Source organism: Ursus maritimus, unplaced genomic scaffold, assembly GCF_017311325.1.
Source record: "Ursus maritimus isolate PB19 unplaced genomic scaffold, ASM1731132v1 scaffold_29, whole genome shotgun sequence".
Lineage (NCBI taxonomy): Eukaryota > Metazoa > Chordata > Mammalia > Carnivora > Ursidae > Ursus > Ursus maritimus.
In genome coordinates this window covers 8,631,686-8,703,774 of record NW_024425452.1, presented here as the reverse complement: position 1 = coordinate 8,703,774, position 72,089 = coordinate 8,631,686, and the positions used below count along the sequence as shown (strand labels likewise).

General features: G+C 35.9%; 4 protein-coding genes across 4 annotated transcripts; all 4 read left to right on the top strand.

Annotated features, from left to right (window-relative positions):
• The first annotated feature begins 515 nt into the window (after positions 1 to 515).
• DEFB112 (defensin beta 112) lies at positions 516 to 4,756 on the top strand. The gene is made up of 2 exons (XM_040643425.1): positions 516 to 618; positions 4,596 to 4,756. Exons 1-2 carry the CDS (start codon positions 516 to 518, stop codon positions 4,754 to 4,756), a joined length of 264 nt encoding a protein of 87 aa, XP_040499359.1.
• A 19,625-nt stretch (positions 4,757 to 24,381) lies between these two features.
• Positions 24,382 to 29,272, top strand: LOC103664014 (beta-defensin 110). Its single transcript, XM_008691806.1, has 2 exons — positions 24,382 to 24,436; positions 29,124 to 29,272. The coding sequence occupies exons 1-2, from the start codon at positions 24,382 to 24,384 to the stop codon at positions 29,270 to 29,272; spliced, it is 204 nt and encodes a 67-aa protein (XP_008690028.1).
• Positions 29,273 to 38,927: 9,655 nt separating this feature from the next.
• Positions 38,928 to 39,549, top strand: LOC121105687 (beta-defensin 110-like). Its single transcript, XM_040643424.1, has one exon. The coding sequence runs from the start codon at positions 38,983 to 38,985 to the stop codon at positions 39,133 to 39,135; it is 153 nt and encodes a 50-aa protein (XP_040499358.1). The 5' UTR covers positions 38,928 to 38,982; the 3' UTR covers positions 39,136 to 39,549.
• A 20,823-nt stretch (positions 39,550 to 60,372) lies between these two features.
• DEFB113 (defensin beta 113) lies at positions 60,373 to 61,596 on the top strand. Its single transcript, XM_040643423.1, has 2 exons — positions 60,373 to 60,430; positions 61,406 to 61,596. Exons 1-2 carry the CDS (start codon positions 60,373 to 60,375, stop codon positions 61,594 to 61,596), a joined length of 249 nt encoding a protein of 82 aa, XP_040499357.1.
• Positions 61,597 to 72,089: the final 10,493 nt, after the last annotated feature.

Genomic DNA, 72,089 nt, shown 5'->3' with positions numbered 1-72,089 from the left:
TTTAGCTGACAATTTCTCACCAAAAGAGAACTGAACTTCAACTGATAATGTAACTCAAGGATTTGGAGTTAATTTAAATAAGAATAATTGTTTTCCTTCATCATCTTCATAAAAGTTTATTAAAACATGTTCATTAAAATTCTCTATTTCTAGAAATTTTCTGGGATACTATTAGAATTACATAGTTTTAAATATGCACTGATGCTTTTTTTCTTAATAGTAATAATGTTAATAGTTAGCATCTGTTCTGCCTTTTGTCCTTATTAGTTTATTACTCCTTGCAATAGTCATGTGAGGTAATCTTATTAATAGCCAAGTCATTCCTTTACTTATTCAACCTGATTTTGGAAAGATGTATTTTTAAGAGTTTATCATTTTTTAAAACCTCTTAAATAAAGGCAAATACACTATTGTTTTTATTTTGGAAAACACCCATTTCTTATGCTTTTGAAGTAATCTTTTTTTCTTTTGCAGTGAGCTGTGACCAACTTGTTACCAGTTCTGTGCCACTATTGATGACCATATGTAGAAAAAGGTTTGAGAAACTATACTCAGAGAAGCATAATTTTTCCACAATATTTGAAAAAGCAAAATATGGTACAAAGAAAAACAATCCAGGTAAAATAAAACAAGCAGAATTCTACCTTGCAGTTTTCATCACTATCTATCAAATGAAATGGAGGAAATATCCTATGTTCTCTATCCCACTGCCATTTACTTAACTCTTCTTGTCTTTCAACTTCTAGTTTTATGAAGGTTGAATTTCGTGTTCAGAATGAGAAAGAAGTCTCATTTTAAAGTCATAGGGTCTTATTTTTTATGAAACTCTATCTAGACAGATGTTCTTACTATTTCCAAAAGGGAACATTGTCCAATCATTGCTTCCAGCATTCTTAATATTTTAAAAGATGTTGTTGGTGCCACTGTGCTTACGAGTCAGACTGGGCCTTCTAGGTTGTCTTAGTTTCCCTCTTATGTGACAGCTGGCAAAATTTCTTTTTGTCAATCATCACTGTCCATTGTCCATAAGCCTGATATCTTTGGATACACAAAATATTATTGTTACACAGAAAGAGTAATTAAGGTGATCTGATTAATTCCAAGGATGCTGTAATTAAGATAAATTGAAAAGGCAATTGAGCAAGAAGAGTCTAGACTAGGTATTGGGGAATTATTTCAAAAGGAATTATTTTCTGTTTTAGTCTTTATCTCAATTATGATTTAGAATATCATTTAGCAAAGTGTCTTCTCAAGTTAGAATGTTACAAACACCACGTGAGTGGTACAAATAAATTTTTGTGGGAAGGTAAAGAAAGAGAGTTGTCTTTGTGACAGTGTTCAAAAAAAATTAGTTATGAGGACATTGGTCAAGTTAATTTATACAGGGGCCAAGTTTTTTGTGGGTTTTTTTTTGTCATGTTTTGTTTTGTTTTTGGCCACTGTATCATTGCTGAAGCCTACCACAGTGCATGATATATACAGTAGATGCTCAATTAAGATATATTTAATGAGGGGCGCCTCAGTGGCACAGCGGTTAAGCGTCTGCCTTCGGCTCAGGGCGTGATCCCGGCGTTCTGGGATCGAGCCCCACATCAGGCTCTTCCACTATGAGCCTGCTTCTTCCTCTCCCACTCCCCCTGCTTGTGTTCCCTCTCTCGCTGGCTGTCTCTATCTCTGTCAAATAAATACATAAAATCTTACAAAAAAGATATATTTAATGAATCAATGAATGAATGGATAGATTCATGGATAAAGGGAGAGAGGAAAACCAAGAAATAGTCTTCAGGAATGCACATATGTAGAGGGCAGAAAGGGAAAAAAAGGAAGAAGACAAGGATACTTTTAAAACAAGAAAAAAGGACAGAGGCATGTAAGAAAATGCTGATATATTGGATCATAATGCCAAATTTGAGGATTATTCTTTGAAGACGAGGTAACATTAGCCAAGTCAGACTGTACTTAGATTTATGATATAATACTTAAACAATATAGAAAAATAATTTGTTCTTTGGTTATTCTATTTGTTTAAGTTTTGTTGTATGCCACATCACTTCAATTATGGTAGGAAGAAAGTAAGTTTAAAGAAGAGACATCCTTTATTGCAATTATGTATATTCAGTAGCAGCTGAATTGTTGTTTTGAGACGTTAACAAAAGAAATACCACTCTTTTGGCTATCAGATATTGTTGGCAATGTGTATACGTGGAAAAGCCTACCTTTATGACATAAAAAAGAAAAAAAAATTGTATTTACTCACTATGACTGGATATGCTCTAAGGTTGAATCTTCCTTTGGTCTATAATCTGCAATGCTGGCATTTTTACTCCTCAAAGTCAAAATTACCTTGGTTGTAATATACATTGATTTATCTTTGTATCTCTATCTCTAAATGTCTATTTTTATTTCTCTCTTTATATACCAATATTTCTCTACCTTTATCTGCATTTATATGAACTTAGAGAATTACGTTATTCTTTTTTTATTTCAAAATCATGTAGTTTATATTAATTACAGAAGTACATTAATATACAGAGAAAATGTACATTATCTCTAGTCACCTTCCTCTCAAACCTAGGCTTTAGTACTCACAGCCTTCTAAGATTCTTCCCTCTTGGCCATAGCACCACTTGATCAACACCTCACATGAAAAATTCCCTCAGTTCTTATATGGCAGCTGGGCTAAGCCATTGAATGGAATATCAGAATTACAAAATATATAACTGACAAAATGCTTGTATCTAAAATAGATACAACAGATACAATAGAATTTTAATAAACCAAAAGAAACAGAAAATTCAATAGAAATATGGGGAAAAGACAGGTAATTTATAAAGGTGGATATGCAAACCTTTTTAAAAGGTTCATCCTCAGGGTGCCTGGGTGGCTCTGTTGGTTAAGGTACTGCCTTTGGCTCAGGTCATGAGGCCAGTGTCCTGGGATTGAGTCCCGCATCAGGCTCCTTGCTCAGCAGGGAGCCTGCTTCTCCCTCTCCCTCTTCCTGCTACTCCACTTGCTTGTGCTCTCTCTTTCTGTCAAATAAATAAATAAAACCTTTAAAAATAAATAAAGTGTTCATCCTCATTAGCAATCAGGAAAATGCAAATTTAAACCACGATAAGATACCACCACACTTTCAAAAGCATGTTTAAAATTTTTATCGTTTGATAATGCAAAGTATGATAATGCAAATGAAATAGTAAGAATTTTCATGCACTGCTGAAGAGAGTGAAACTGTTTGGAAAACAGTTTGTCACCATCTATTATAGCTGAGGACATGTATAGTGTATGATCTAAGATTTTCATTGTGAATATGTCTACCCAACAGAAGACTGTTACCTATGGTCCAGGAAAGAGCACAGGACTATTAATAGCAACATTATTTGCCATATAGCGAATAACCTATATGGTCCTCAAAATTACAATAGATTAATAAAGAGAATATCATGCGAGTAGTATTTCTGCTTTATTTAAAATACGTATATAAAAAAACCTCTGTAAAGTATTTTACTGGGAAAAGATGGACAAGGGATTGGTTAATTATAGAATTAAAAGGTCTCTGGGATGAAAGCTTGTCTACAGACATCAGTGACATGGCTCACCCATTCTGGCTGACCTTCTAAAGTATGTCCAGTAGGCCTGATTATATTTATCCAAGATGATGGATATGTATTTCCTAAGACAAGATACTTCATGATCTTTATAAAAGCTATAAATGTTTAAAAAAAGGCATTTATTTATTATATTGAGCTAAAACCTGGTTCTCTGTTAATCTGCACCATTTATTTATTGTTTTGTTTTTGAGGATACAGGGAATAAGTGAAAACCTTCCCCTGCATTTCAGAACTTCCGTTAGAAACAGCAGATCCTTACCTCATTCCTCACGATTGTTGAAGTTACAAAGGAATTACAGTGCAAAGTGAAAGAATGAAAAATTTTTAAGTTTCTATAGCTCCAGAAACCTTAGTGTAAGAGAAAAGGGAAAGTAGTACTGAAAAATTAGCAGTCTTGCTGAAACATTTGCTGTGTTTGTCTCTTCCGTTTATTTCCTATTCATTATGTTAACCTCCCGAAGTATCTGTTTTTAAGTGAATATTTCCTGGAGGTGAAAGTGGAGTTGAGATATTTAATAAAATTTTTTTAAAAAGTACTTTTTAGTATTTTAGAACACTATAGTCAGGTTTCAATGAACAATGAAATCTTGTGGAGGAGGAAAGGATTCACAATAGAACAGAACTAACCATAAATAATAAATGAGAGAGAAGATGGAGATTGGTTCACTCATACTCATTAGGGATGAGCAAGAGAAGTAGAAGAAGCTATTAGGATGTTGCTAGCTCTCCAGATATCCCTTATTGAGTCATGTCTTGATCAGTTGAAATGTGTAGGGGTGGGACATCTCGTTTAGGAGTAGGATGCTTGCTGATTTCCTTGGCTGGCTCTGATATGCATAGGAACAGAAGGATTCCAATGAAAAAACCGGTGAATCCCTTTCCTTTTTCTTCTCTCTGTGGTCTGTGCTTCTTTGTGTGTCTTCTTTTAAATCTTGGCATTTCTTACCTGAATTTTTAATTCCATTCATTCTTGCCTTCTTTCAGCTAGAAGTAAAGAGCAGTATGCTGTCTTTAATTGGTGGGAAGCATGCATAAAGCTTAGTGGTCAATGTAAAAATCGATGTGGTGAAAAAGAATTTAAGATGTCATACTGTGCAAGACCTACAACTCTCTGCTGCCTGAGACACTGTGACCGCATTGAGTAATTGAAGAGACCCATTCACAAAAAGAGGACAAACATGAACTAATCTTCTCTTTAGTTCATTACCTCTATTACTTCATTCATGACCTAGTATTTCTGTCCATACATGTCTGTTATGAGTAAAGAACTAAATAAATATATTTCAGCCTGAATCATTCATGAACATTGTGTCTGCTTGGAAAAAAGAGTAGAATACAGAATGGGACTTTGAACTTAAGAATAGAAATAGTAGAGAAGAAAAGTCCACGATGGGACTATTGTGTTAAATGTGATTAAGGGGCCAATTCTATGTTGAGTGTGAAAAGCATGTTGTAAATGATTGGTGATGTATATCAAGCATTCTTTGAGGAGAGATAGGAGTGGGGAGAGAGCTGAAGAAAGATGGAGGGTATGCGTTATGCCTGAATTATTATGGAGTCCTCATAACTTTCTCATATTAGCTATCCTTTCCCGTTTATTGATAGAATTCTTATAATAAAAATAACTCAAGTGATTAGCCAGTCCTTTGAGAAGAATATCCCAAAGGGTAGGCTAGAGGGGAACTACTTTAAGGAGAAAGGAGATGTAAGATAAGTCCTTGTACCCTGTAGCAGTAATAATCAGAATCATAATCATAATCGTAACTGCAGTTATTATGTTGTGGTGTTATGGCTACAATTAACTTCTTTTTGTTTTGTCTTGTGCTTTTAAGATATTCCTTATATCATCAGATGATTTTTATCCTATTTTTATCCTGATAGTTATTGGAGTCTTAGCGTGTTTGCTTGTATGTACTAAATTCTGGGGAAAATGCTATAATAGAATCGTATATATAATATATATTATCAATCATATATACATACACACATGCACATACATACACACTCATATTCCATATATAGAAATTTTACATATATGTATGTGTATGTGTGTATATATGTATATATATAAATATATACTTATATATACTTTTATGTACTTGTATGTACTAAATTCTGGGGAAAATGCTGTAATAGAATCATATACATCATGCATATGATCAATCATATATATACACACACATGCACATATATATACACACACTCATTCCATATATAGAATTTTTCATATATATGCACATGCATGTGATGTGTATATATATGTGCGTGTACTTATATATACATATATACACATATGCATATATGTACATATATGTGTGTATACATGCATATATAGTTGCACACACAAGCACACACACACACACACACACACACACCCCTTGGCTGGCAGGCTTGTTTATTATGTAACTTGTAATGTGTAGACTAATGCCACATTCAGAAAAAGGAGCTACTCACTCAAACGTATAGAGGTTAACAGCGTGTTGAAGCTACAGCACCATATACCTGGTGGCCCTTTTATGCTGCTGTGATACGCACACATATCAGCTTTGAGCTAAATTTAAAACAAAACATATCCTATGTATAGTGGCTGGGGACATTGAAAAATGCATCTGGGTGTTAATCAGTTATACATGACATTGCTAGTAAGTTTATTGCTATGTTCTCTGGTCTGTGTCAAACTGGAGTTAAATAAGCCTTACTGGAGCTTCTGAGTTTGAGGTATGATTCAAATCTTGAAGCACACTTCATCGATCCCACAGTATACCAAAATACAGCTTATGTATCTATTCTAACATAGATGGGCATTATGAATAAAGAGCTAAAAATTGTATTTACATATGCATTCATTATTCAGGGGCATATACCTACCTAAGGGTTAGAATTGTTTCAATTTAAGTTATTCTTATGTTTATCTTTTACTGATAATTGACAATTTTACAAGGTATTTACTTATGCCAGATTATATTCCCAGAAGCAGTGCATGAGAATTCTAGTTGGTCCCCATTATTCCAATTTTAGCCATCCTTCTGAGTGTGTAAATGTATATCATCTTGGTTTTTCATTTACTTCTTTCTCTCAAATGATGTTGATAAACTTTTTCACATGCTCATTAGCCATTAGATATACTATTTTGTGAATTTCTGTTTGGATCTTGGGCCCGTGTTTTTATTAATTGTGCCTCCTTTCCTATTGCTTGGTAGGAGTTACTCAACATTAATTTATGATAAAATGTCATATAGTTGGAATCATACAGTATGTAGCCTTTTCAAATTGGCTTTTTTCATTTGATAATATGCATTTAAGATTTCTCCATGTCTTTTTACAGCTTGACAGTTTATTTCTTTTTATCTCTGAATAATATTTCATTGTCTGAATGTACCACAGTTTATTTATTCATTTACTTTCTTAAAGACATTTTGATTGCTTCCAAGTTTTTGCAATTATGAATAAACCTGCATTTGCAAGTTTTGCTGTAAATGTGTTTTCAATTCCTCTGGATAAATACCACAGAGCACAATTGCTGGATTGTATAAGAGTATGTTAACTTTTGTAAGAAACTGCCAAGCTGTCTTAGAAGTGGCTGCAATAGCCAGTTTATGGAGAGTGCAAGTATACATTGACCAATGAATGTATAAAGAAGATATAGTGTATGTATATACAATGGCCATCGAAAGGAATAAAATCTTGCCATCTGCAACAACATGGATGAAACTAGAGTATATTATGGTAAGTGAAATGAGTCAGTCCGAGAAAGACAAGTACCATATGATTTCACTCGTATGTGGAAACTCATCTTAGGAAACAAAACCAATGAGCAAAAGGAAAAAAGAGAGCCATACCAAGAAATAGACTCTTAACTATAGAGAAAAAACTGATGGTAACCAGAGGGGAGGTGGTGGGGAGATGGGTGAAGTAGATGATAGGGATGAAGCGGTGCACTTGTGATGAGCGCTGGGTGGTGTATGGAAGTGTCGTATCACTATATTGTGCACCTGAAACTACTATTACACTGTATGTTAACTAACTGGGATTTAAATAAAAGCTTTAAAAGAAGTGGCTATGCTAGTTTGCATTCCCACCAGCCATGAATGAGAGTTCCTGCTGATCCACATCCTCACCAACATTTGGTGTTGTCAATGTTCAGATTTTGGTCATTTTAATAAGTGTGGAGTGGCATCTCGTTTTAATGGGCATTTCCTTGAAGAGATACAACGCAGGACATCTCTATATGCTCATTTGCCATCTTTATATCTTCTTTGGTAAAGTGTCTGTTAAGATTTTTGACCAATTATTTAATCAAGTTGTTTGCTTATTGTTGAGCTTCAGGAGTTCTTTGTATATTTTAAATATTAAATTCAACTTAAATTCATTTATTAAATGTGCCTTTTGCAAATATGTTTTCCCAGTCTCTAGTTTGTCTTCTTATTCTCCTAACATTATCTTTCACAGTGTAGATTTTTTAAAAATTTTAATGAAGTCTAGCTTATTATTTCTTTCATGGATCATGCGTTTGGTGCTGTATATCTAGTCATCACTATCCTCAAGATCATCTAGGTTTTTTCTTATGTTATCTTCTAGGATTTTTTATCGTTCTGTGCTTTACATTTGGGCCTGTGATTCATTTTGAGTTATTTTTGTGAAAGGTGTCTAGACTCATTTTTAGGGTTTTTTGTGTGGGGGGTGTTTTGTTTTGTTTTGTTGTTTTTAGCATGTGGATGTCCAGTTGTTCCAGCAGAATTTGTTGAAAAGACCATCTTTGTTCTATTTTATTGCTTTTGCTCTTGTGTCAAAAATCAGTTACCTGTGTGTGTCTATTAATAGGTTATCTATTCTGTCCCATTGATTTATTTGTCTATTTTTTCACCAACACCCCAATGTCTTGGTTACTCTAGTTTTATAGTAAGTATTGAATTCAGGTTGTGTCATTTCTCCAACTGTGTTCTTCAATACTGTTCTGGCTATTCTGGGTCTTTTTCTCTCCATATAAACTTTAGAATCAGGTTGTGGATATCCACAAAATAACTTCCTGGGATTTTTATGGGGATGGAATTGAATCTATAGAGCAAATTGGGAAGAACTGACATCTAGATGATATTGTCTTCCTATCCACAAACATGGGATTTCTACTTATTTAGTACTTTGATTTCTTTCATCAGAGTTTTATAGTTTCCTAATACAGATCTTTCACATATTTTGTTAGATTTGTACAAAAGTATTTCATGTTTGGAGTGCTAATGTAAATGATATTCTTTTTTATTTCAAATTCCACTTGTTAATTGTGGGTATATGGGAAAGTGATTGACATTTGTATATTAGTCTTGTATTCTGCAACCTTGATATAATTGCTTATGAATTTCAGGAGGTTTTTTTTTTTCTTTCTTTCTTTCAGATTTACTTCATAGATGATTGTGTCACTTGCAAAGAAAGTTTTAGGGGTGGCTGGGTGGCTCAGTTAACCAACTGCCTTTATCTCAATTCATGATCCCAAGGTTCTGCGATCAAGCCCCGAGTCAGGCCTCCTGCTCGGGGAGGGAGTCTGCTTCTCCCTCTGCCCACCCACTGCCCCGCTCGTGGCTTGTGCTCTCTCTCACACGTTATCTCTCTCTCTCTAAAATAAATAAATAAAACCTTTAAAAAAAAGCGTTATTTCTTCCTTCCCAATCTGTATACCTTTGATTTCCTTTTCTTGTTCTTTGCGTTAGCTACAGTTTCTAGTATGGTGTTGAAAAAGAGTAGTAAAGGGACATCCTTGCCTTGTACTCTATTTTAGTAGGAAAACTTTGAGTTTCTTACTATTAAGTATGATGTCATCTGTAGCATTTTGTAGGTAATCTTTATCAAGTTGAGAAATTTCCCCTCTATTCATAGTTTACTGAGAGTTTTTATCATGAATGGATGCTGGATTTTGTCAAATGCCTTTTTTGCCTGTACTGATGTCATCAAATGATATTTTTTTAGTTTGTTGATGTGATATATCATATTAATTGATTCTTGAATGATGAGCCAGGCTCGCATATATGGGAAAAATCCCGCTTGGTCATACTGTATATTTTTTTCTCTTTTTAAAAATTTATTTAAATTCTTTTTTTCCTTTTATTATTATTATGTTCAATTAACCAGCATAGAGTACATCATTAGTTTTTGATGTAGTGTTCAATGATTCATCAGTTGTGTATAACACCAAGTGCTCATCACATCACGTGCACTCCTTATTGCCCATCACTGAGTTATCCCATCCCCACACCCACCTCCCTTTCCGCAATGCTCAGTTTCCCAGAATCCAGTCTCATATGGTTTGTCTCCCTCTCTTATTCCTTCCCCTTCAGTTTTCCCTCCCTTCTCCTATTGTCCTCTGCGCTATTGTGTATAATATTTTATACAGTGTTGGATTTGATTTGCAGATATGTTGTTGAGGATTTTTGCATCTATGTTCATGGGAGATATTGGTGTGTAGTTTTCCTTTCTTTCAGTATCTTTGTCTGTTTTGGTATTGAGGGAATATTTTTAAACTGATAATGTTTTGCTATATTAAAACCTACATCAAACATCATATTTTATAGTGGAATACTGAACACCTTCACCCAAGTTCAGAAACAAATTAAGAATGTCAGTTTAATAAGACTTTCGTACAACACTACACTGGAGCACTTCGCCAGTGCTATAAGCTAAGAAGAAGGACAAATAGTATAAAGAGTGAAAAGAAAGAAAGAAGGTTGTCATTGTTCACACACAGCATGATTATATGTCTAGAAAATTTAAAAAAAATCTATAGGCCACTAGAATTAATATGTCAATTTAGCAGGATCACTAAACAAAGTCAATACAAAAACAAAGTAAATTATATTTCTGTATACCAGAAATAAACTAAAAACAAAATTAAAAAAATATAACATTTAGAGAGGCATTAAACAACTAGGAATACCTCTAATGAAAAATGCATCTCATACATAATAAAACCTTATTTTCGAAATGATATAGAAATCTAAAAAATATACGCATAGAAATTTTAAAAATAATTGAAAGTATATAACCCGTTCATGTAATGGCAGAATTGAATTGTAAATATTTTTATTTTCTCCAAATTCATCTATGGACTCAAAGAAATTACCACTGAAACTCCAGAAAACTTCTGCCCACTCCATAGGTTGACAATTCAATTCAAAATGTGTATGGAAATGCAAAAAGCCAAGAAAAGACAAAGTAATCTTGAAAAAAAAACAAAGTTAGAGACTATTCTATTAAACACTAAGGCCTAATACATAACAATAGTAATTAAGTGTGTATGGTATAGGTGCAAGGATTTACTATCAGAGCAAAATAGAAGTCTAGAAGTAGACTTAGAGTCACTTGATTTTTAACATAGGTAAGACTGCAGAGAAGTAGGGAAAATTATTTTTTCAAAGAATGATACTTGAATACCACATGGGAAAACATTTTATCTTGATCTCTAATTCACAACATAGATTCAAGAATGTACCTGCAGGGGGATTACTTATATAAAGTGAATGATAAAACAATAAGCACATAGCATCTTCATGGCCTGGAGTAAGAAGTATATTATAAGTAACACTCAAAATTTGTTAATTAAAATTAATAAATAGCCCTCTATTCAATTTAAGAAATTCTGTTCATTGAAATATATTTAGGAAGGGAAAATGCAACCCACGAAGCAGGAAAAGATTTTAAACATCCATTTGTCCAAAAGGAATCATCTGAAATATGTAGAAAAAACTCATATCAATAAATTTTTATGACATAAAATCTGATTTTCAATGGATAAAGAGTTGTGAGGATATATACATATTCAGTTGTTCATTGCATATATAAAAATATGCTCAACTTCATTAGTGAAATGCACATTAACTCCACAACACAATATTATCGCTCATGCACTCAAAAGGCTAAATTAGAAAAGATGAGATACAATCAAGTTCATCCCATAGAGTGGTGAGGATAGTGGTGAGGATGAGTAGCTATTGGAAACCCTTAAACATTGCTGGGTGACTTATAAATGTTAACCCATTTCTTCTTCATCATCATCAAAAGGCATAAACTAAAATCTCATAACGATATTTTTCATTAAAGCTTCTAACTAGAACAATGCAAATTGCCAGTGGGATGGAAAACTACAATGTGCTATTCACATAATGGACGACCATATGAAAATGAGAATGAATGGTAAACACCTACACACACAATACAGAGGAATCCACAAACATAATCTTGGGCAAAAATGAAACAACAACAAAAATACATGCAAGAACATAACTCCATTCAAAAGTAAAGTTATCATATCATCATTATCATCATCATCATCATCAAACTCATCTATGTTGTTAGATGTTAAGATTTTGGTTAACAAGATTTTGGATCTTGGAGTGAGGGTGTAGTGATTGGAAGACATATTGAAGAAGACTCCAAGGTACCTGGTAATGTTTTGCTTTTTGATCTGGGAGCCAGTTACATACTGGAGCTAATTTGTGGATATTTAATGAGCTGTATACTTACACATGCACTGTTCTGTATGTATATTGTACGTCAATAAAGAGTTTAGAGATAATAAAACTACTATGTAGTAATTACCTGTTTTCTTTCTAATCGGTTGTCTTCCTTCTTTGGATAAGCAATATTTTCTGAGACCCCTTTGCTACCTCTCTTCTGCGTGAGTTTAGACAATTGAAAGCACCCAAAGAAGAATGCCTGGTGGATAGGTAAAGCCCAATTATTTTTCCCTTCTCTGTTTCAAGGCATTATTTCCTGGTACTGGCTAATTCTCCTTTTGGTTACAGAATTACTGGCTAATTCTCTGTTTCAAGGCATTATTTCCTGTTACTGGCTAATTCTCACTGGACATGGTTCCACTTCCCTTCAGGTAACACCCAACATAGTTCTAGATCCTACTGAATAGCCATAGCTTTTAGATTCTGGACATAAAACTTCTCTCGCTATGCCCTAACTCTAGATACAGTACCAGTCATTTGCTGTGCTAATCTTTGGATTATGTGACTGTTCTGTTTGGTTTCTCAACTTCTCTATTATCAGTATAAAAAATTATGTATTTTAAATTCCCAGATGGATTGTTTAGAATAGCTTTGTTTTCCTGATCAGAAATAGATTAGTTAAGCTAAAAATAACTTTAAATAAAGTAAAATTTAAAAAAGTAAATTAAATGAAGTTACATAAATGCAGAGGAAAGCATCAGTCTCTAATTTGGGAAGCTCATATTTCAGTGTAGACAGCCAACATGAAAATTATAAATATGATGTAGAGCGTTATTGTATACGGTAATAAAAAACTAGACTCACCCACTAGTTTGAGGACTTTACCTGTTTTTGCCAAATTTATTTTGAAAAATGTAGAACTTAAGGAAAAGTTACAGACTGGCTTACTAATGAATACCTGTATACCTTTTTGCCTAGATTCATCTAACCAATTGTTAACATGTTGTTGTTTTGGTACAGGTTGTGTGTGTGTGTGTGTGTGTGTGTGTGTGTGTGTGGTGTTCTTTTCCACTCTCTTAAAAGTATTTGAAAGTAAAATTTAGCTATCATTATAATTTATGAAATACCTTAACATGTATCCCCTATATACCATGATATCTTCCTTTATAACCACAGTGTCATTACTACACACAAGAGAGTGACATTGATAACACATTATCTAAAATAATCTATATTCAAAGTACACTAATTTTTCAATAATGTCTTTTATATCTATGAGGCTAATACTCTGAAAAATGGGAAAAAATACAAAGAGAAATATAATAGTTAGCCCTTTCCTTTGCTGTCTGTAAACACTTCCCCAAACTCTGAGCGCAGTTTTCCGAACTTCAGAAACATGAATCTAATTTCGGAAGTGAGCACTAAAACTTTGGAACTGTGGAGGGACAGTCCACAGCTGGTAGCTTCAAGGCAAAGGAAGTGATAGAGAACTTTGGTGATACCCTGTTCTCATCCCTGAACTCAGGTAAATCCATGTGGGAGGACAGAATGATGTCCTAGGCTCTGCTTGATCTAGCTAGAGGTAGTAGGTGATAAATTAGCTTTCTCTTCTGTCACAAACCAGCTGGGTCCTGTAAAGGAAAAAAAAGTTATCTCTGAAGGTTTATCTCTTTTTTAAATCTATACTTTTTTCGGGTGATCTTACTTGTATGAGTTTGCTAGATTTATCTTACTATTTTCTTCTGGTGAGTCCACAAAATATTTTTATTGACATAAGAGGTAATGACGACTTTTAGTGGGGAAAGGACAAAAATAATTTGTATTATAAATAGATCTCATTTGTTGACCTGAAGATTTTTTCCTCCATTTAACCAGCAAATACAATATACTTTTTTTCTTATCATTTTTATTATCCAAGATGGTGAGATTTTTTATGATAATTCCAAAAGGATTGGATGCCATACTACTAATGGAATAGATCATTTGCTTTATCCTGTAACTGGTGTAGACTATTGAGTCTATATGGTACCAAATACAAAAAGGAAAAAAACACTAGAATGAGGATAAAATGTGTGAGAAAACAGTCTTTCAACCTACTTATATTTGACATGATAAGATATTTCTTGAATCTATTATAGTTCTAACTTAAATAACTTTATGCTGCTAAGTTTGAATAAGATTTTTTTGCATTGCTTTTTCTTAAAATGTAGATAGTATGGGATTTTACTGAGAAGAACATTTCAGTTAAGAGGTCTGGTTCTGATGTAGACAAATAGGGACCGATATCTGAATGCTGACACTCATTCCCCCAAATCTTTACAAGTCACTTAATCTTCAAGAATTTTATTTTCATAATTTCTAAAAAAAAAATTCTCAGTGAGCTATGACGAGTCATTAAAATAATATAAAAACTTAATATTTTTTTGCTTGATAGACTTTTAACACTCCTTAAAACTGTAGATAATTTGCTTCTGAATATTATTGGCTGGAACCTTAACAGATATAGATCTACTACATATGTGCACACAAACATGTAAATATTGAATTTAATCTTAAGCACACCTATAAGAAAAGTATAGTTAAGAAAGTTCTTCTTTTATAGATAAAGCCCTTAAATTAAAAGAAGTTAAAAAAAAGAAGTTAACTTTTCCAAGGCTGTTCATTTCTTAAGTGACACCATCCAAATGTGAAAAGATATGACAGATTCTGAATTCTCTTTCTTTTACCTCTTGGAAGCATAACATATCATAACATATCAAAATTTGTGGTGTAAGAAATTTTATACCCATAAATGATTATGTTTTGAAAGAGAAGATTTCAAAATAATGAGCTAAGTATCCAACTTAAGAAGTCAGAAAGGATCATAGAATAAATCAAGAAAATAAAATGAAAGAAATAATGAAGATATGAAGAAAAATCAATTAAATAAATAGACAAGATACAATAGAGTGAGGATCACCAAAGGCAAGTAGTGTTTTTTCATTAACTACATTAATCAAAATGTATAAACTCCTGGTAATCCTAATCAAGAGAAAAAGTATATTTAAATTATCCAATATTCTTTGACTCTGTGATTTTCCCATTACACTTAGCACGGAGGGTAACATTCACTGAGACATTTAGCTACGGTTGATCTTTAATCCCATCTTCTGGGTTCTGTGTAGGGTGTTAAAAGAAGAAATTAATGAGAAAAATAACTAATGAGGATTGGCTTCGGATTATTCAAGAAGAATTTTTATTCTGGGGCACCTGGCTTGCTCAGTTGGTAGAGCCTGCAACTCTAGATCTCCAAGTTGTGAGTTCGAGTCCCATGTAGGATATAGAGATTACTTAAAAATAAAATCTTAAAAATGGAGAATTTTTGTTTTACACATGAAATTTGGGCTGGGGTGATGGATACCAAATTCATGTATTGAAAGGAATGATACAAGGAAATACAAGAGGATGATTTGGGAAAACTTACAGAAAAAGAAAAGGTAAGGCAAACATGCATGTGCTTCATTAAGATACCCCACTGGCTATGGGCCAGCCAGCTAAGACTGAGCTCTTGTCTTCACTATCTCCCTGTGTGCGCCCATCAGAGATTGTCATGCCAGATTCTGTGGCCCCATCTTGTGCAATTTGATTACATGGCCACCCAATTCTTTGATGGATTTCACCTGTTCTTTCACCTAATAAGTCTCAAGGAAGTCACATAAGTGGTATCACTTTTTTCAGTGGTTTGTTTTAACAGTTCCATTAGCAACTAATTCACATGTTTTTCCAAGTATCTTGCACACTTGCATTCAGCTCATTCTATCTTCATGTTTTGGTTTCTTGAAATCCTGATGGGAGACTCTGCCATCTCATTGTCCTGGATCTTTATCCATTTCTTAGTATGTTCTCTTTCTTCATAACATTGGTAAAGCCACATTATTAGAGTCAAAGTAGTAAGACATGAACAGGTAGCTAGGAGGTGTAGAACTCCAGGTTGATCTAACAGTTGATGGTGTCCTCCATGTGCTGTTCTTAATTCATTGGGTTTTCTTTGTGTGTGTCAAATATGGAACATGGTTTACATGCGGACTGGATCAGAAATACCTCTGAGAAAACACAGCAAAAATCAGAGCATAGTATTGGGCTTCATGAATAAGATTTTTGTGCCATTATATGTATAATTCTGCTTAGAAGGTATATGTAAGCGGGTTAGGATGTCTTTTGAATTGTTAGCAAATTCCCATTCTTATTATCATATACATTTAAAATCAATATACATAAAAAGAACTGTGATAATTCACTCATCTTCTCTGGACCTTACTGTGTACATCTATGCAATAAAAAAATCTCTGTGGTAAATTCTACTTCTAGGTTTCTAGGTGTCATAATATTGAGCATTTTGAACGTTTTGATGATAGAATGGGAAGTGTCTTTGAAATGTGCATAAATGATTGATGGGATCACTGAGGTATCATTTTTACCTTGATGTTTTAGTAAGTTAAATCTACTACTAGTTGAATTATAATGCCCCTTAGGGTCTTCTGCAAAAAAAAGGGACATTTTAAGATTAGTACAGATGATATTTTATATAAAAACAAAATAGACTTGTCCTCACTATAAGCTCTTTGCACACGACACTATTCAAAAAAGAATGCAAATGGTCTCAAAAGTGATAAGCCTCAGTGGTCAGAACTACTTGCTAAGGAATGCCTACAAATTAAAATGTTGTTTTCTTATTTCATGAATACCTCTCTCTCTCTTTCTCTGTATGTTTTATTCTATGTAATAACCATAGTCATTCATTTCCACCATACAATTTGGGGGATCATTATATGGGAGAAAAAAGAAAAAGTGAAAATACAGCAATGAAAATGATGTATGGCTTATTGTTAACCAATACATGATGGTTAGGTTGACATTAACAACATTCTTTTTCTTTTTCTTTTTTCTTTTCTTTTCTTTTCTTTTCTTTCTTTTCTTTTCTTTTCTTTTTTTTTTTTTTTTTTTTTACAGAATCTTAACTGTTGTATTTTTTCTTGTAGCTTTTTGGGGGTTTAAACTTTCTGTTCAAAAGTGAAGTAGGAAATTTCATAAGGATAGTTTTATGATATAACTGGCTAGACAAATGTCTTTACTTTTTCTCTGTAAAGAAATTTCCTAGCAGGTATTCTCACTGTCTTTCTTCTTTTTCTGAGGTTTGTAGGGTTGTGTATGAGGGGAATTCCATATCAAATTAAAATATAATAAATGCCACATGAGTGATTCAAATAAAATACTATGATGGGTAAAAAGGGTCAAAAGATACAAAATTGTGATTGGAAAATAAACGTCGTGGGTATATAACATACAACACAATAACTATAGCTAATACTGCTGTATTGCCTATTTGCACGTTGCTGAGAGAGTAGATCTTAAAAGTTGTCATCACAAGGAAAAACTTCTGTAACTAAGTATGGTGACAGATGTTAACTAGACTTACTACAGTGATCATTTCATAATGTATATAAATATCAAATAATTATGTTGTAGACCTAAAACTGATATCATTCTATATGTCATTACACCTTAACAACAACAACAACAACAACAACAACAACAACCACAAAAGAGAGCGAGAGGCAGAAGGACATCGGGATCTACTATAGGTATCCTGAGACGTCTCGGTGAGGAGTCTTCCAGGAAAGGAGATAATGTATATTGAATAACATCTAAAGATGTTACTAGAAATTTTTCCAACATTTAAAGTACTCCCATGGAAATAAGAAGGAGGGTGATTGTTTTATCTCAGCAATAGTGAGTATCTGAACCAAATCTAACTTGACATCCTGTGGTTAATGTCACCTGGAGGTGACTCTGCATGCAAATTAAGAATGGCGGGATGAGGCTATATTCCCCGTGGACACCGACACCTTCTACCGTCCTGGTTCTTGCCATGGACTGACGGTTCGCGTTCCACCAAAATTTACATATTGAAACCTAATGCCCAATGTGATGGTGTTTGGAGGTAGGGCCTTTGGGAGGTAATTAGGTCAAGAAGGGGAAACCCTCATGAATGGGATTAGTGCCTTTACAAAAGGGGCCCCACAGAGCTCCTTCTGTGCTTCTGCCGTGGGAAGATACTGCAAGAAGACAGCCATGTATGACACTGGAAGGACATCCTCACCATACGCCAAATTTACCACCATCTTGATCTTGTACTTCTCAGCTTCCAAAACTGTAAGAAATAAATTTCTATGGCTTATACGCAATACTTACATACATAAAATAAAATAAAACAAAACAAAATAAAATCAAACAAAATAAATAATACTGCTGTCAAAGGAGGAAATAATCACTTTTTAAAAAAGTATTCAAGGAAGACTTGACATAGGATGAATGAGATTTGGTATTGAACAAGTTCCATGAAGGCAGAAGCATCTGTTTTGTTTCTCGGTCTTCCTAGAGGACAGCCGAGTATGTGACATACAGTAAAAGCCCAATAAATATTAATGGAATGACTGGGTGGACATGTGGATAGAAGAAAAAAGCAAAACTGAAGACACAATCTTTAGGAAACCCCAATTTATAGAGCAGAAAAAAAGGAAAGGTACAAAGTAAGGAACTTTTAGGAAAGTGAAGCAGAAACAAACATGGACCCATACAAAGGATACAATTGTTTCCAGGAGGACTTGCGGGTAAACAGTATCAAACATTAAGAATTGCCAGGAGGGGCGCCTGGGTGTCTCAGTCCTTGAGGGGCAGACTCTTGATTTTGGCTCAGGTCATGGTCTCAGGGTCCTGAGGTGGCGCACAGTGTGGGGCTCTGTGCTGGGTGTGGAGCCTGCTTAGGATTCTCTCTCTCCCTCTGACCCTTCCCCCCAAAAACAAAACAGCACCACCACCACCAACAAAAGAATTGCCAAAAGATGGGCCCCTGTTTGATAAAGTGAGGATAACTTAAGTTTCTAGTTTTGTGAAGATTCCAAGCATGCTTCATTGTTTGATCCTCTGAAAACTAAATTACAGGATAAATAATAATACGAGTTTAAATAAGAGTGCTCAGGGTAAATGCTTTTCTATGCTTCTACTTCTCGAAGTCTTGTGTCTGCATCACTTTAGTTTAATGAACCAAAAGCCAGTACTACCAGTCTCGTCTCTGTGCCCAATGACCGCTTGAGCTTTCACAGTCACTAATAGGGGTTTTCATTAAGAATAGCACAATAGGTGGTATTTCCATTCACATGTATTGACTCCTTTGCTAAGTGTTTTACTTGAATGGACTCTATTCATCTTTATAAGAGCTCTACGAGGTTGTCCATTACTTGGTTAAAAAAAAAAAATGTATACCGCAGGCTTATGCCTCCTTAAAGTCCCTTTAAGGACAGGGGAAAAATAAAATATTCTTCTCATTTATTTTTTAACTACTCTCTTTTCATTTCAAAACATGCACATTTTTTAAAAGATGTCTTTCCAGTCATTTAGCAAGCTCGTACTTTCACTATAATCAAACCCAGTCTTTGGTAGTATAAGTAATATGTAGAGGCACATATTTCTTCCACAAAATTTGGAGAGGCAATATAGAAGCTAGAGGAAAGCCATGCTTCCAAATATAATCAAGTAACGTCTTTCACATTATGATTCATAAAAGCATATAGATAGAACAAAACTAAATAAAATCAATACCATAAATATTTATCTTGTGCCCGTATGTGTAGAAGTGAAGTTTTAATTTCTTTTTTGAAAAAAGATTTTATTTATTTATTTGACAGACAGAGAGAGAGAGAGAGAGCATAAGTGTGGGGGGGGAAGCAGGAGAGGGAGAAGCAGGCTTCCTGCCCAGCAGGGAGCCCAATGCCAGTCTCAATCCCAGGATCCTGGGATGACCTGAGCCCAAGGCAGGTGCTTAACCAACGGAGCCACCCAGGCGCCTGTGAAGTTTTTATTTCAACCTCCCTGTCCTCTTGTAAAATTTCCAAATGCCTATCACAATTTTGTATAACTTTGATATGTATTTCTTATCATGACAAGATAGTGTTATGTAGATTTTCACAATTTTCTGATCCATTTCAAGGAAGATATAATTATTAAGCCTGAAGGAGAAAATACAGAGGAGTGACAAAATCAAAATTAGATATTGTGATAATTTCACCCATTACAGATCCTCTTTTTATTCAAGACTTAGAATACTGTTTTCAAGAACCCCTAACCCAGATAGAATGGTATAAAAGCAGAAGGAGTGAAACAAATAAAGAGCTAAGGGAAGGCAAAGGAAGACGTAGCCATGTTTCCAGGAAAGTTTCCAGGCAAACTTTCACAGAAGGGATAATACTGAAGTGAAGGGCACAGACCCCATTGATTTTGTCTTCCACAGCTCCTCAAGGCAAACTTAACATTTGGTAGATTCTTAATAAGTAGTTGCTGAATTCGTAATAATAGAGGAGGATGAAAGAGGAATTCAGGATGGAGAGAGGAAGAGATAAGAATCAAAGTTGTAATCTTGGGGTGTGTGTCCTTTTCTCTCCTGAAAATACTCTGTAGTATTAATGTAAAAGCCTAAATCAGGGGTTGCGGAACTTTTTCTGTAAAGGGAAATTTCAGATAGTAAATATTTTGGGCTTTATGGGCACCAGCTCTCTCCGCTGCATTCCACTCTGCCATGAGATGCAGCCTAGACAACATATAAACAAGGGGAGAGGGGCAGCTGTGTTCCCCAAACACTTTCTTTATAAAAACAGTCAATGGGCCAGTTTGGCCTGAGAGCCATTTCCTGACCCCTACTCTAAATCCACAGGGCTCAGGACACTTCATGTTCCATGGATAGATTACAGATTTCATTTATTCCTATTCTCTAGTAGCCAGAACTAGAAAAAACCCACCATAGCAACATGGCTGTGGGTGTGAATTGCAAAAGGCTTAATGGGCAGGGTAAAATGATCTGTAATGAACAGGAAAATATTTCCTTCTGCCCTGAATCTGTGACATTTTCTATGTCATCATATAAAAGTATTATAAACAATGGATGACAGAATGTAACAAACAGATGCATGAAGCTAGAAGGAGGTCATTCCCTAGCATCATTCATAGCTGAGAACATCTGCTCTTATATCTTTGTAATGAATAAAGAAATGCAATTTAATATTAAAGCTTGAACAATGCCAAAATAATTGTTTGTCATGAAGGTGCATGGTAAATTTACATTCCAGTCCTCTTTGGGTGGCTTCATATACACACTCAGAGAGCTGGTTCTATGGCAGTGCAGGTCCAAAAACCAGTTTCCTCTGCCATGGAGTTAGTGGCTACAAGCAGATCATGGTGAACCCTACACAGTCAAAAAATTTTGAGGAGGCATAACTTTTAAAAACAATCTTTCAATAGACCCACCCCGTCGTGGTCTCTTCAGAAACAACTTTGAAGTTAACAAATGAAAGATTCTAGAATCAAGTGACCTCAGACCCTTTACATGGCAAAAGCAGATGTCCCCATGGGTGATCTGGAACAAATGCCAGAAAATTGAAGAGTACAGACGTGTGGAACACTTGTGGTATTTCCTTGCTCCATTGTAATTGTTTATAAATATGTGCAGGAAAAATCAATTGAAAAAAGGTATTATTATCAAGGGTTCAAACTTATAAGGAGTGAGGCTTAGATCACATCTCCAGAAAAGCCACCAACCTCCTGGTGTGCTAGCTAGGTGAAGAGTATTTAGGGATGGACAGTAGAGGAGGGAGAGGATAAGTATGGTGGAGACCCAGGGATCAATAGTGATAGAGACTGAGATTTATCCTAGTAATATCCTCTAAATTTGCCTTCAAGAAGGACCCAAAGGATCCTGAAACCTAGGTGGACAAATGAATTTACATGACATACAGGGCAAATTTAACCATGAAATGTGGCCGTCATTGATCACGGGCCCCAGCTAACAGACTTTGGGGTAAATCTCTGCGTCTGTGCTGAGGCCACACTCTTCACAGATGGCTCCCAGCTAATGACTGGTTGTAGCAAGTTTACTAAAGTAGACACTTTCGTGAGAGACACAGGATTCCTTGGATTGCTGATTTTGTGGGGAGTAGCCCTTTATGGTTTTGCTGAACTTTTGTCGTTTGCCCAGGAGCCTAGGGATGCATTCATCCAAATGTTTTTTGTCTCCTTCACTCGGGATCAGCTTTGCATCCCAGTCTGATGCTCTCCTGACCTTTCCTGACTCCCTTCTTTTCCTCCTACAAGTATTTCCCCTAATAAAATCCTACCGCATTTAATTCTGTACCGGCACATATTTCTTGCTCACATGGACTATATACAGTTCACCACTACTTCGGGTGGATCCTTTAAAAGTTTTACATCGTCCTATGCAATATTATAAAATACTTAAACATTTATAATAAATATTATCACATGCAAACAAATAAGATGTGTGCATAACTAGCAATACTTTCTGACCGGCCACACTTTATTCTGTTCTCATAACAGTAAATGCAAATTAATTGCATATATTAATGTATCTTACTTGGAGTGGAATAGTAATACTTATCATTTCATTGCAAAGGGATTGTGGCATTGAAAAAAATACCAAACTACCTACTTTTGGATCAAAATGCGTAATCCCATATGAAACAAATCCACCCAAGAAAAAACATAAACATGAGCTTATCATCCTAACAAACAACAGAAAAAAAATATTGCCACAATACACGAAAACAATGATCAATATTTCAATATGGAATTAAAATATTTTAATAAAATAATTAAAAATTAATTTAAAAAGAATAAATAAAGTGATTGAGCCATTTTTCTTGAATTAGGACTCTGAGTTGTTCCAAGCCTTTTGTTAATTTTCAGAGTTCTGAAAGAGTTAATTCTTTTCAACAATTTTTTTCATTGCTTTTACCGAGGGGCAGATTCTCAGAGGTCCTTGCTCCACCACCTTGATTGATATCACCCTCCAACATTAATATTCAAACTCTTTTTTTTCCTCATATGCCATCAGCTTATAGCAGATTCCACCTTGGCAAATTTTACTCCTCAATAACTATTTGTTGAATAAATATTGCATACTGACACAATGAAGTGGTCTTCCTCCTATCAGCTGAGGCTGAATTTTTAGGGTTTCCAGAAAGAAAGCATAGCTAAGGCAAGTTCCTCAGATTTGATTTAAATCCTGTTTCCATTTGTACTTTATCATTTGAAACATTTTTTGGCAAAGGATAATGAATGTTAGGCAGGTAAATTAATCTCTTTGGATTTCACTTCTCTCACCTGTAACATGAGAGGGTCTGATTATCCCTAAGCAGCCTCACAGTCTTTACTCATCTATAATATAGATTCTATACCCTGGGATTCATTTTCTGATGTTTAATAGAATGAATGAATCAGGTTTGCTGGAGTAATATGTGGCCTCTTCCAGCAGTCTTAGCATTCCAGGATCTTGTTAGAAATGCAATTTTCAGGCTCCATTCTACACCTACTAAATCAGAAGTGCTGGGGGGGGGGGGGGGCTTGCAATTTGTTTTAACAAGCCCTCTCGGGGGTTGGGATGTAGCTAAAGTTTAAGAACCATTGTCCTAGAAAATCTCTTGACTCTCTGGTAGGAGAGGATCAATTAGTTGTTTTCTGTTTAAGCATCAGTTTCTGGGTATAGTGTAAAACTTCCAGCTTTCCCTCCTGTGTCTGAAATAATAGATGTGGGCAACATGCAAATTGGATCAGAATATACTTTCAGTTCCATCAACAGAATTAAAAACATTAGAATTGTGAAATCAGATGATTTACTATAAGGAATTCGTAAGTCGTACTTAAAAATCTATTGCGTACAGTATTTCCCATATTCATTAGTGAATCCAGAATTTCTTGATCCTATTACATTCAAATAATTACGCAGTATATGAATCAAAATAAATCATTCAACCTCCCTGGTTCTCATCTGTAAACAAAAGCACTCTAAATGGAAATGTATAGCTATAAAATCCTACATTTCAGACATACAGTAAGTTAATGCTAAAAATATTAGTATATTTAGCATCGTATGTAACATATAATAGAGGAATGTATTGCCATAACATTTCCGCCTTGATGTTTTCACAATCCAAACACATTTCCCCTACAAGTCTCTTAAACGTTGTGTTTTCAGGAGAGTCTATTTAAGGTAACACAATAAGGTTGTACTTTTATGGGGAAAATTTAGTAATAATTCTTGTGACCATGTTCTTTGAGCATGGCACAATTCAACCAAGCATACAAATGTTCTCACTATTGATAAGCCTCAGTAGTTAAAACCACTTCCCAGGAGAATCTATAAATAAAAGGATTCTCTGTTTTCTTATTTGGAAACCCCTGACTTGACATAATTTTATTATTATTTTTCCCTAAGAAACTCCACCATGAAGATTCATCTCTTTTTCTTTATTCTGCTCTTTTGGGTCACAATTTTACCAGGTAACATGAAAATGGTTATGGGCTTATTTGCGCTAATGAATTTGAGGGGACATAAGTTGTTTCTTTTTAAAAGTATGGAATAACACAGGGATTATAAAATTTTTATACTAATGCAATGTGGTACTCTGGCTTGGATCCCAGAAGAGAAAAAAAAAATGTTTTTTTAAAGACAGCAGTGGGAAAACTTGTGAAATGTGAGTAAAGTTTGCAGTTTAGTTGATAGTATTATACCAATATTAATTTCTTAGTTTTGATAATGTAAGCATGGTTACATGAGATGTTACCATAATGGGAGTTTCGTCTCTATTACCTTTGCAACTCTTGTATAATTCTAAACTGATTTCAAAATAAAAGTTTAAAACAATTAGATCAATACATTAGTCTCATCAGCTTCATCCTGAAGCTATTTGTTAGAATCTATTTTTACTGGAAAAAAAATGTTCTTTAGCATAATCAACTGGTCAGGGATAGATGGTTCAGGGCTAGAGAAAGATCTATTTACCTTTTGCTTCTTTTTAACCTAGACCAGTATTCCAATGAGCAGAAGCCTGTCCTATTATTCTGTTTTCGGTAAAAAACAACAGGCAAATCATGTCTGTTGTTGGCCTTTCTTTCTGTATTTCTGGTCACTACCTTTCTGTCTTTGAGTGTTACAGATGCACATGGATGTTGAGTGTAATAACTTGTACACAAGCTATGTTTTTCATGAGATTTTTTTTCCATCCTCAAAGGCTATCTTTTCACATCAGGTTATGTAACAAGATTCCTCCTGAGTTAATGTGTAAGTATGAATTGCACAGAAATAGAATAATACATTTGGAAAAGGAGATCATTGAGTCTACTATCTTCTTTTTAAAGAGATTAAGATGAAAGGATTAGCTTAAGTCTACCTAATTGGAACTAAAGTTAGGCTCAAATTCTCTACTTCTCAGGAAAATATTCCTTTTTTAGTACCTGACTGATTTCTTTAGGCCCAATAGAAATAATAATAGAGGCCGAGGAGAGTAAATTAACTTATTCTTTCATTGTGAATATTATAGAGTCCATCATGGCAATCTAAAAATGTATAAAATGTATACATAATAAACTGGTAAATTATCATTTAACATTCCAAGTAGATAAAATTCTAAATAGAGATCAAGCATCATTGAAGTAACAAAGAAATACAATTAATTGTTCATCTAACTAAGAGAATAACTTCCTTTCTCTCCATTCAAAAATTCCCTCCATTCAAAAATTCAAAAGGATCTCCGGATTTTTTTTTTTTCCAGTTCTAGAAAGGGCCGAAAAGAAAATCTATACAGATTTATACAGCTTTTAACATGTGATAAATTTTATTCTTCTTTTAATTTCAACAATAGCTAGCATGACTAGATCACTATGTCAAGCATTTTTCTGTTTTAGTCACTTATTTTTTTTCTTTGTAACAAATATCAGGTGCTCCCCCTAATAATTAAAGCTATTCGTGCATTTATCAACAAACTGAAAAATCATGTGTCCTGCAGACTTAGAAATCAAAAACCAGTTGGGGATACAATAGCATTGATTACAGCATCAGCGTTATTAACTTTTTGTATATTTTTTCTTGTATTTTCAAAGTAAGGCCATGGTCCTTGTTAATCACACATCAACCAAACTTTTAGAGAAACCATTACTGACAAAAAAAAAAAAAAACAAAAAACAAAAAAAACTCAAAGTTAAAAAAAAAAAAAAAAAAGTCCAGACACATATTTTTTCCACAAATTTAGAAAAGATGTGGTGGGAAATATAGACATTGTAGAAAATAATAAAGCAATAAGGATGTCGTCTTTCAACTTATAGTTCACCAACCTATGGTGGTTGACTTAAACTGCATAAAATGTCATACGTATGGCTCTTTTAGAGTTCTTCAGTTGTTTATATCTCACCTGCAAAGTCTAAAAGTCCTTATTCAAAATTGAGGCAGAAAACCTCATTCTTTTCCCACTCAGACAGTTACAGATGAAGAAATGTCCAGAAAAAAGCCATTAAACTCTCTACACAGGGAAATTTCCATTGAAGTAATTTAACTTTCCTCTTCATTTTTAGAGGCTATAAATGCACCAAATGTCTAGAACTGAGGTATTATTTCATTCTCATGTGTTGTTTTACTTCATCTGCTGAACTGAAAAAAAAATGTGTTATTGGCAATAATCACTTCTCTTTAAATCTGACATGTACTTTGAATACAGAATAGTATAGATTTTTTAAAAGTCTTTTTATGTATTCATTTGAGAGAGAATAAGTGAGAGCATGACCAGGTGGGAGGGTCAGAGGGAGAGGGAGAACCAGACTCCTCACTGATCAGGGGACCCAATGTGGGACTAGATCCTGGGATCCTAGGATCATGACCTGAGCGAAGGCAGACACCCAACCGACTGAGCCACCAAGGTGCCCCTAGGATAGTATGGTTTTTGTGCCCAAAGAATAGTCATGATTTTCCCCCACTGTTTCCAATGAAGTTAATGGTAGCCTAAACAAAATAACAGGTGAGTGAAAATAAAAAGAAATTCTGAGTTGAAAAATATTTTAGGAAATATCTTGCCCATTTCTAGCTTATATTTTAAGTAAAATTTGTATATTGTTTAAAGAATTTCCCTAGCATATGAATATGTTAATAGATGCAGTCTGAATGATACATCTGAACTGTTTTGTGAGAACAGTGGAAAGACAGCTTACTTCCTTGAAAGTGATCAGAAGAGACTTCAGAGAAAAGACTGTATTTGAACAACGTATCTGAGGCTGAAGACAATATGTTTGGCTTATTGCAGCATCACTAGAACAGTAATTTTAATTACTGAAAATAATATTTTCAATGGGAGGTAACTTTGCCCCCGAGGAGACACTAGGCAATGTCTGAGGAAGCTTTTAGGTTGTCACAACTGGTACTATTGGTACCTAGTGGATAGAAGCCAAGGATGCTACTAAACATTCTTCAATGAACAGGATAGCATCCCACAGCAGAGAATTGTCCAACTCAAAAGGTCAATAGAGTTTAGGGTGAGACACCCCGTGCTAGAGATTGGCTTAGAGCTTAACAGGGAGTATACCTAATAGTGGAATGAGTGGGTGGGGGCTTGCAAAGATGAATGTCCACAATTCAAAGACACAAGCTTGGGGAATACTTATATTTAGAGCTCAAAATGAGAAGAAAGAAGACTATATTTTTAGAAAGGTGAAGTAAGACAAAGAATGAGTAAGAGAAGCGGTGAAGTCAGTTTAGGGTGGAATACCAAACAACAGTGTGACAAGTGTGACAGTCCTCTCGTGTAAAGGGAGTATAACTCAGGTTTCTGTCACTGGCAAATCATACATGGATTTGATAACAGTAACTCCTTAGAAGTTATACAATAAATAATGACGTTTAGAAATTAACATTTAATCTGTGCAAAGTAACTATTTTTTTCTGCTGTAAATTGTGTCATATTCTGCATTGCTTCAATTATAGTTAGAAGAGAGGTAATTTTAATAGAAGAGTTAGGTTTTATATCAGCTATTTATACCAATAATATAGATACTGTAGCTCTGAGTCTAGGTATTCATTAGGAAGTATCACCACTCACCACCAACTCTTGGAACTGCAGATGGAATGTTTAGGTAGAAAGGCTTGGTCTTTCAAGGGACTGATTGGAACACCAAACCTAATTAATGGTTGAAATCAATGGCAAAATTTATTTGCTTTCGTACCACGAGTATACAAAAATATTTGAGTCTGCCCTTTGGTCAGCCATTGGCAATATTTAGAATTCTCCTACACCAGTTCCCCTCAATCTCACCACATGAGTAAGGTGATTACTTACCAAAAGTGATATGCATTAAGGAAAAAAAAAACAACTTGAAAATATAGAGCTTCTGAAAACACATGGGCCAGCACATATTGTGAAATGTAAAATTAAAATATATTTGGCTTGGAATGAATCTTACAACCTATCAGACCAACATCTCCCAATTCCCTAAATATCTCCAACTATCATAAATATAAACTTTAGGTGAAAGTCAAGCTACAAGACAAAACATGTAGTTCAGAGCACTGGTAATGTTAGCAATCTTGTAATGGCCAACAATGGCCTCATCTTCTAGTCATTCCCATCTTTGAAATCAATGCTGTCATCAGACATATGCATATGCTAGATAATTTCTTTGTGGAAGTAAAACCCAAAATACCTAGGGAAGTTGTAGGACAGACAAATTGCTTAATATTGCCTCTCTCCCAACATTTTGGAAAAGTAAAATCAAGCTGCAGTAGAAATCTCTTGAAGAACCCAAAATGTACAACATTTTGTCTAAATAATGATTGTGAGAGCAGAAAAGGGAGAGCTCAAATGCAATGGGGTAATTGTAGAGACTAAGCCTGAGAGAAGGTCAATTATGAACTCTTTTTAAACTGCTGATTTGGGGAACTATCCCTGAGTTACTCACTCGTAAGGAAGCAAGCTGGCACACCTAACTTAGGTCCAAGACACTTTCGGATTTTCAGGATTTCCCTTGCACCAAGGGATGGTACGTTCACTTAAACTTTGCTCAATGAGATTTTCCCAGTCATTAATTAGAAGGGGGGCATTTTCTTTTGACCTACACAATAATCTTTTACTTCTTGGACTTCCTCCTTTTAAAATATGGGTGTGTCACAGCTAAGTTGCTAATTTCAGTCATTCTTTCCTTCTTACAGCCAAAAAGAAATATCCCCAATATGGTAGCTTGGATTTAAGGAGAGAGTGCAGAAAGGGTAATGGCCGATGTAGAGTTGAGTGCCATGAAAGTGAAATTAGGATTGCTTTCTGCATACGACCTGGAACCCATTGCTGCTTGCAGAAGTAAAGCTTACAGAAGACAAGAAAGAGATACATGCTCCAAGAAGAGAGGACCAGTGTTACTAAGTCTTCCCAGAATATCCTTCAAGGCCTGTGTATCTCAAAGAAGTAAATAAAATTTAATATTGAGCCATTCAGAAGTGGTTCTATGTCACACATGTATCTGGTGCCTTCACATTGCATTTTCTCTTGATTTCTTGGTGCCAGAAGTAAGCAGAATTTATTTTATGCAAGTTCCCCAAGAACTCTTCAAAGTTCTATGTGCTTTGTGTGGGTTGACATAAATAAAGTTGTAAGAAACTCTAAGTCAAAGAAATGGGAGAAACATATTTCTGAGATGCAAGCCTCCAATGGAAATGTGCTGTCATTTTATCATTTTCTCTTTTTGCTTTTATTTTTAAGTATAGTTGACATACAATATTATATTATTTTCAGGTGTACAATATAGTGATTAGACAATTCTATACATTACAAAGTGCCTACCACAAGTGTATTTGCCATTTGCTACCTCTCTGGATGTTTTTATTATGACATCTCATTACATCTTCTAAATATAGATATGAGATATAAGGGTCCATGTTCATACTAACCATTATCTATTATGGTGACATACACAGAGAAAGAAAGAATTTTTCTCTATTTAGATAAAGTTTCTGGATACATTTTCATCACAAGGGACTTTACTTTTTTGTTTTATTTTAATAAAAATATGACTTCCCATTATGAAGCAATTACTTGCTAAGCATTACACTGGAGCCTCACATGCATTATCTTTCACATATTTTAATAACTTAAAATAGACTTTGTGCTCTCAATGTGTTCCCTTGCAGTATAAATATCTTCAAAAGTATTTTTACAGTATTTATTTAAACAGAATTTTCCAACCTGAGAACAATTGACAATTTGTTCCAGACAATTTTTTGCTGTGGCAGCTATCATATGCATTGCATCTTTAGCAATAGGATGTTTCTTAGCATCCCTAGCCTTTACCCACCAGATGCCAATACAGCCCTTCCCCTAATTGTGACAATCAAATATGATTGCCTACATTGTCAAAAATCCCCTTTGGAGGGTACCTGGATGGCTCAGTTGGTTAAGCGTCTACCTTTGACTCAGGTCATGATCTCGGGGTCCTGGGATAGAGCACTGGTTGGACTCCCTGCTCAGCAGGGAAAATGCTTCTCCCTCTCCCTCTGCCCCTCCTCCCCACTCATGCTCTCTCTCTCTCTTTCTCAAATAAATAAATAAAAATCTTTTAAAAAATTAAAAAATATATATCCCCTTTGGAGGCAAAATCACTCCTGATTTAGAACCACTGGCTTATAATTAAGCAACTCATTCTCACAGAAATTTAAAAATTAAAAAATGGAAACAAAAAATCAATAATATTTTCAGGTAGCACATTTTCTGTGTATTATGAAAACTATCTATTAGAAATTTTCATATGTTATTATATATGGGATAGAGATGACATACTGGTGGCCCTGGAAAAAAAATTGCCTAACTTTTGAGCAATAAATATATTAACTATGTTGAGAAGAAATGAAATGTTTGACGTTTATCTTACCTAAGATATAAGGAGCTATAATGTAGAATTGAGAAGCTTAATATACTATTAATATGGAACAAATAAGAACTGAGTTTTTTATTGGCCACCAAGAAGTGGTAGATGATAAGCGGTTTTCTGGAAGATACCCAAGTCATCTCTGCATATGAACTACTCTGTCCTGGTAGACCCTCAATCCTTAGTGCTTGACAGAGAAAACCAAAACCATCTACGTTTCTGAGCTGGTCTCTCCTCGTGTGGTCCAGGGTTTATGCAAGCCACCAGCCTTCCTTCAGCCCAAGGAACAAACATGACAAACTTGAATAAGAATATAAATGTATGGGCATCAACTATGAAATTAATAATCTCCCCTGAAAAATCTAACTGTGTGCTGTATGTGATATTGACTGAACATTCTAGAAGCCTTTTTGATAAAGTTCTGCATCCTATTTCCTTAGAGAGAAAGAGGTGTCACTAATTATTCATATTGACCTCAGAATTTGTTAACAACAACAACAACAAAGAAAGTAAAGAAAAAAGGTAAATACTTACATAAGGGAAGATTTCTCGCAATTTTCTTGCTCATGCATTGTAACTTTTATTGGGTTAATTGATAAAAAAGCTAGATAACCTTAAATTATACTGCAGTTGCCCCCTGAGCAACATGTGTTTGAAGTGCATGAATCCATTTATATGTGGATTTTTTAAGATAAATACAGTTAGTATTATAAATGTATTTTCCCTTCCTTATGATTTTCTTAATAACATTTTCTTTTCCCTAGCTTACTTTATTGTAAGAATACAGTACATCAGGGTGCCTGGGTGGTTCAGTCGGTTAAGTGTCTGCCTTCGTCTCAGGTCATGATCCCAGAGTCCTGGGATAGAACCCCGCATCAGGCTCCCTACTCCTCTGGTAGCCTGTTTCTCCCTCTCTCTCTGCCTGCCACTCCCCCTGCTTGTGCTCTCTCTCTTTCTCTTTGTGTCAAATAAATAAATAAAATCTTTAAAAAAAAAAAAAGAATACAGTATGTAATGCATTTGGCATACATAATATATGTTAATTGACTTTATATTATCCTTAAGGCTTCTGGTCAACAATAGACTATGTGTAAAGTTTTGGGGGAGGCAGAAGTTTTGTGTGTATTTTCAACTGTGTGGGAAAGTGGAGGGGCCATCAATGCTTTTAAGTCCTGGGCATCAACTATGAAATTAATAATCTCCCCTGAAAAATCTAACTGTGTGCTGTATGTGATATTGACTGAACATTCTAGAAGCCTTTTTGATAAAGTTCTGCATCCTATTTCCTAGTTCCTAAGGGTAACTGTAGTTAGCTCTAAAGAGCTGAAAGTTTTACATTTTTCTCTCCTTTGGTCCAAAATCGAAATTTCCATGATGTTGTGTATTTTTCTTCAATTTTAGTTTTCTATGAGTCAAGATTCGCAGTGACTCTGATGAAATAAATACCATCAGGAGTTGGGTATTTTTGTTGTAGGTAGTGGCTCAATACACACCTGAATCAGTTAAAGAATTCTGTTGAAATGAGGTCTGTCACCATCAAATTCCAGCATGGGACTAGGAGCAGATGGTATCACACACTGAAACCCACTCCATTTCAGGATTTATTTTACCTCAATGTCCTTGGGCAACAATAAAATCTAATTCCAAGTAGTAATTGATTTATTCAGACAACATTTGACTAATGGCTTGCTTCTTCCCAGGTATGATGCTATGGGTTTGAGATATGAAAATAGAAAATTATAGCTCCTGTCTTAAGGAACTAATATTTATTTATTACAAACTGAGTTTTAAGTAACTATCCAATTTGATAGAGTTGAAAAATGAGTAAGACATGGGATCTTCCCCTAAGAAGAGCAACGTCAATTCATAACACTGACAATATATTAGACACTGCATTCCATACCCCCTCTCCTTTATTTACCAATTCAGTAAATACTCCTTGAGAACTGACAATGTGTAGCCATAATGTAATAAGATTGGGACACATCAATAAGCCAAACAGACAATATTTCCTATCTTTATGGAGCTCATATTCTAGAGGTGGAGAAAAATACAAGCAATAAACATAATCAATAAGCAAATTTATGTTGGAAGATGCTAAATCAGAGTTAAGGGATTCAACAATGAAATTTTAAATAGGATTTTTCAGGAGGCCCTTATTGAGAAGGTAACTCTTGAGTAAAAAATTGACACAGGCCAAGAAACATCGCAGGATCTCGTATGAGATTTGTGGGGAATGCCTGTGAAGGGGGCTGGAGAAGAGTGAGTGGGGACAAGAGTCCTGAGTGAACTGGTCAGAAAGGAAATGTGTTGGAAGATTACCCAGGGTTTCGTAATGAGAATGAGAAGGGATCTTGCCCTCTATTCTGAGAGAAATCCAGTGGGCTTTAACGAGAGGAAAAATGTGATTTGAATTTCGTTAAAAAACAAACAAACAAACCTCTCTGAAATGCTTTCATGAGTTAGGAGATATTAATGTTTTATAAGTAATACATGACGGTAGCTCAGTCCAGGGTGCTAACAATAAAAACAATGAAAAATGGTAGGATTCTGGATATGTTAAAGGTAGGATTAGTCAGATTTCATGAGATTTTTTTTCCTTTAAGCTACTTGCTCATCTGCTTTATTCTATTCTTCACCAAACTTCTTGAAAAACAGCCTAGACTCATAGTCTCCACTTTGTTCATCGATACATTCACCCACCCATTGATTAATTGAAAATCTTCATGCTACTGTGATCAGTATTTTCCTAAAAGCAAACCCAAAGTCCTATTTTTATTCTTCATCTTGTGGACTTCTGCACACTGCTAGAGTTTGTCAGTATTTTGACAATTGTCTGACAATTATTTGATGGTCTCTTAAATGCAGTGGCCTCTAGTACTTTGTACCTGAATCCCCTTTCTTCTTGTTTTATATGCTTTCCTGAGATTATCTTGTTCACTGTAGTGATTGTGCTATCAAGAAATATTGTTCTCAAATCTTCCCAAACCACAAAGCTGCATTTCTTTTTTTTCTTTTTTAAGATTTTATTTATTGATTGATTTGACAGAGAGAGAGAGAGAGCAAGAGAGGAACACAAGCAGGGGGAGTGGCGGAGGGAGAAGCAGGGCTCGCGCTGAGCAGGGATCCCCATGCGGGGCTCAATCCCATGACCTGAGCCTAAGGCAGACGCTTAATGACCAAGCCACCCAGGCGCCCCCAAAGCTGTATTTATTTCTAATTATGGAATTTAATTATCTTGCTGGTTTCCAAATTCTTTAATCCTGATATGTCCAAAATAGAGCTCATCTTACTCACAAAGGCTAAAGTCTGCCCCCCCCCCCCTTTTTATTCTCTGTTTCATTAATTATTAACATCAACTGCACAGCATCAAGGGCTAAAACATTCATCACTGCTCTGCTTTCTGGTACTCTTCCCCAAATGCAAAAGGTACCAAATTGGGCTGCTTCTAATTCACAGATATCTCTCAAGCTCACTTTCTCCTCTTTACTTGAAATCCGATTAACTTGATTATCCTTGTCATTATCTCTGACTTAGAATGTTCTAACAACATTTACATAGCCTCTCTGCTACAAAATTTTCTCTAATCCCTTCCCTAAAGGGAAGATGGTGCTTAACGTTTCCATAGATTGACCCCTCCATTTATGAGAATACTTATCTCCTCAGCTGTAGAGGTCTTTTGCCACCTAAGCCCAGTTTGCCTTCCCTGTGTTTTCTGAAGCCCGTGTCCATATCACTTCAGTCGTGCTACACACACATATGGCTTAGAAGTGCTTCCCCTCAATTCCTAGAAAATATGCTATTGGCTTTTCAAGGTGCAACTAAAAGTCACCTTTTCAGTGAAATGGTTGAACATACACTTGTTTGGCGTCCAATGTAACTAACTTTGAAGCCTGCCCAACCCCTACTATTCCCTCTGAAACCTTGTGCAGAGTTCTTTACTTCAGTTGTTCTTATGAGTGAAATGAGAATGGTTATACCTATTTTATAAGGCTATTAGAGCATTAAATCAGATAATGAATACTACTTGCTTAGTAAAGAACCTGAAACCTAATGAACACTTAATAAAGCATAGCACTTTTATCGGGAAAGATTTTATTTATTTATTTATTTATTTATTTATTTATTTATTTATTTATTATTTATTTATTTATTTGAAAGGGAGAGAGAGAGTGTGTGCACAGGAGCAGGGGGAAAGAGAGAAGCAGACTTCCCTGCTGAGCAAGGAGCCGGACTCGGGGCTGGATCCCAGAACCCTGAGATCATGACCTGAGCCAAAGGCAGACGCTTAACCAACTGAGCCACCCAGGCACCCCTAAAACATACATTTTAATAACCATTGTGGTAGGAGTAATAGTAAAATAGACTTTTCCGGTGTATGGTTCCTTATTTTATGCTTTGAGAACATTTTATTCATATCTCAGGATTGTCTTTACAAGTGAATTGTACCATTTCTACACTCTCATTTTGCAACAAACATTGGTTTACTTTTGGGAGTGATGAGCTTAATTATTTTATTCATTTTTGAATCTACAATCAGCACAGGGTCGAGTACAAATAGTTGCTTACTTAAATGTGTGTGGTATGAATCACAAGAGAAGGTATGCTCTTCAAATAATAGTGAAAGTGAAGAAAAATCAGTAATTTAATAAAGGCCTTTTTAAAAACCTGACACAAATCTATAAACAACTCCTATTAATGACAATAAAACTTGCTATATTAATTTTGGGCTGCAGAACATTTCCATATCTGTTATCTCATTTGATTGCCACACACCCCTCTGAAGCAGACACGATTCAACACAATTTACAGTTGAAGAAATCAGTACAGGGGTTAAGGCATTTGCTCAGTTGACATAACTGATGGAGAGATTGTAATAAAATCCAGAGAGTCTTCCAGTATATAACACCAATTAAATATCGACCTCTGGTACCATACTCTTTCACTCAACCATTTGGTCAGGCATTTACACATTTATTGAGTATGTATGTTTCAGGCATTTTACTACATGCTGAAATAAATCAGCGAACAAGGTTAACAGTGGACCTGACCTAATGTAGCTTTAAGACTAGAGGTTTGTGTTCTCACTATAGCAGGGCATACATGCTAATAACACTGCCTCATTGGGGTCAGTTTTAAGTATAATTCCAGATGGAAAGTAAAAACAAAGAGCCTGAGAATAACCTGATTGTGAAGGCTTATTCATTGTTTTAACATTATAAGAGAAGTTCACATATTTTATCCCATTATAACTTTTAAAACTTTACAAAAACCTCAGTTTCATGAGGAAACTGAAATCCAGTGGACTAAATCATTTGTCCAATGTATCACACCTAATGAACACAGTAGGCATGACTGAAACATCATACGATCTTATTCTGAAAGATCATACCCTTTCAAACATATTATAGAAACTTCCAACTGACCCACGGCCTCTATCCTACCTTGATTTCAATTTGGACCCAGTAAGAGTAGATATCACCCAAAATACTTCCTCCTTCTTTCAACTCAGACTCTCACAAGTTAACAGGGATGTCATCTCTAGGAGATGGGGAAATATTTGCAAGACATTTCTCCTGGCAAGAGGACTCCCCACCCCCCCACAAGAGCTTGGGAAAACTAATATTTAACCAACTGCATGGAAGCCCCTGAACGCTAACCACTGGTTTCCCAGCAGAGTTGTCCCTATTCATGTGTATGCAGGACTTGTTACAGATTGCTGTCTGCTATGGAACTACACCATATTTGTAGCACTCACTCTTGCCCAGATTCTCAGAAATCTGCCTAAAATATATATGCTTGTACGTCCTCCAGTTAGTGCTTACATATCTCCCTTTTCATGAAAAGTAGTTATCTTGGACCATTTCTCCAGTGATGCGTAAAACGTGCAGAGATATTATAGATAAAAGAGATGTTACGCATCCTTCCTCCAAAAAGTCATTCATTTTTATTTTTCGGGGGCTTATATCAACTAGTTTCAATCACCTCACATAAATATGCACTCATGGATGATATTTGTGTAACATTGTACAGTTTATGACATAACCAGTTCTCACAACACTATGAGGTTGTGTTATTTTCTTTTACAATTTTCACATGACATAGCTGTGACTCTAAAATGATATATTATTAGCAAATGATTATGAGTGATAGAACCCATTTTGTAACACAAGTTTTTTATTTCCAGATCTTGCAGTTCTGTAGATTTTTTTCATGACTTAAAACATTTGTGCTCTTTAAAATAGTAAGTAAAAACAACATTAGCATATTTTAATGTTATAAATGGTCACTATACATCCATATTTTCTCTTTTCTGGATTTAACATTATCTTATAAGTCAACGTGGATTTTGTGGGTTGACAAGATGTTAGTCTCAGGAATGCTGACTAGCTTAAAAAGTACGTATCCCAACAAAAGTTTTAAAAAAGGTAAAACACAGCCATGCATCACATTCTTCTCTACTTTTTATTATATCAAATATGGCTTTGAAATAACTTCAGATTTCTTTTTTTATGCTAATGGAAGTATCTTTGATTAATTAATTAATTTATTTATTTTAAATTATGTTCAGTTAGCCAGCATATAGGACATCGGTAGTTTTTGATGTAGTGTGCAACGATTCATTAGTTGTCACCAAAATGTACTGGTGAGCAGGAATTCTGTCATCATGAATTACCTTCCCATTCCCACAAGACACACATATATTCACATGGCAAAACCCTCCTGACAATCTCTCTCGTTTTATGCTCAACTTCCTTTTCTTTTCTACTGATTTTATTAACAGCAATAAAGTTAGTCCATTTGAAGTCTTCTCTACATTCTCTACATTTGAAGTTTCTGACTAGTTTTCAAGCAAATGTTGGGAGAATACTAGGTCCTCAAACACCAGCCACATGGAAATGAAACACCATTCTGAATTTCATTTAGGTTCTGTGCAGACAATTAGGTTCTATGAGTTAACATCATGTAATTTTAATCTAAATTCAATTCAATTTATTCTCTAAATTTTAATGAAATTATTTTGCTTTATTTTTCCTGACATGTGTAAAATTTAATATTCAAAATATATTTGTGATAGCTATGCTTGTGATATTCTGTCATACAGATAGATGGAAAGACTCATCCGAGATAAGTAAATACTATGGTAAAATTTGGGGTGGGGGGAAAAACCTGACTCCCAAGTCTCTTTTCTAGAGGCATTCGAAACATTAAGAGAAATAAAATCCTAAGTAACCAAAATATTTGCTTGAAGTATGAGAAGTAAGAGAAATAAAATCCTAAGTAACCAAAATATTTGCTTGAAGTATGAACCCAAAGCTATGAATTTAGATCTCAGGACATATTTCTTTGCATTGTCTTAGATGACTCACTAGAAGACTAACATGGGGATCCTCTTTTTACTAAATACTAATGTACAACCAAACTGTATTTCCCGAGCATATCTTATATGGTTTTCTTTCCTCAATAAATTACCTATCAGTAAGTATTTTCATGCTTACTGTATTACAATTATCAAGATATACTGGGTAGGAGATAACAGAGAATCGGAAGAAATCATTACTATCAATATAAGGTTTATATTTATATTATATTTAAAGAGAATACATACATTAAGGACTAAGTTATGTTATTCATTCATTATTACTGTAGACTGGTGAAAGGGACATATATATCCAGTTGCTCTAATACAATAAAAGAAAATTTCAATTAGGAATAAGATCTGGAATGGAAAAGAAAGCATTGAACAAATAATACTGTCAAGAAGTAATTAGACTAAGTTTGCAAAAAAGTGAAAAAACATGAAAATAAAAATTATAGGTTTTTAAAGAACTATGGATGTCTTCTTAATAAAAGCATGGGAGAGTAAATCTGGTCTTAATAAAGTAAGAAAAAAAGATAGGAAGGCGAGAGCCTTCGGGAGCCAGCTAAAGTTTAGTACCGATGTGAACTGTAAGATAAGGACATACACATTTGTGCAAGGAAAATGTTTATTGCTCGGTCACTTTCTGTACCAACTGCTAAATTGTGCCATGAAACTGCGTGACATACTAGACTATCCATCTCCCACACACCTGATATTATAACTAGAACAGATTTTTTGCCTTCCCTCAGTAAGAAGACTCCCAAGTGGAAAATGAGATTGATGACTTTACATGTCTTTTTTGATTGCAGCCAGAAGTAACTTGGAGCCCAAGTATAGATTTCAGAGATGTGAAAGAGTGAAAGGAATATGTAAAACATTTTGTGACGATGATGAATATGATTACGGGTCCTGCATTAAATGGAGAAATCAGTGCTGCGTATAAACTCTGGAAAACGGAAGTATGATTGAGCATCAAAGTCTGGAACAGGGGCTCATCTTATTGACTCAAGGGTGGGTAGAAAGAAAACGCGATGTTTAACAGAAATATTCACTTTTATATCCTCAGTGCCACTGTTTATATAAATAAAAATAATTTAGCTTCTATTCAGTTTATTCATTGCCCACTTTCTTTGTATTTCAGATGGATAAACATATTTATTACGCAAGGAATCAGGCTCTAACTGTGCTTAGAATGTCATTATGGCCATGTTGCCATCCAGACATTCATGCTACTCATTTAAGTTGCTCTGCTTCCTCTCTAAATATATGTGGGGGACTTTATTGCCAGTTTTACTATGAGAATCGTGATTATCTTCATACTTGCTTTTTTATTTATTTTTTTTTATTTTTTTTTATTTTTTTTATTTTTTTTTTTTAAAGATTTTATTTATTTGACAGGGATAGAGACAGCCAGCGAGAGAGGGAACACAAGCAGGGGGAGTGGGAGAGGAAGAAGCAGGCTCATAGCGGAGGAGCCTGATGTGGGGCTCGATCCCAGATCGCCGAGATCACGCCCTGAGCCGAAGGCAGACGCTTAACCGCTGTGCCACCCAGGCGCCCCTATACTTGCTTTTTTTCCACATTAAAGTCTCTCCGAATATTGTTTTAATTCTTTCTTAAAAGGAAATGCATGTTTTCTCTCTTTCAAATGTGAAGCCTTCCAATCTCGGCTCACCTACTGATTTTTTTGTATGCATTTAACCAATTCCTGTAAGAGGACAGTTTGAGATGACACAGTTTAGTAGTTCTCGCAGTAGGGCAATGGAATACTGTTCATGGCACTGCAAAGGGGTAAAAGGTAAGGTCTTAGAGAGAGAGAAAACTCCTTTTACCCATGCAATCATTTATCCAAATAAGATTTCACAAGGAAGCTCAGTAATAGCTGTTCTTGTTCCAGGAATTGAGGATTATGTTCAGCCAGCTCAATCAGCGGCTCCCAAAGAATGTGTCCTATTGAGAAAATCTTTAATTTTGTTGGAGAAGGAGCTGGGAGGCCACGAGCAATGGAGAATCTTAGGGAGGAAAGTTCAGTATGCGGATGAGTGAACCTGACCAACTACTCAGAACACCAATCTCTGAGGTCCACCATGAGATCTAGAAGGATTCGTTTTGTCTAAGAGGCCGATGGGAGAGAGGTTTAGATGTTAGAGAATTTCAGTTTTCAAAAGCAGCTCCCACGACCGTGCAGCTGATACACAGCTGATACACACGTGGATAACTTGGGAAATGTCACGGTGAGCCTAGGAAAGATGAAGACACATGCGTGGTAGCAAACATGAGGACTCCCCTGGCCACCCTGAAGACCGTATTATTTACCTTAGAGATCTTTACTGAGGAGAGCGCGGCTTTGGTATTTCCAAAAATTGCGCCGCTGTGCGGGCCAGGGATGAGAAGGCGGCATTTAGTTTAACAGAAGTTTGTTAGTTACATTACACCCATGTGCTTCAAACTGTTTAGGCTGCTCTACCTGAAATATTTAAGTTCTATTGTGCACGTATATTGGTACATATCAATGCATAATATGACTTCATTTCATTGAGCCACAATGTTTCTGGACTGATACGTTTAGAAAAATAGCATTGTCTTTGTGAAAGTGCAGTATTCTCTCTGACTCCTAGTTCTTTGAAGATACCACTAGCAAAGAATTGAACTTTCCTCATACTTAGCAAGCCCCAGGAGGTAAGAATTCTCTGTTCCTTCATTTTAACAACACATGATATGAGAAAGAATGTCTTTTAATCCTTTTCTGCTAAGAAATTTTTTACTGTGAAGATTTTTGTCTTTTCTTATCTTTTTTTTTTTAAAGCATTCTGTTCTATAAGGTCAGAATTCCATAAGGTAATATAGACACGTTTATACAAATATTTATACTTCCAAACTGTGGAAGTAATTGCTTTGTATCTTGAATTCTAATATTACAGGTGTCAAAGGATCATTAGATTAACTCCATTACTACCACTCAGCAACAATCAGCTGTGTTCTAATCTTGCTGGACACTGTAGCTAGTTGGAAAAATATTTAAATATAATTTTTAGCACCATATACTTATCCATGGTGATAGCTTACACTTAGAAAAAGATCAATTTGCCTGCTCTTTCTCTTTATTATTGCTTTATTGCCAGTGGACTAATTCCTACTGAGAGAAATACTAATTTATTATTCTCTTTTGCATACTTCAGGATATCATGTCCATTAATGACCTTTCTGAGTATTATTTGTACTCCCTTTCTAATGGTAACTGAAATTGATTCTGTGAATACTGAATGTAATACCTCATAGAACTATTTCTTAATTAGATTTCTTCATCTAAGGGCTATGTCTCCAAATCGGTTGTGTTGTCAAATACGCATTATTTAAGTACTGTACACAAATACAAGCGTTTAAGTAATTTTTTATTTGAATTTTTTACTGTGGTTCATGACCTATACTTGTTAATATGTGTCCTGATATACCATCAACCCCTTGAAAAATCTCAAGTCTATGCTCAATTAATAACTGTTAACATGGGTGTTTCCCAGAGATGTTTTGATTTTTCCTCCCGTCAGCTGATCCTGAATTCTTTTTTTTTTAACCAGTAACAATATGTAACTGATTCAAGTTCCTTTGATGAGGAACTCCTATCTTTTAGTTTTTATTTTACAGTTTACAAATTTGTTGTAAAGAGTCCTTAAGCAAGTTGTTTTTCATTACTTTGGATCTCACTTCCCTAACCTGTAATGTAGGGGGTTTTATTCTCCAAGCATCCTCTTATGTTTAATTACCTATTTATCACTCTGAATTTTTGTTTTTTTTAATGCTGTATTGCAGAGGTTAGCAAACTACAGCCCTTGGGCCAAACAGAGTCCTCCTTGTACGACCTATAAGTAAAGGGTAGTATTTACAAACGACATTATAATTGATTTGATGATAGGAACTACTAACTTTCAACATTAATTAAGCAAAATGCTATCCCATCCTTCTTATTAGTAGATTATATGCAATCTCATTCTTACTGTCTATTGATTTTTTGTCAGTTAAAATCTACGGAAAATTGTTTTCTCTTTTCTATTTAAGTTCCTACAAAATAATCCTTGATTTCGCATATTGGCCAGCAAAACCTCAAATATTTGCCCCTTTACAGAACACATTAGCTGGTCCCCATACAGAAAAGAATTGGTAAAGTTCCCAGGTGCAGAATGTGGTCTGTGGATCATCTGTTTTAGGATTACCTGAGAAGGGGCTAGACATGCTCATTCTGGGGCTTAGAATTACTGAATCAGAAACTCTGGAGATGGGGCCAGGCCATATGTGTTTAACCTGTCGTCAACTTGATCATAATGCACAGAAAATGTGCTAACCATTGCCTAGAAATATTCTTAACTAGTGAATTATGAAGCAAAATCATGATCCTTTAATATTTTAGTTAACTTGGATCAAACTTTTGAAGACCCCTTGGCGTTACTGATAAAATATTGTCCAGTAGGAAAAGAAAGATGCCAAGTAACATATCTTTCTTTGGAGAGGATATGGGCAAAAGGAAAACACAGAGAGAAATTTTAGATAAGGAAATTAGAATTCTGTCTCACATATTTATAGTTTGTCAATAGGTGTTGCTTGACCCAAACTAAGTAAAAGTAAACTTAATCAGTATATGTCATTTTTTTTCCTTTCTCAGTTGTTCTTATTTATTTTTATAAAAGTTTTTTAAAACTTTTATAAAAATATAATCATTGATATGATTATATTTTGGACACAGAATCTGGTATAGTTGTGTTCAAATGGCAGTGCTGATTTTCTTGCTGCTTCAAAGGATGATATAATGGTCAACCAAAGGAATGTGATCAAGATAGCTTTTCCCTTAGCTTTGACGAAACTTCAGACAGATTTCTTCCTGACTAGAGGCCCCTGACCTCACTTTTCTTATTGAATTTACTTTAGAAAACTTGCAATTGTAAATTCTTCCTCTGTTCCTTTGAAATATATGCAAATCTTCTCCCAGCCTCTCCTCAGTATTACCAGAAATGTCTTTCTCAAGGATTTGAGAACCATCCCTTTGAAATATACATTTCAAAGGACATAACACTTCTGTCTCAGTCTCTCCGAGAGGCTAAAAGCCTAACTTCAATGGGTGCCAGTTATCAAATACAGATGGCCTAATCACAGAGGAAAGCATTGGCAAACTCTGGGATAACTTGCTGTGCTCAAGGTAGCCCAGCGACCAACCACCTCCCCCCTTGTCATCACACCAGACCCTAAGAAACTTCCTGCATTTTGTTTCTTTGAAATTGAGTTCCCTTTCTCTCCTCTATTGCAATAGTCTTCAATAAAACCTTCCTTGGCTATTATCTTTGTCTCGTGCAACTTTGTCAAATAAAATGGAAAAAATTGAATTCTGGGTTTGAAGGATTTGCTTAGAAAATATCCTCCCCAATATAGATAGAAGACATTATTTAGAGAAATTTCCTTTTTTTGGTAGAATGCTGTATGTACCATATGAGTTACACATATAGCTGTTGTGAGAGGACAGGGAAGATTATGATACCTTTTCTTAGAGTGGTCAGGCAAGACTTCCGAGAGGAGATGATATTTGAGGGCAAGGAGCACCACATCTGTTTCAATTATCAGGTATCCCTAGAATCTGGCACAGAGATTGACCAAGGGTAAACACTTGATAACTTTTTATGGAATGAGTGAATTGATAGCTGGATGCATACATAAAGAATGAAGATCCAAAGACCCTATCTCGAGGAGTGCTCATTTCATATTGAAGGGCATAACATGGAAAAGAAGAAGACAGGGAGTTTTCAAATAGTTAGAACTGAAATAAAGTTAGAATTGGGAAAGGTATTTTCAGGAGGACTGGTCGTACATGATGCCACATGATATAGACTATCTTGGAAGGTGTGGTGTTTTGGATAAAGTAAGTATATAGTTATATAAATCATTTTAAAACTCTGCTTACAAAGGAATTAAAATTCAATATGAGAGCATAAATGCTAACATTAAGAAGAAAACTTATGTTTTGGACAATCTTCTAACTGATTTCTTTGCTCGTCTTTGTCAGGCTAGTTGTCCTCTATCACTGACACATAGCTGCAAAACGTTTCCTGAAGAATATTAGAACGGGTTCTTTTTTAGTCATTCTGTATTGTCTCAAATGCTTTATGTCATGTTGCTGATGCTACTGAGCTTCTTTTGCTTTCTAAACTTCCATAAACCATTACGTTATTGGATTTTTGGTATTTATGTTATTAAATTAAATTAGTGGCAATAACTTCTCTATGTCTAGACTGGAAATTTAAGTTTTCATGTGTTTTTAAAATTTTTTTAACATCTTTATTGAAGTATAATTAACATCAAATAAAATGTCTGTGTTTAAATGTTCTCATATGTGAAAAGGCACATGAGTATCATTTCTGTCTCTTTCATTCATATGTAAAATGAGGAGAATGATTCTTTTTTACCTAAGATAGACACCAATTTATTTATTTGTTACAAGTTCTCTAGTGCATGTCCATGCTGTACTTCTGCTTTTGGGGGAATTTCTCCCATCATTCTTGTCTCAGGATTTAATGAGGGGTCAACATTTTCTTACAATTCTTGCTTTTTAACCATGGTAATATTAAAAGTTCAACCTCTGATCACTGTGGTCCAGTTAATTTTCACCTGGGATTAACACCTTCCTCTCTATTCATGCTTCCATTAATAAAGTGAGTTTGCGGCTTCTACCAACAAAATAACTCCGCCCCCAACTCTCTGATAGGCTAGAAGACCAATGTGAAGCCAATATTGAGAGAAATAGATAGGAGAATTACTGGGAAAGATTACTGTGAACGAGTCCCGTTACAGTCTTTCTGAATACAAGTCCCACATTGGACTTTCCTCCTTTGTTTGGTTCAGCTGGTTTTGTCTGAGATCCATTAAAGTCTACATTTATACATTAACACTTAAGCTACTTTGATTTGGCTGTTTGTGACTTTCAAACAAAACCTATAACTCAGAGATTTCATTTAAAGGATGTAGGAGAATCATAAGAAAGGTACATAATAACTGGAAACACTTTTGAGATATTATTATTATTTTCACAATAACTTGAAAAATTGTTGTTCTTTTTTTTAGATTTCTTTGGGTTTCAGTTTTCTCATTTTTAAAATAAGGAAGCAAAAATACATTTTCTATTCAAACTGAAATTGTCATCATTAGTATTTATGAGTCTATTTTAAAAAAATGACATTTACATTTAGAGCAGGTTTAAGTTCACAACAAAATTGAGCAAAAAGTCCAGAAAGTTATCGTGTACCCCCTCACCCCACATGTGCACAGCCTCTTCCATCAGCATCTGCACCAGAGTGGAATGTTCATTATAATCGACAAATCTACAGTGTCGCCTTATTATCAAAGTGCATAGTTTGCATTAGGTCTCACTCTTGGTTTTGTGCATTCTATGAGTTTTGACAAATGTATAATGACATGTATCCACCATTATAGTATCATACAGAATAGTTCTACTACCCTAAAAATCCTTTATACTCTGCCTAGTTATTCGTTTCCTTCCCACTAACCCTTGGCTACAACTAATCCTTTTATTGTCTCCATGCTTTTGTCTTTTTCGGATTTGTGATTCCATTTTAAAAATTACTTCGAAGGAAACATCTACCCTTTTATTTCTAAATTACATAGTTCAGGGATTTGGGAGTCTAGTCTAAAAAGAGTAGCAAGGTAATGGAAAGTATGGATTCTGTGCCCCAAAGAATATAACACCAGCAACTGTGCGACAGAGACACACACACAGACATACACACAAATGCTATAGGGTGATAAACAGCATATACTTTGATCCCTCCACTCCCATAAACACATACATACACAGATGTAAAAACACAAGACTGCCCAGAGTCAGACTTTGTCAAATATGAATTGTTTAAAATGGTAAAGGAAAACCAATATCTTTCTTTCTTCCTGGTGGCAATTCAGTGTCCATGACGCTCAAAAAGTCCTCTTAATTTGTATCTCCATGTTTTCCTTTCCTACACTTACTAATTTTTCCTGCTAATGCCCTGGAGAGGCTGCCTGGTGATCAAAAGTGCTTCACTGCCATAGGAGGCAAAGCATAGGACCCACACCAAGCGTTTTAGTAATTCTCAACCTTTGCCTGCCAAGCTGGGGCTGTTGTCATGCAGGTTGCTTTCACAGAGATCTTCAACATCAGCTATTACCTTGCAGTTTCACTATGGTTCTCTTTGAACTTCTGCTTTCCCACAAAGTCTATTTTTTCAGAGCCATAATGTATATCAGATTTAGAATACTCACTGGCAATTTGGGCCTAAACTGTTTAATACAAGATGCCAATTTTACATCTATAATAAGAAATTATATTCTTGGGCTTATTGACCATTTGTGTTGGCCTGACAAATGCATATTTTCCTTTAGGCAATTTACATGGGAAGCCAAGTTATAAGGAATTTTCCTTATGAGCAAAGAATAAGAACAGTTGGAATTAGAAGAGGGGTTTGAATGTTAAATAGCATCGGAACGAAGGCCTGAGGTTTTCCTATCCCAAATAAGTTTACTACTACCAGGTAGGAGTAATATTCACTTCAACATATTCTTAGGATGCTACTTTCCCTAGAAAAGTTAATTGACAGGTGTAATCAGGCTTTGTCTCCTGTGGTTTAGCTTCATATACACGTTAGCCCCTACGTGGACATGCTTTGATTGACAACATCTGTTTTAGATGTGTAGTTATATAGAGAGAGTAGGCAAAGTAGTTGGAATATAGGACTTCGTGTCACACTGCCAGGAGTCAGATGATTTTGGAGCTAGCTGAATGTTATTCTTGCTAGTTTTGTAACTTTGAGCATGTTACTTAACTTGGCTACATTTTAGTTTTCTTTTTTTCTTTTTTTTTTTTTTTATTCGACAGAGATAGAGACAGCCAGCGAGAGAGGGAACACAAGCAGGGGGAGTGGGAGAGGAAGAAGCAGGCTCATAGCGGAAGAGCCTGATGTGGGGCTCAATCCCAGAACTCCAGGATCACACCCTGAGCCGAAGGCAGACGCTTAACCGCTGTGCCACCCAGGTGCCCCTACATTTTGGTTTTCTTATATATATAATGGTGGTAGCAACAACTCATTTTCCAATTTCCAGCGCCAGGAATCACTGAATAAATGTGCACAGAAATCACTCAATACAGGTAAACGACAATACTAATGTTAAATCAGGTTTTAATCTTCTAACTTCTCACTGGAAATAATTTTTGTCTCTTTACTGAGACTGCATATCTTTTATTTAACTCAGGATGTGTGATTTATACAGTTTATATATTGGGGGGGAAAGAGGGATATTGCGATCAGTGTTGAACAGAGGCATTGAGGGTTTATGTCAAACCAGGTTGGGGACGATATGATACTACCTGAGCCCTAAGGATATAAGGGAGCTACATTGTGAGACAGAGGATAATGGAACAGATGAACCTGGAGAATAGGAAGCCAGGAAAAAGAAACCCCTGAGAGGAGGTATAAGTCCACCATTCTCACTGCCTCTTCTCAAAACCAGCTTTTGCTGAATTTATATCTGACATTTTTTAACTTCGTATTCTTCTTTGGGGTACCTGGGTGGCTCAGTTGGTTAAGCAACTGGCTCTTGATTTCTGCTCAGTCATGATCTCAGGGTCATGGGATCGAGCCCCTTGTTCGGCTCTGTGCTCAGTGGGGAGTCTGCTTGAGAGTCTCTCTCTCTCCCCGCCCCTCCCCCCACTTGCACACTTGTTCTTTTTCTAAAATAAATAAATCTTTGAAAAAATATAAATTCTTCTGTTTTTCTTGAGCTATTTTAACTCTTTCTTGAGAATAATAATTTAGACCAGAGTGGAGAAAAACTTTTGATGACTTTTCTCAGGGTGCATGTATATGTGTGTGTCTTGGCAGACAGCCTAGACATGTCGGGTGTTGCATTTGGTTGCCATCAACTGTGATGAGATCAATCAACAGCAGGTATCATATATTCGAGAGCTGAAAGACACCAGTTCAAAGGCCAAGTCCCATAATCTTTCAAAGATTGAATGCAAATTATTAAGAGAAGACATTTAGTTTTATTAACAAACAGACTCAGAGAAGAATATTGATTATTATTGCTTTGACCTCTGGTTCATATTAGGTGATAAGAAAATTCCAAAGTTAGGCCCCTTTTCTTATCTTTTTCAGAACTGTTTCCTGTAAATATCCTGGCTTTTAAATAGATTTCCTTTCCACACTCATGTCTGAGACTTCATATCATTGGGCAAAATTATACTTAAAAAAATTAGAAAAAAAAAACACTCAGAGATTTCTGATTCTGGTAACATGGCAGACAGAGAGAGAATTCAGAACCCTTACTGAATAGCCAGAAGCTTTAGACAAAGTGCAACGTAAAATTGTTAATTACCCAATTGTGTTCATCAGAATGAGCTAACTTTACATACTAGATGAAAGAGAAAACCAAAAACTAGGGTGATAAAGGTCAGAGGGGAGGGGTCCCCAACATAGGGTGGAGGTGGGGAAAGGACAACCAACCCAGCAAAGGCCTTGGTGTTCTACAACTAGGTTGTGAGAGACCTGGTCCCAGTTCTACGCAAGGCAGAGAATTGGAAAAACACTGTTTATGATAGTGACATGAAACATTATAGTTGCTACACTGGGGATGTGTAGGAAATTCAGAGTGCATAGATATCCCCTTTGGAGACCTTGAATAATGAGGCACAACATTGGTCAGGAAAGAAGAGTCTGGACTTCAGATGGAGCAGCATTGGTAGCAATAGAAGTAGCGGGGAGAGGTGACCCCCGATCTGAGAAGATGACGAGTGCGAAATCACTGAAACAGCAATGAGTCTCAGAGCCATGAACAGACAGAAGAGTTGTAAGTAAACTCACAAGGTGGTGAAGATTGGCTAGCCACTTCAAAGGAGAACATATTGGCCATCAAACAGAACACAGAAGCCACAGAAGGACCCTGCGGAGGACAGAGGAGACCTGTGGGCTGATGTCCTAAAGTACAACGTCTGTGACTCACAGACAGGCTGTCCGTGTATCGCCCACAGGGTTTCAATCTCCACAGACAACTATGTCAATCGGGAAGATAGTTTTAAAAAACAAGGGTAATAAAGTTTCTCAATGAAAGCTGGAGATTTGGAGATCAAACACTTGAAACCACTACCCAATAGACTGCCAGGGAATCATTAACTAACTTAATCCTTGAAAAGCACTAACCTTTGCATGACACATGAAGGTTCTCTTTAGTTTTTCTGAGGTATGTTGAGGAAGTTTTTCAGCTGCAGTCCTGCTCAATAAGGCACAGATTCAATAATTTTCTACGACTCAGTAAACTAAACCAGGAGCCACACAGGTGAACTAGGAATATGATGTCTCTCCTCCCAAAAACTAGAGAGCTTCATATATATAATCTCATTCTTAAAGAAACTGCACCTGCCATAAGAATTATTTCTAACATTTTCCTTCTTTTTGGCACACATTCCTGCAAGGAAGAGTAACATATTTATTGGGATTTTTCCTTGAAGCCTTTTGAAGGGCATTCTTGAAGTTTGATCCAGGTTACCATTTATGAATCAAGTAAATACAGTAATAGGGCTGATAAAGAATCCAGGATTAATTCANNAGGACAGGGCTAAACTTGTGACTAAGAACATTAAGATTGGAAGCTTTGGGGAGCTAGCCCAAAGATTATGGTCAAAACAGTAATCCTTGAGCACCTTGGTGGCTCAGTCCATTGGGCGTCTGCATTCAGCTCAGGTCATGATCTCAGGGTCCAGGGATTGAGCCCAGCAGCAGGGAGTCTGCTTCTTCCTTCTGCCTGCTCCCCACTCCCCACGCTCGTGCTCTCGCTTTCTCTCAGATACATAAAATCTTTAAAGAAATAAAAATAAAAGTAAAAAAAAAACCAGTAATCTTTTAATATCTTTAACTCTTACCTGAAATAGAAACCTAAATTTAAATTACTGTTTTATTTTCACTGGTAATGTCTCTTCTCTACTACCTATTCTTCTTGAAGGTTTTCCTTCGCATCTTACAAGGAGAAAAGCTGAAGTTTTCTTCCCCTCTGAACTGTACTCAAGCCCTTGACTGAAGGAGAGACACTAACTGGAGAATTCCATTTTCCAAAAACTGTGTAACCAAAATTCATGTATATATTCCTGCTCCTGTTTCAACTTCCACTGCAACTAAAACATCCATGGATGATGGATGAAAGAATAATTGTCATTGTACCAGCGTGCCTCCACTCTGTGGTTATCACCACACCCTGGGGAGCTCTCTTCCAGGAAGACCGTGTGAGACAGGACCAGCAGCACAACCCTACAGAGGAAGTGTCTGCTCAGACATGTACACGAAGGTCTCTGTACTCCATGGGCACCGCAGATCGAGAGCATTCATACCATGAGAGAGCTTGTAAGTAATGGAACGTCTCTGACCTGTCCCATACCTACTGACATAGAACCTACTTTTCAACAAGAATCCAGATTATTCACATGCACATTCGAGTTCAAGAAATACTATCTTAACACATCGGAGCTGCATCCATCTACCAGTCAATCTCTGTGTTATTCCCTTCCTCTCTCTTCCTCTTTTTTCTTCTCTCTCTCTTTCCTCTCACACATTTATTCTCATCTCTCAACTAACCTGCAATTTTTCCCAGGGTGGGCGGGAGGAGGGAGCTTCTGTTTGTTTTGTTTTGTTTTTTCCCCAGGGTGTTAGATGGCAACATAGTTGGGGGATATCAAAGTGCACATGTATCATGAGATAAAAGGAAAACGTTCTGCTCTAAACTCCCACATGGCTCCATATGACATATTGTCGGATTGTACCTTAAGAAAGTACAGGGAGTCCAACCCAAGGTGACCGGAAACAAGGAGGACAGGGCAGACTTATCAATGATCAGTGATCTGGCAATGGGTTGAAATGTCAGGCACAGGCTCTGCTTATCTGTGGTCAGATCTGAGAGGTAGGAGTTTAGGCAGGTTCCCAGAGAGGAAAACTGAGCAAAGCCATGAGAGGAATAAAGTACAAGGAGAACAATGGATGGGCAGCTAACAGAGACCCTTTAAGCCATGTTCTTGTCCTCACAGATCACTAAAGTCTCCAAAGTTACCTCCTTCCCTGACCCTCTTCCTGTTCCCTTCTAAACAGTACCACTAGAGCCAAAGTGAACTTATAAACTCTTAAATGGCTTCCATCAAACCTAATGAAATCCGTCACTTCACTGTGGCCTAAAAATCTGGATGAGACCAATCCCCTCCCACGCCCTGACCACTCCCCCGCCCCCGACCACTCATGCCATCGCTCACTGAGCATCAGCTCCCTGCCCTGTAGTTTATTCCTCGCATACATGATGCTGTCGGGAATATCTAACTTTGCATCTATGTAAGGGACACACTTTGTGGGCCACCCCTGTCTCAGGACAGGAGAATTCATCCTTGATCACGTATTAGAGTGCCTCTCCTGATATTCTCTCTCTCCTAACACTCTTGAATTTAATGAAGAGCAATTCAGTCTGAAAATTAAGTACCAAGAATGGTTGTGACCATGCTTATCCTGCCCTACTGCTTTATCCTAAAGTCTTGAGTTGTACCAATCCAGAGTAAGAATTCGGTAATTTTTAAGGTTCTTAGTGGGTGTCTTCTTTGTCAGATTCATGCATTATTTCTTTTCACAGGCAGTAGAAGTCAATAAGTTTGATATTAAAATCACCATTTTACAGATAAGGAAACTGGACCTTAAAAAGAAGACTTAGTAAAAAGCATGCCTGGCATTCAACTCCAAGTTTTGCTAACGTGAAGGAATAGGCTCATTCTATCTCTGAAAATCAGTCAGTCTAGTCGAGGAGAACCAGATGGAGGTGATTTGTCAGGGGTATGGATGACCAGAAGTAGAGACCTGTATTAAATGGACTTGAGGGGCACCTGGGTGGTGCAGTCATTGATTATCTGCCTTCGGCTCAGGGCGTGATCCCGGCGTTCTGGGATCGAGCCCCACATCAGGTTCCTCCGCTAGGAGCCTGCTTCTTCCTCTCCCACTCCCCTTGCTTGTGTTCCCTCTCTCGCTGGCTGTCTCTGTCAAATAAATAAATAAAAATCTTTTTAAAAAATAAATAAATGGACTTGAGAAATACTTTATAAATCTTGTTTCTTCATTTCTGAGAGTCCGTGAACCACTTTCCAAAGAATGTGAGCCTGCATTTGACCAGCTTTCTATATTCTTCAGCACGGTTTCAGCTCCTAAAATAAACTCTTACTGTGTGACCTCATCTTAGAATCCTAGAACACAGTAAAATGTAGAGGGCAGGAAAGCAAAAGGAAGAAGCATTACTTTAGGTCATATCAAGTATTCATCTTTGTTGTTTTATCTTCACATCACATGTGCAGGTTTTATTCCCAATCCCCCTAATAAAGCCGAGACTCAGAATGGAAACACCCTTTGCACAGGGCCACATGGCTAGACAGTACTAAAGTGTCATTTGCACTTGGGTCAGTCTGTCCACACCATTACACTGCCTCAGTAGAGGGCTGGACACAGCCATCCCGGGGTATTCGTGTTCTTCCGGGCTTGGTGGGGAGAAAAATATGCTTCATTCTGCATTCTGGGAAGAACTTAAGTAGAGCAGGGGCAGAGATGAGACTGACTGTGTGAAGAGAAGAAATGATGTAGATGAATTTCCTCCAACAAAAGCAAAATGTGCATAAATCAGTGGTATTAGACCTGGGTAAGCAAGCATAAGAAAGATTTGGGGGGATTTATTTAAAAGTGCAAATTTCTAAACCACATCCCTGAATAACAGAATGGGACTATTTGAGGGTGGTGCCCAGGAGTATGGGCTTTTTTTAAATTATTGCCATGGTTCTAAAAATTATGACGTTCAGAGAGCCATTGGTTCAGCTAATCTTTCCGCTGTTTCTGGGCATGAGTTTGCCTTTTATCTTTAGGGTTTGTCAGTTGTCTACCATTTACTAAAGGTTAATAGCTTTAGTTCCTTGCTATAAACAGAGACATAAAGAAATTAAAGAAATTCAGTATCACCTTTCAGAGTTTTGTTCATTCACAAAATCATTGGTTCTAGTGTAACAGGTAAGAATGTGGGTTCAAGAATCAGATTGCTTTGGGATCTAATATCAGCAATGGAAATTACTAGTACAGGGATTTTAACAGGTTACTAAATGAATGCCTGTAAGCCTTTAAGTTGTACAATGATAGTATAACTACTTCTTAAGGTTGGTGTTATGTTTAACAGAGATCATAAATGAAAAGCATTCAGGCATCACCTTATATTTAATAAATGTTCGATACAAATTCACTATTACTTATTGGGCATCTGGTAAGAACCAAACCTTTTGCTAAATGTAAAAAATAAAATAGAAAGTGGAGTTGTAAAGGTTATCCTTTGTTCTATCCTTAGAACATTTCTCTCGGGGCGCCTGGGTGGCACAGCAGTTAAGCGCCTGCCTTCAGCTCAGGGCGTGATCCCGGCGTTATGGGATCGAGCCCCACATCAGGCTCCTCCGCTATGAGCCTGCTTCTTCCTCTCCCACTCCCCCTGCTTGTGTTCCCTCTCTCCCTGGCTGTCTCTATCTCTGTCGAATAAATAAATAAAATCTTTAAAAAAAAAACATTTCTTTCATGGCGCTCCTTCATATAAGCTGTATATGGAGGGTAAATCATAATTTAGTACCTGTGATCATCTTCCATACCCACCAAAATGGAAATAAATAGATAAAAACTCTTTGTGCATTGGTCTCTCATCCCTTAAGATTAGAAACTGAATTGTTTATTCTGACATTCACTTTCTCAGAAGGGCCATTTTCCAAAAATGTTTAGATAGATAAGTGATAAATACTACAGTAGCTACCATAACTTTATTTCAATCCCCATTCAGTAGGTATAACTTTATTTCAATAACTTTATTTCAATCCCCATTCATATGAATTAAATGCCTATTCTATCCTAAACTCCTTTGTGTAGCTGTCAAAATCCCTGCCCCCATGGAGTTTGCATTTCAGTGAGAAGTTAATGTTAATAGTAATAATAATCATACCATAATATACGAGTAAATAATAAAAGAAGCCAATAATGAACCAAGCTATTTGCAAATAAAGACAAATGAGAAATATACACACACACACACACACACACGCACGCACACACACAAATTGGAGTGAATTTATGTCATCATTAGGGTTACTATTATTAGAATAGACACCAAAAAAGCCTTCAAAATCTCTGGTAAGATGACATGTGAACAGCAGAGACCAGAAGAAGACAAATCAACTGTGTTTCTGGGTAAAAAGGTGGAGGACTTGAAAGATGTGATTGAAATGCTTGATGAGTCCTAAATATCACATATCAATACATAACACATACACACACAGACCCAAAATCCTTCTGAACAAAAAAGAACATTATAGTTGGGTGAGTTTAAAGTAACATGTGTTCAGTGAGGAAATAGTCTTCATCTGAGTAAAATCAGAATTGACACAGAGAAGTGGATCGTATGCAGAATCCGTGAGATGAATACTAATGGCTATTGAATTTATAACCAGTACCTTAAAATTCACACAGATGTAAGAAGATGAGGCAAATAATAATGTCTCACGGTAGATAATCAATACTTTATTTTCAAAATTAAAATGTAATACTTTGGGGCGCCTGGGTGTCTCCGTCGCTTAAGTGTCTGTCTTCGGTTCAGGTCAGGATCCCAAGGGCCTGGTATTGAGTTCTGTGTGGGCTCCCTGCTCCGCAGGGAGTCTGCTTCTCCCTCTGCCCTTCCCCCCACTCGTTCTCTCTCTCTTTCTCAAATAAATAAAAAAAATCTTTTTAAAAATGTAGTACTTTGATCGCCACACGGATTTCCTTAGTGCGAGGCAGCTCACTGATACATAATATCACAAGGTAATAAGCATATTCTGACGGTTACAGAATGCCATTGCTCCATAACCATCAACTTAAGTGACAGTCTAACAAAGATATTAGGAGGAGGCATCAGTAACAACAAAAAAATTTATTTTCATTAGGTAAGTATTGCTTAAGCATCTGCTAAGCAATAGCTACAGGATATGGCTTCAGATTAAGATTTCTAAATCACTATATGAAAAGCTAAAACTGTAATGGGCCCTACCTACGTTGCTGTGGCTTTCTTTTATATTATCTCTCAGTATTTATTAATCTGTACATTTTAATGCCTCTCTCCTTTACCTTCCCTTCTTCTTTCCTACCACCGAAACTTCACTTACACCCAACATCTATAACTCTGAGCTCAAGGACACGTTTGAAAGTGTGGGTGGTAGGGGTGCCTGGGTGGTGCAGCTGGTTGAGCGACCAACTCCTGATTTCGGCTCAGGTCCTGATCTCAGGGTTGTGAGACTGAGCCCCGCATTAAGCTCTGCACTTAGTGTGGAGTCTGCTTCAGATTCTCTCTCCCTCTGCCCCTCCTGCTTGTGCGCTCGCTCTCTCTCTCTCGCTCTCAAATAAATGAATAAATCTTAAAAAAAAAAAAAAAGTATGAGTGTTAGCCATCATCCTACCCACCGGAAGAGGTTATTACTGGAACTGAATCACTTATATAAACATGCCCATTGTACTGATACTTTATTAGTAGTTAGTAGTACTAGCAATGGTAGCAGTAGTGATTAGGCAGAAACATTTCACATGCTTTAACTGTGATAAGACTGTAAGCAACTGGCTCAACATCAATTCTTTTATGTGTAATTTTTTTTGAAAGGATGATTCATGAGTAATGGGATAGTACAGAAAATACATTTGATAAACTATAAATTAAGATTAAGACAAAGCGTACAAGCCAATAGACATTGGATAACATTATCCCATGAGACCATACATTCTAATAGTTATCTTTAAGGCTGGTTTAAAATTTAAGGTTTAAGACTCAACTATAGAGAATAAACTGATGGTTACCAGAGGGGAGGTGGAGGAATGGGTGGGTGAAATAGGTGATGGGGATAGAGGAGTGCACTTGTCATAAGTACGGGGTGTTGTATGGAAGTGTTGAATTACTCTATTGTCCACCCGAAACTAATATTATGTTGTATGTTAACTAACTGGAATTTGAATACAATAAATAAATAAATAAATAAATAAATAAATAAATAAATAAATAAAATGTAAGGTTTATATCATGGCCTTTCACACCCATGCATGGCTTAATATAGCAGAATAGCTACACATTGCACCAGAGTTCCGCACGAGAACTTGCTTTTGACCCATCCTCAGTGAGCATACGTAATATGCGATGCTCTCCCCTATTGCTTAGAATGTCAAGGAAGACTCAGACGGGACTGGAAAGGTTATTTGTTGGGGTGAAAGGAAAGATCAGTTTCTGCTATTCTCCAAATTTTCTCTAGATTCTCCTAAAAACAATCTCCTAGCACTGTTTTCTCTACAAAGTTTCTGCTTTCAGAGTGTCTTTAAGCTGTAAAAATAAAGAATGAGAACAATGAGTTGTAATATTTCTTTTATACTGGAAACCGCATTTTCATTATTGTATTACATAAGTTCCTTTGTAACTCTAAGACAAGTATTCCAGGTGACTGGAATACTAGTAATAATAATGGTTAAGAACGTGGGCTCTGACAATAGACCATGTTCAATTTCAGTTTCACCACTTACCAGCTAGTGGTTGACTTTGTTACTTAAGTAAGTAGCTTACTTAAATCTCTGCGTCAGTTTCCTTGTGAATGAAAGTGGGGCCAAATATTATTCCTACTTCCTAGGGCTTTCGTGAGATTTAAACACAGGATACCTGTAAGCTAATGGCACGGTGCCTTGCACGTAAGAAGCATTGCACGTAAGAAGCATTTAACATGTTTTCAAGGTGCATCCGGATCAGGAAGGGCTGAGCCTGAGCTTCAGGGACTCAGGGCTTCTAAATATATGAACCATTAATAATTACTAGAGCCTGCGTAAAAGCTTTTTATAATGGAAAGAAGTAGAAACTGTAGCAGAAGTTCCAGCCCCTGACATCTCTGCAGTCTTTTGTTTTCTTAGTAATTTAATCCTCCTTGTCCTCATCTGCCGGGAATGGCCAGCAATCCCTATACCGGCAGATGAAAGATTGCTCCAAACTTTGCCGTGAGAGAGAGGAAAAGGGCAAGGGGTTCAACGCTCAGAGACGAAGACCCTTTTCTCTTCTTTGCTCCTGCTTTTATTCAAGATAATCAAGATTATTCGAGATAATCACAAATCCTTTATCACTGGTCCTCAAGCACATGATGTGACATGGGGTCTTACTGAAACTGGGAGGATCTGTTTCCCGGGAAGACACGGTATGCTAATTTGGGCATAGTCTACGAGTTCTGCTACACAGAGCTTAAGGGACAATGCTTACGTCTCTTAGATCACAGGGTGACTGTCTGGGCTAAGAAACCTTCGGGAAGGCAACTTCCCGTGGCATTTCAATGGCAGACTGGTCACATAGGCCTCGGCATTGCAAGGCATTCCAAAGGCCTCTGCCCTTCTCCGAAACCTTCCCTGCCCTCAGCGGCCTCTGCGTTACATTTTAGCAAGCCAGGTATTATGGCTGATTTCATGCTCTACGTTAACCCCAACAGTCATCTGTAAAAAAGTTTTTATTATTCTGACCAATTTGAAAATTTCCAAAAGTGCCAGTCTGCCACTGGTGTATAAAATTAGTCCCATAATGGATTTTTTAAACTTAAAGCTTTGCATCCCTCGGTGAATTAAAATAGTCAATGTTTTTCTAGGGGGAGAGGTGAAATAATGCATGGTGCCTGGTAGTCAAGAGCAGAGAAGGGAAATGGCATCATAGTTTTACAATAAAAGAGACTTCAGTGTTGTTTTAGGCTCTTACTTCCTGGACTGTGAAAGCTAAGACCCAGTGCCAGGCCAACAAATCAAGGCTTGATGCAAGAGTGTCGGGTTTTACTGGAAACTCCTATAAGAGAATAGCTTTTCTTTTTTCTTTCCTTTCCTTTTCTTCCTTTCCTTTCTTTTCATTTTCTTTCCTTTCCTCTCCTCTCCTCTCCTTTTCTTTAATTTCCTTTACGTTCTTTTCTCTTTTGATCATCTGTCTTCTTATCATCATACCCTTTTCTGGCATTCTCAACATACAGGCATTGGCCTGGAAAAGCTTCCTTGGTAGGCACAAATCAACCCCAAATCCCTAAAGTCTAGCCACACTATTTTCACCAAGAACCGACAACTTCAAAGATCCTTACCTATGGCTTTAAAGTGTATAATTATTAGCTATTATCATCTAACCTTGTAAAAAGGAAGTAACAACACTTTTTCATCCAGGAAAATTCTTTTTAAGTAGAAATATTTGGGGCCCACTCATCTTGCCATTTCGTTCATATACTTCAGGTCCATTCTCTCACCTTTAAAAAAAGATTCCTCTGTATCTCCTTTTTCTTAATCATTCCTTGCAATCTCATTTTTGTCCTTTTCCCCACACTTTGTCTCCATCTTTCCCCTTTTAAAAAAGTTGTAATTAGTAGAAACCTAGAATCTGTATCTCTCTCAAATTAAGCCCTAAAATATCATTTTAAGCAATAAATCAATAAATTCTCTCCATGCATCCATTTTGGTTCTACTTATATCACTTCCTGGCTAGAATTGGGAAGGTAATCACTCAATCCTTATCTTTGTTCTGTGTGAATCGGATGTCACTAGGAGCCTCACAGTTTAGCAAAGAGATAAAAGAAGGTCATCCAATTTATAAGAATTTGGCTGATATTCCAGCTTGATAAGAGTGGCTTATTTTAGACAGGGAATGGCTACAGCCACACTGAAGCAAAAATGGGCCATTTTGGCCTTGGTCGTCTTCTCATCCATGCCCCCACCATGCTAATGCCAGGCCTGTTAATTTTCTATTGTGTTTTTCATATCTGTTATTTTGCTCTGCTTACATACAATAGGTCTTAGTAAATCTGCAGCAGTTTAATGTGTCTTTTTTGGGTGTTTTTAGAAAGAGGATATTGAGAAAATAGATTTCCCATGATGTGGCTATAAATATATAAGCACCTTTTGGATAAAAAATGAAGCAGAGAACGAACAAAACTAGATTATTGCTTTAAAAACCCAGATTATAAAGTATCCTTATAATGTGACAGAGGGAGACATTAAGTCGTAAGGATGTATCTTTTTGGATTTTCACACCCAAAATATTTATATTTATATGTCTAGGATTTATAAATCCTTTTTTGCATATGGTGTCTCTGTAATTCTTACCTTAACCCCTTGGCTGTGGCTGGCCCTACCAATCCAGCCTTCAAAGAGAGAATCTTGAAGTTCAGTCAGTGAATATTTGTCTCAAATATACAGCTAGTAAATAGAAGAGCCAGATGCCAGATTAGTTTTCTGTACCCAAATCCAGTGCTCTTTCAACTTTTAACACACTGCTTTTCCCTATGAAGGAAGTAGTCAGTCCTATGAATAAGTCATCCCATGAAAAGAATTATACTGATTATTCTTATAGCATCACTTATGGTCATTTTTAATGTAACAGTACTGAAACTGTTTTAGAAATATTTTCTTCTTGTAGAAAAAGTGCATCCCAGGAACTGTCTGGTTCAGGCCAGTATACAGAGGATAACTTCACATGATAAACACTCTTTTACTCGGGTATGAGGGTGAAGAAGGTAATAGAGTATAGACTCTGGCATCCCCTTACCTTAGAGTTCACCTCCGCTCTACCAGTCACTACATGTCTGATTTGAGGCAATTACAGAATCCTTCTGTGCCACAATTTTCCTCAATTGGAAAAGGAGTTCCTGTGTCATAGAATGTGTAATGAAGATTAAGCTGGCGAATCTATGTAAAGTGCCTAAAACACCGCCTGGCACATAGTAGATGTGCAAGAAAGCACGTGACTGAAAATATAGATGAGACTGTGCGCTTTCAGTTAAAAAATTTAAAAAGACTTTCACCCCATTATTTGCTTGTATAACTGAAAATGAGTTCACGTTTGGCTCATTGAGGTCCTAACAGAACTAAGTCCTCTATTCCGCTTGTTGCTATTACACAATACATGGATATGTGCTCAGGCTGGAAAGGCGGCATTAATCAGAACGGTAATTACTCTGAGAAGGCTATAAAAACAAGAGTTCATCTTTCTTTTGTCAGGGAATAGCACAACTCTCAGTCATTTTGAGGTCTGCCTCAACTTCACTGAAGTAGCAATACCAGCCATGAAGATACTTTGTATTTTCCTGACCTTTGTCTTCACTGTGTCTTGTGGTCCATCAGGTAATATTTGCTAAAATGAAAAAAGAGGGAAGAACAAAATGTTTTTTATGAATGGTTTACTCTGGAAAAAAAATCAAACAATTAAATTGTTGTTAGGAAACTCCACATGAATCTATAATGCATTTCACTCTATTTCACATGAAAGAAGAAACGAGTAGAACTGATAGTTGAAAAGATAAAGGGGGAAAAAACCTCCCACGATGTAGAATTAAATCTGTTTGTTATTTTGTTTGATGAGACTATGACTTCTTACAAACTTCCTACTGCCTTCTTTTTTTTTTTTTTTTTTTCAAGATTTTTTTAAAGTAATCCCTTCGGGGGAGTGGGAGAGGAAGAAGCAGGCTCATAGCGGAGGAACCTGATGTGGGGCTCGATCCCATAACGCCGGGATCACGCCCTGAGCTGAAGGCAGACGCTTAACCGCTGTGCCACCCAGGCACCCCTTCCTACTGCCTTCTCTTTTTACATGTGAATTAATGAACTGATACCGTAGCTGTTGTCAAAATTAAGCTTTCTACAACTGGCCCAGCAATTTGTTGGGTGAGGGGGTGTTAGAGGTAGATAGTTATTTAGAACACAAAAGCTTTCTACAACTGGCCCAGCAATTTGTTGGGTGAGGGGGTGTTAGAGGTAGATAGTTATTTAGAACACAAAACAGGTAGACTATTTTTTCCACATTTTTTCTCTTTACTCTTGAGGAAGCATGCACCGATTAAATATTTAATGATATTCTTTTTTTTAAAGCTATTGGCAAAGGAGATATTGTTGGATAAATAAGTATTTATATTGTCACAATTTGTAAGGGACAAAATGTGAACCTTTTTTTTATAGTTACCTGGACATGATTTTAGAAACAAAATGGTTTAACTCTCTACTTTAACAACTTTGTATGCTTATCTGTCTATCTATTATCTATCTGCCTATCTATGCAAGGGAATTAAATCTGGATTTATGATCATAGATACTTTTTCCTAGTTTCACAGAAAAAAACAAAAGAAGATGGAGAGAAAAAAAGAGAATGTTACCTTGTTCGTGGTGCTTGCAAGACTTCATGCAACACTTGGGAGTACATATATAATTACTGCAGTACTGAGCCCTGCTGTGTTATACGGGAATACCAAAAACCTGTCCCTAAACCCCTCAATAGCACAAGGCATATACTGTAAATTAGAAGTCTACCATACTATATAACACTAAGTTGTAACATTACTATTAATAAAAATGAACTTTCTACTTTTTATCAATCTATTTTTGTGTGGGTGTCCTCTGGCCTTCTGGATTACACAATTATATCATGGTGGCTAGTGAGTTCAGTGTTGGGTTGATGCAAGAGACGTAAAGAAGAGTGGTACCTTATTTATTAAACTGGCAGAAGTTCTCTCCTGCCCACATGACAAACACCTCTCATCGTTAATACTTCCATTTATCTCTGACCTGTTTATTTGTCCTGTGCAGTAGCCTCGTTATTTTCATATGATCTTCTAGGCATCAGTCATCAATCATGGTTTATGCTACCTTTCTATAATTTCAGGAAAATGTGCTTGAATCTTAAACACAAGGTCATAAATACCTTAATGATATTAAGGTATCATTATTGGTGATGTATTTATGACATTATTGGTGATGTATTTATGAGTAAGAACAATCAAACAAAACTCGACTAGGAGTAAAATGTGATAAGAATAAAAGCAAATTAAAAACATTTTTAGAGGATTTTTTTTCCTCTTATAAAATATAATAAAATTTGGAGAATACAAATTTTGGAGACTGTCCAAAGAAAACAAAACAAAACAAAAGGCCATTTCTAATTCTAGAGCTAATCTTCTATCATAATTAATTCTGAACACAGGCAGCCAAACCAAGGGTCCCCTCTCCAGGCCCTTAAGAAATTTATTTAACTTCTTTATCTTATAATTCAGTATTTAATACTTCTGTCCTTACCCCCATCTTCAATGAATTCATTGTGCTTCTGGTTTTTCACATTCCACATTAATTCTACTGTAATATTGAATTAATATTGACACAACTTTCTTATGAATTGTAAAGTTTTCTATCAGCAAATCTTGTTGTGTAGAATTTAGAGTCTCCACTGAGTATACTTTTACCTCTAGCTACAGCACAGATCTGGAAAATATAAAAATTTAGGTGAGAATTCTGATTTAGAGAAAATGTAAGAAATTCAGTGAATTTAAGGTTTAAGAGGAAACGATAATTCCAAGTTTTCTTACTTGGATAAAATACTGAACACTGCAATCATTCATTAGGAAATAGAGCAAGAGACATAGATTTTTTGGAAAGGAACATTTATGGCATGTCAAGTTCAGACTTTTTAGCTATATACAGGTGTGAAGCTTGGGAGAGAAAAATGTGCTTCAAATATAGATTTCCGGAGCCATTAACTGAAGCAATGAGATAAAATCACCCAAACGACTACTACAGATTGACGAGAAGAAAAAAAATGTCCAAAATTCTAAGGAATAACATTTAAGAATGTTAAGAAAAATTAGACTCCATAAAGGAGGGTAAGAAGGAGAACCTAGCCAATGAGACTCACTTCCCAGATGAGGAATGTCTTCCCAGATGAGGTCCCAGACATAGAAGAGAAGAGGCAACCCATTCCTACTATGTTCTGTGTTAATTTTTGACCCACAGAATCAATGAGCATAATAAAATTATTTTTGTTTTAAACCACCAAGTTTCAGGGTAGTCTGTGGCACAGCAATATTAGCCAGAAGTGTATATAACTTCCAAACTATAGAAGTTTTTTAAAAAGAAAAAAGAAACAATACATAATGAATCATAGGCAGGACTTCCGAAATGATGGAATAAAGAGACCAAAATTCTGTCCCTTCACAAAAGCAGCAAAACAGGGGCAAGAAATTGTCAAAAACAACTTTTCAAGAGCTTTCCAAATTAACCACAGATTGACAAAAACCCAACAAGCATTTATTTATTAAAAAACAAACCAAACCAAAATGCTGAATCTCAGTAAGAACAGCCAACTTTGTGGCAGTTCAGCTGTCTCATGATTGTCCAACTCTGGTCTCTGCAAGTCGCCGTGACAACCAGAAGCTTCCCAATCAAGGTAGCTGTGAATATATGAAGAATAGTTATAACTCCATAATAAAAACACACTAACAATTATAAAATGGACAGCGGAGTTGAATAGACATATCTCCAAAGAGGATATGCGAATGTTCAACAAGCACATGGAAAGGTATTTAATTTCAACAGCCATCAAGGCAATGCAAATCAGCACCACAGTGAGTTACCACTTCCCACCCCCTAACAGAGCTATAATGAACATAAGACACATTAACAAATGTTGGTTAGGATATGAAGAAATGCGAACTCTCAGATACCGCTAGTGAGAGTGTAAACTAGTGCAAACGCTTGGGAAAGTAAAGTGCCGATTCCTGAAAAAGTTAAGCCTGGAATTTCCATTTAATTCTGCCATCCCACTCGTAGGCATATATGCAGGAGATTTGAAAAATATCAATGCAAAACCTTGCGCACAAATGGCCATAGCAGCATGATTCATAATAGCCACAATGTGGAAACAACCCAAATATTTACAGACTGATGGATGGGTAAACATCATGTGAAATAACCATACAATGGCGTATTATTTTGGCAATAAAATGGAATAAAGTACAAGCTCATGCTACAACATGGGTAAAGGTCAGCAGACCTTTTTTGAGAAATATACAAAAGTTTTCCAGGAGAAGTAAGTCTATAAAAGATAGAAATTTGGACCTTCACAAAGGAATAAATTGAGTTACAATTTGTAAATTTGTGGATAAATGTATAATATTCTTTCCCTCAGTTTTTAATCTCTGTAAAAGACAGTTTACTGCTCAAAACAAAAGTAATAATGTATTGTGCAATTTATTGCATTGCAGAAAGACATGAATGACACGAGCCCAAACTATGGGAAAGGTAAAATATTAGTATAGGATTGTAAGAGTTACATTATACATGAAAGTTAAAGAGCTGTATTATGGATTGTAAGAGTTACATTATACATGAAAGTTAAAGAGCTGTATTATAAACCATACAGCAAGAACAAAAATATAAATTTATATATAACCAATGGAGTAGATTAAATGTAATAATAAAAAAATGTACAGATAGGAAAGGAAGGAAAAAGGCAGAGAGAGCAAATAGAAAACAAACAACGTGGCAGTTTTAAACACAACCATATTATAATTTTGTTAAGTGTAAATATTAAATGTAAACATACAAATTAAAAGATAGAGAATGTAAGACAAGATATTGTATTAATTATTTTTTTCTGCATAACAAATTATTCCAAGAGGTAACAGCTTTAAAAACCTTTATTATCTCATAGACGCTGTGGAAAGGATTCCAGAAGCATCTTAGCTTGGTGCTTCTGTCTCAAGGTCGCTGATAAAATTGCACTAAAGCAGGTGACTGGAGCTGTAGACATCTAGATACTTGACAGGGGTCGAAGGATCTGTTTCTTAGCTTGCTCATTTGGTTGTTGCCAGACTTTGATCTTGAGAACTATTGGACATAGAGCTTCAGTTCTTTACAAGTTATTAAATAGAGGGTCATGGATTCCGACCACATCATCTGGGCCACTCCACAGGGATTCTCAGAACATGGTATATTGCTTCCTCTGGTACAAGTGATGAGAGAGAGAGAGGGTGGGAGAGAGGGAACAAGAGACAAAGACAGTGACACACACAAAAACAAAGAGACATTGACAAAAAGGGAGCCCAAGCCTATAACCACAATATTTTCAAATGGTTATAATAAAAAATAAGATGGGCGCCTGGGTGGCTAGGTCCTTTGAGCACCGTAGTCTTGGTTTCAACTCAGGTCATGATCTCAGGGTTGGGAGATACAGCCCCAAGTTGGGCTTCCCGCTCAGCACAATTCTACTTGAGATTCTTTCCCCCTCCCTCTCCTTCCTCCTCTGCTCTTCCCCACCTCACTCCACCCCACCCCTACCTTGCATGCATACACAGATATGCACGCTCTCTCTCAAATAAATAAATACATAAATACATAAATAAATACATAAATATTTTTGAAATGTTTCAAACTAATGATTTAAGCTTCCACTTTAAGAACTTAGAAAAAGGGGAAAAAAAGAATTTAGAAAGAGAAGGGCAAATTAAATCTCATTTTATAAATTAAATATCTCAATGAAACCCTTATTTTTACTCAACAGAAGGAAGGAAATAATAAAATAAGATCAGCAATTAATTAACTATAAAATGGAAAAACAATAGGAAAAAATCAAAAGCAAAAACCGTTTTCTTAAAAAGGTAAAAAATTGACTTTCAGAAATATCTAGCCAGGTTGATTAAAAAAAAGAAAGAGAGGGAAAAAGAGAAGGCACAAATGACCAATATCAGGAATGAATAGAAGAAATCAGTCAGATATAAAAATACTAAAAGAACAGTAAAAGAATATTATAAGCAATGTTACACCTATACTTTGATAATTGTTATGAAAAAAAATTCCTCAAATGATATAAACCATCAAGATTCACTCAAGAAAAAAATTTGCAACTTAAATAATTCATATCCTTTTTTAATAATGTCTATTTACAAATCTTCCCACATAGAAAATACCAGGTATAGATGGCTTCACTGCTGAATTTTTCTAAATATTTAAATAATGAAAGCATACTCATTATACACAGGTACCTTTGTGCAATAGTCTAGAAGAGAAGATTTCCCAAATGATATTAGGAGAACAGCATTATCCATACCAAAACTCAAAAAAATAAATTTCAAGGAGGGAAATTGGTGATTCAGTTCATTACGCATCAGCTTTCTGCTCAGGCCACAATTTCCAGCTCCTGGGATTGAGCTCCACGTCGGGCTCCCAGCTCAGTGGGGAGCCTGCTTCTCCCTTTCCCCCTGCTTGTGCTCTCTGACTCTCTCTCTCTCAAAAGAATAAATAAAATCTTTAAAAGAAAAAGATGGAATTGAACGCACATCCTCTAAGATCAGGACCAAGGTAAGGATAGTCATTTTCATCACGTCAATTCCAAATTGTAACAGAATCTTCGAAAGTACAACAGGAAAAATAAACAAAGGCATATAGATTGTAAATTAAAGATAAACAAACTTTTATTTGACAACATGATTATCTATACAGTAAATCTAAGGAATCTAAAAATGAGGGTAAAGGAACTAATAACTGAATTCAACAAGGTTGTTGATAAAAGAAAAATATAAAGACCAAGTACATTTCTTTAAACTAGCAATAAATACTTGGATGATAAAATTAAAAAATATATATATATGAAAGGATTCAAAACAGAAAGAAATATACGCAGTACTTCCCTATACAGTGACAAGTACATTGCTGAGAGGAATTAAAGAAGTAAACAATGAAGAGATACACCTTGTTCAAGTATTAGAAGTGTTGAAATGCTGAATCTCATCAAGTGGGTCTAAAGATTCGGTGAAAAACCCAACCAAAATTCCCCTGCTTGCTTTTTTAAATAGATACTGACAATCTTACTTAAAGATTTGTGTGGAGGGTCATCTGACTTTGGCTCAGGTCATGATCTCAGCGCCTTGGAATCAAGCCCTGCATGGGCTTCTCACTCAGTGGAGAGTCTACTTGTCCCTCTCCCTCTGCACCTCCCCCTGCTCCTGCTTTCTCTCTGTCTCTCTCTCTCTCACACGCAAATAGGTAAGTAAAATCTTTAAAAAATTGTTTAGAAATTTACAAGACCAAAAATAGCCATGATAAATTGAGGAATTGGAAACTAAGTTAAAGCTGACACTACTTGATTCCAGATTTTACTATAAAGTTTCAACAACTAAGAGAATTGGTGTGGACATAGAAGAGAGAGAGATTGATCAGTGACTTAGAACATCAAGTTTTGAAATAGATGCCAGTATGTGTAGTCAACTGATTTTTTACAAAGTTGTCAAAGATATTTATTTGGATTATATCTTCATTTTTGGAGTTTCTACTCTAATAAAAACATTCCCACACGTTGGAGATTCACTGTCAAACAAGAGAAATACGGTCCTTCCCTAACAGAGTTTTTAGTTTTGTTTAAATACAACCACAGCCCAATTGAACAAATCATGTGGAGAGATCTAAGATTTCTGGTACAGGAAATTGTGTCCCAGAAAACAACAACAACAACATTTGTTTTGTTTTGTTCAAGACATTGAGAGTTCTAATCCCTTCTGTTCACTTTAAAGAAGCCCATTCAACCTACATCTACAGACCTTACCATGAGAATTCCCTGAAACAGAGGTTTTTTTGGGAAAAGAAAAAAAAAAAGATTTGTACTAGAGTCCAGGAAATCCCCATAAGGTACCTAATTCTTCCTTCTAGAACCAGTGCTTTTCCAAAAACATGTAAAAGTAAAGGCATGAATAATTAAGATAGCACCACCAAACAGAACACTAGATCTTGAGAAAACAGTTCAAGGAAAAACAGAATTTAATACAAACAAAACTCTCTTAAATATATTTGCCGAAGGACTCAAGATCTTACATCTACAAAAGAAAAACACTGCTCCGTAGCAAAAGAACGATCAGAGAACAGATAAGGGCACTTAGGTCCTAAATATGTTTGCTTAAAAAAAAATTAGAAAAACTGAAAAGTGAAAGATATTTAAATCATAAAATAATAGCAAAAGTAGATATAAAAATAAGATAGTACAGACAAAACTATAGATGAAAATTTCAACATATGACTGAAAGAAATCCCCCAAAGAGAGAAGATAAGTATACGCATAAGGGGGAAAGAATTTATCAGAGAAAGAAATAGAAAAAGAGAAGAGAACACCTTCCCAGATTTGAAGATAGAAGCTCACCAGTACCAGACAGAACTCATAAAAAAGAAGTGCACACCAGGAAATGTGAAAATCATAAGATTCGGGGCACAAATTATGAAGAGAATGTTCTATCAGTGTCTAGAGACAGGAAAAGTCAAACCATTTAAAAGGACTAGCCTAGCATTGGAATTCTCATCAAGAAGACTGAATGATAGAAATTAGTAGAGTAATGCCTTCACATGATCTTGAACCTAGATTTTACATCCAAACAATCAGATATGAGGTCAGAATAAAAATATTTTCCAGCATGGAAATTCTTGTATTTCTTATCTTTTTTGAGAACATTTCTGGATGGAGAAAAAAAAAAAAGGAGACATGAAATCCAAATCACAGTAGATTCAGTGACGTTGAACAGGTTCAGAGACTCTTAGAATGAAGCAGGGACAGGTAGAGCCTGTGATACTAGGGTAAACTTGAGGATGAGGAATGACCATTATTTATATTTTTTGTCCATATCCAGAAGAAAACTACAGGAAAAAATATTTTTCAAAAACATCATAACCAAAAATGAAACAACTAAAACGAAGAGACTTGAAAACATTGGAGGAAAAAAAAAAAAAAACAACTAAGAAAGAAGAGAGATAACAGTAAAGGAAAATAATAATAATAATAATAATAATAGTAGTAAAAATTCACTTGACTTTGAAACCAATAACATTTGTCTCTGGTTAGCACATCAGACACATTAAAAAGGCAATATAGACTATGGACTCTGAGAAACAAACAGGACTTCAGAGGGGAGGGGGGTGGGGGAATGGGATAGGCTGGTGATGGGTAGTAAGGAGGGCACGTATTGCATGGTGCACTGGGTGTTATACGCAACTAATGAATCATCGAACTTCACATCGGAAACCGGGGATGTACTGTATGGTGACTAACATAATATAATAAAAAATCATTTTAAAAAAAGGCAATATAGTTCACACTGTTATTATGTTACAGGATTTCAATATAAAGTTTAAATGTCTCAATTTATAGTGCAAATATTATTCTAGAAAAGATAAAAGGGAATGTATGAGATGTACAAAGTGGGGAAGACTGTTAGAGGGAATGGCAAGGGGACTAATATCTTCATTTTAAATAGAGAAAGTTTAATGTCGTGACTAAAGTTGGTGGGGGAAAAGACGAGGTATTTAAATGTTTAAAGATAACCTACAGAATTTTTGAAAATTAATAAAACTTCCAAATATTCGAGGAGAGAACAGCACAGGAGTGTAAGTGGTCTGAATGCACATTTTTCTTAGTGGAAACCAAAAGACACGTTCTGCGGTGGCCATGCAAGGACAAAATATTAAGCTAGATCCTAATTCTTATGCTAATAATAAGCAGAAGACATAAACATAGGGAGATTGAAAAAGGAAATTATTTCTATTCATTACGAGGTCTTTTTTCAATATTTATTGTGTGCCTATATTACTCTGATAAAAAATTTAAAATAAATGGAGACTAATTGGGCTTTTCTAGGAAAAGCGGAGCTCCATAAATATTCAAGTTGCATCTGGAAAGAATGTAGTAAAAATTAATGACAAAAGTAGGGCTTACTATCTGTCCTTTGGTGAATGAGTAATTTGGGGAAATCAATGAAATAACTGGATGTAAGAATTTGGGATATATGGACATATTGATGAATTTGCATACCAAATTAGTGACTAGAATGTATTTTGAAAAGTAACCAGGATTTTAACTGACATGGTAATGTTCAGTTGTTTTACATCTAAAATGGTAAATATTTCTCTTAGCCACTCCATGCATGCCCATTGTGTCAATGTTTAATTGATCACCATTGATATAATGGTGTCATGTGTGCAGCTATCTTCCACATAGTTTCCTCTCTAAAGATCAATAATTTCAAGTATTTTCAATTTGGGTAATTCTGCCCACAGCCCTAGTCAATGGTGCAGAGACAAGTACGCAGGATTAAAACAATTTCCGGATAAAGAGTCTTTCTTCCATTAGAAAACTATAAATAGTAAATGTCTCTTGGCTTTTTGGAAAGTGTGCTACTCTCTAGATTTTGTTACCAAACCTTTCAGCAGCTTCTTTCTGCAGAATGAAGATCTTTTACTGTCTCCTCCATTTTCTGTGTTATGTGACCTTCATCCTACCAGGTAAAATAGATGCTTGTTTATAAGTAACATAGAGCTTCTAGCTAAAAATAGAAACAACAAATTATGAAATAGAAAATTCAGTTTCTTAACAAAATCAAAACAATTAAAGAAGTCTCTTGCTTGTGTTGAATCTCAGTTTCTTCATTTAGAGTAATATTGTACTAATGTACGCAACTAATTTTCTTTTAAAGATTTTTTTTTTTTTTTTTTTTTTTTTTTACTTATTTGAGAGAGGGAAAGAGAGAGAGAGCATGAGCAGAAAAGGGGCAGAGGGAGAAGCAGACTCCCTGCTGAGCACAAAGCCAGAGCCCACACAGGGATTGATCCCAGGACCCTGAAGTCAGGACCTGAGCCAAAATTAAGAGTTGATGTTAAATCAACTGAGCCACCCAGGTGCCCTTCAACTAAGGGGTCTCTGGCTTTTGCAGGCCTTGATTGTTTTAGATATTTAAATTATTTTTAAAAATTTATTTCTAAAATTCAGAAATGAAGACTTCATAATAAATTGGGTCCCATAGGGATGCCTGGGTGGCTCAGTCAGTTAAGCATCTGACTCTTGATTTTGGCTCAGGTCCTGATCTCAGGGTCTTGGGATTGAGCTCCATGTTGGGGGGGGGGGGTCTGAGCTCATCAGGGAGTCTACTTCTCCCTCTCCCTCTGCCTCTCACCCTGCTGCTCCCATGCTCTCCTCTCTCTTCCTCTCAAATAATTTTTTTTAATAAATAAATAAATAAATAAATAAATAGGGCCTGGGGAAGATGAATGATTGAGAATAACAGTATATATCTCTTGAGATATCAATAACAGAATCTATAAAATGATCCAGGATATAGTCTAAAATATGCTGGGCAACGAGGTACAGTAGGAATAAAATGGCAAATAAAGAAATAGTATCATGAAAAATCCTTGTTGAATAGTTAATACATTAGTAAAGAAATTAGGCCATGGCTTTATGAATCAATTAAAAATAAATATTTGAAATACACACTGCATTGAAGTGCATTATGGGTGATTTTATGACATTCTTGAGAGGTCTATCCTCTGAGGCAATCCAGGCTAACAAAGAAGATATAAACTGATACCCAAAAGTGTTCAAATTTGGACCTAGAAAGCTGGGAATTCAAGAGGTGCAACATGTAACAGAAAGAAAATTGAACTCAAACTTGGAAGATCTAGATTTTATTACTAGCTTCCTACTTAAGAGCTTCTGAACCTTGCCATTCAGAGAATTTACGTGATCTGTCGAAGTTTTTAACAATAAAAAAAAAAGAAAATACAAGCGGAATCAATAACAACCACAATCTTAAAAAATAAAAAGTCTGATATAAAATATTGTGTTTGTTAATTATATGCACCTCAAAAGACTACAGTTAGGATTTGGTGTAATAATGTACCAGTCGGTAGCCCTACAAACTGAAAACTAGTCAACCAATTTAGGTACTATTATAATTATTATAGTTGCTGATGTTATAGTTTTTATGATTATTATTTTTAAAGGTTTATTTATTTGAGAGAGAGACAGAGAGAACATGCATGTGGGAGAGGGGGGTGGCAGCGGGAGAGGGAGAGAAAGTCTTAAGCAGACTCTGTGATGATGACCCCGAGGTCACGACCTGGGCTGAAACCAATAGTTAGAGGCTTAACTGACTGAGCCACCCAGGCTCCCCAGATGTTATAGTTGTTATTAATAATGAAGGGGAACCGA

Excerpts from the sequence above, each read along its gene's own strand:
- DEFB113 (XM_040643423.1), top strand. The coding sequence starts at position 60,373 with ATGAAGATACTTTGTATTTTCCTGACCTTTGTCTTCACTGTGTCTTGT. Across the intron at positions 60,431-61,405 it reads TGTGTCTTGTGGTCCATCAG|TTTCACAGAAAAAAACAAAA; the intron begins GTAATATTTGCT and ends ACTTTTTCCTAG.
- LOC103664014 (XM_008691806.1), top strand. The coding sequence starts at position 24,382 with ATGAAGATTCATCTCTTTTTCTTTATTCTGCTCTTTTGGGTCACAATT. Across the intron at positions 24,437-29,123 it reads TTGGGTCACAATTTTACCAG|CCAAAAAGAAATATCCCCAA; the intron begins GTAACATGAAAA and ends TCCTTCTTACAG.
- LOC121105687 (XM_040643424.1), top strand. The coding sequence starts at position 38,983 with ATGTCTTTTTTGATTGCAGCCAGAAGTAACTTGGAGCCCAAGTATAGA.
- DEFB112 (XM_040643425.1), top strand. The coding sequence starts at position 516 with ATGACCATATGTAGAAAAAGGTTTGAGAAACTATACTCAGAGAAGCAT. Across the intron at positions 619-4,595 it reads TACAAAGAAAAACAATCCAG|CTAGAAGTAAAGAGCAGTAT; the intron begins GTAAAATAAAAC and ends GCCTTCTTTCAG.